Source organism: Haliotis rubra, unplaced genomic scaffold (assembly GCF_003918875.1).
Source record: "Haliotis rubra isolate DU_JTF1 unplaced genomic scaffold, ASM391887v1 Scf1457, whole genome shotgun sequence".
NCBI classification, from domain to species: Eukaryota; Metazoa; Mollusca; class Gastropoda; order Lepetellida; family Haliotidae; genus Haliotis; species Haliotis rubra.
The window spans coordinates 82,701-146,644 of record NW_025765400.1 but is presented as its reverse complement, the minus strand read 5'-3'; the positions used below and the strand labels follow the sequence as shown (position 1 = coordinate 146,644).

General features: G+C 39.5%; 1 protein-coding gene across 1 annotated transcript; it reads left to right on the top strand.

The window, feature by feature from the left end:
- Positions 1 to 15,740: 15,740 nt before the first annotated feature.
- On the top strand, positions 15,741 to 59,861 carry LOC124269581 (cell wall protein DAN4-like). Its single transcript, XM_046704605.1, has 9 exons — positions 15,741 to 15,814; positions 29,067 to 29,255; positions 30,010 to 30,234; positions 32,865 to 32,921; positions 34,132 to 34,164; positions 54,408 to 54,494; positions 54,813 to 54,890; positions 55,091 to 55,141; positions 58,837 to 59,861. Exons 1-9 carry the CDS (start codon positions 15,763 to 15,765, stop codon positions 59,088 to 59,090), a joined length of 1,026 nt encoding a protein of 341 aa, XP_046560561.1. The 5' UTR covers positions 15,741 to 15,762; the 3' UTR covers positions 59,091 to 59,861.
- The last annotated feature ends 4,083 nt before the right edge of the window (positions 59,862 to 63,944 follow it).

Genomic DNA, 63,944 nt, shown 5'->3' with positions numbered 1-63,944 from the left:
GACTAGCAGCAAATTAACACCAGGTAATTCAGCAACTAGCACATCGTTGGGGCCAACAGGAGAGTAAGATCAACAAGTCTAAATCCACTCCTTTGTCCAAGTGATGGAATCAATGAACATTCAATCAGCTTGTCTATCCTGAACGTTGTACATCGGACTGCCGCTCTATGCAATAAACATGGAGTTGTTATCACATAAGTGGTATGTTTCGTTGTGTATCCCCATACTGTTTACTGCAGTATAAGTGGAAACTGCTTCACTTTGCGAATGACCAATCTTTTGAAGTTGATTTAAGTTCTACTTAAGTAAACTGCTACCTAACAGATTCATCTCAGATTAAAACATCTCATTCCAAAGTCGTGTTTTCTATTTCAGGTTCTAAGAAATACTGCATTTTTACATATTAGACATAAATCTATCGGTACCAGTTTGACGTGTCTGGTCATGAGTTAACTAACATAGTGATTATATATTTTGACCATTACATGTGTCATTCACACGTCATGTATGCCATTCTAATGTTCTCTGATCCATTTCATCATACAGCATTTATTTCATTCAATGTTTTGAAGCTCATATGAAAACATGAAAAATGTTACTGTTCCAGTTCCTTTTGAAGAGTGAAATTATTTTTGTTTTGGAGTGTTCCAACCAATAAAGTCATTATGGTTACAATCGGCCTGATTTTAATTAATACCTATCAAGTTAGATGTTATACACGCGTGCATGCACACACACACACAAAACATCCGTAATTTGTGAATTCTGTTCGGACGATAAAGACATATCTAATTTGATGAGAATCACTCTATAAATTATCTTCCCTTACTCTGAGAGAAGCATGGCATTATTCATTCATTTTTAATAAATTTATCTGCATAAAAGAAGGTATTATCAAAAATGTGAAACAAACTTCCGTATACTACCATTTCACAAACATTGCGATATTGACCATGGAATAATGTTAAGTTTAGTCTGTTTTCAATGTCATAATATGTGAGGTTCCCCATTCACACATACATACAAACTGACAGCATAACACAAAACAATATGCAACCAACCCAATGTAATACAATACAATTTCACCGCCTGTGCATACCGCACTGTTGACGAATCTCTCAGGTGTGTTAGAGCAATAATCACATCGCTACATGATTAACAAACCTACAGCTCAGCAGATTTTAATAACTTACCTTTTAATCAGAAAAATAAGAGTTATGGATGTCTACTTCTTTATTGAGAATAACACGAAGTTTCAGAGCATATGCTTGCTCCTTCATCAGGTGAAAATCAGGTCACAGTAATGCATTCCACTTCTTAATGCCCATCAAAGATTTAACTTACTTCCAGAGGCTTCTTTAAGAGGCATAAAACGTGTTAATTAATTAACAAGGCGGTAGGCCTTGTTAATTGGTGACTATTAACTGCCTTGATTCACTCATCAATCAACAAGGGATTAGGTCCTGGGGCGTGCAAAGAACAATAATTTACCATCACCCACCAGTTATCTCCCCTTGTAGATATATTCCAAAATTGTACATTTTTGGGAATCTCATATTTCCAAAATTGTTCTTGAATATGTCATGCTTCTTGCATATTTCATGCAATTCGAACAGTAACTGTTTGACTGCGTTTCTACTTTTTAACACATCCTTGCACTTTGCTATTGCTAGAAGACTCTGAAAATTTACTTAGGTAAATAGGTAAATACAGTTTTAGCACACAGCAAATGCTTATATGTATTTCTTATGCAACAATGAAGTTCTGTCCGTATTCTCAAAATAGTGTCGGCCCATAGGTTTTCACATGCAATACAGCAATTAATACTCCCTTGTTGTAACCCGTGTTAGGTGGTATAAACCTACACATGTCATTTGTCATCATTCACTTGATGGTCAGTTAATGAATTTATAACAGGTATAATTGGTGGTAACACCACTTTAGATAACCCGACAAATGTTCCCATTTTGCATTTCTTGTGTCTGGAGTAAATACTCAACATTATAAACATCGATCAAACGATTAACCCATACTTTTATCTTACACAGCGGATTTGTCAAAAGGTAGTGTTTGTGTATGTAGATTTACTAATCTATACTGAATACACTCTGTCGTGTCTGCGTAAAACAACTTCCTTCTTTCCAAGGATTAACCGCCAAGACATAGATTCTCATTATTGGCTAACTAAATTAATTTTTTGTAAAGAATGGCGGACATTATGCAATTAGTTCCCAGGTATGCTATCTTTGGTGACCAATGAGACTATATACCAATGTGAGATACCTGAAACGATATATCACTTTTCGTAAACATGTATTAGACTGTTAAAAGACACATCATTTGGAACTGCTGCAGGTGAATGGTATATCACTCATTTTTGTGGATATTGATGGATACATTCCTTGAACAAAGTAATCGCCTGACATTGTTCTTATAACTCTAATCTGTTTTAATTTTAATAATTGCATTTTGGTTTTTTCATTTTTCGTAGCATTCCACAGAATCATTGTTTTCGTCGTGAAGTAATGACAACATACACTAGGGCGTGTGCGAATTATGATTTACATTGGCAAACTATAAAATGTCTAGATATTCCAGTTATAAGTATAGGCAGATCGCCTGATTTTATTTAGTTTCAAAATGCATACAAGTATGATAATAAACTAATTAGGATAATAAGACCAAATATAAAGACGCACGTTGACTAGTATCTACATACTGGTGAGTGGACGTTTACCACGTGAATGTAGCAAGAAATTTATTAAGTAGTATTGTCACTTCCTCGCTTCCGAGGAAGAAATCGTTATGTTACAAGTTGTGTCATGCCAAATCCTGTTGGCCATTTCTCAAATACATGTTTACCATGAGTAGAAAGTAGTTTCGATTTTCTAACTTGATGAAAACAAACCATAATCTCATTAATTCTTTAACAGACTTTAGCCCGTGATGTTACGATTATTAAAAACATCCGCCAGTCTGAGAATAAATGCTATTTAGGTTGGTTTTCACCGAGTTACAAAATCAAAACTACTTTCTACTGGTAGTAAAATCTGTATTTGATTGATGTCAAATAGGATTTTGAATGACATATCTTATAACATAACAATTTCTCTCGTGGAAGCGAGGTGGGTGTCAATATAATACTACTTACAATATTATTGCCACTTCCACCACAACCTCGCTTCCGAGAAAGAAATCGTTATGCTTCAAGTTGTGTCATGGGAAATCTTTTTGGTCATCAATCATATATTTATTGTACTAATACTAGTAGGTTGTTTTGATTCTTTAACTGCCGCGAAGCGATCTGAACATATTTAAGATATCGTTCCAAGCTTCCACAACGCTCGCTTCGCACTCACAAACATAACCCATCTAGCACGAACTACGGGGTCCGGTGGAAGTTAGTGCATGGTGACACCATCACTCGACCCCCTAGGAGGGCAACGCAACGACTGATGGCAACGCAACGATTGATGGCAACGCAACGATTCGTTTTGCCTCGAGTAGGTTTCGTTGTTCAGACCATCCTTTAATGTTGGAATATGGGCGAAAAGTAAATATAAAACAACATGAGCGATTCTGCCCTCTGTGTATTGTACTTACCATTGAATCAGAGTACCAATTCTTTATTAAATGTTCATTTTACTGTGATCTGAGAAACAGCCTGCTACAACAATACTACATAAATAATCCATGTGAAACTAAATTTATCAACTTATTATTGTCTTCCAATTCTACAACTGTTAACAATCTTGCTAAGTTTATATTTTTTGCATTGACAAAAAGAGCGAAGTTGTCGAATATAGAGTATAAGGTTAAATAAGACATTGTACATGTAAACATACAGCTTAATATTATATATGGCGCTGGATTGTATTGTTATCTTCATAATTGTATAACGGGTCGGTGGCCCTTGTACGAAATTAACTCTCACTCACTAGATATAAGCTTACGATGACACATACCTAAACTAAACGTGACAAAATTCACTTTTCACCTAAAACATTGAACATTTAAAATGTGTTCACCACTGCAATTTCGACTAGTCAAGTCGATTATCCTTTCGTTAACCCCTTAAACAATCATTACTAAAACAACACCAAACATCAAAGACTACCGCCAGTCGCCTTAACGACCCCATGAAACACTCATGCCGCCCCATGCCACTATTGCAATTAGCCCATGCAGAACAATAATTTACCATCACCCACCAGTTATCTCCCCCTTGCGGATATTTCCAAGATTGGAAATTTTTGGAAACATCATCTTTCCAAAATTGGAAAGTCTTGGAAACATCATCTTTCCAAAATTGGAAATGTCTTGGAAACATCATCTTTCCAAGACATTTCCAAGCTTGGAAAGATGGATTTTTTTTTCCAGTGTATTTGGCTGCAATATTACCTATGCTATGTAAAATTTTAACTCACTGATATGAAACAAATAAGTTGCATAACTGAGAAGTACCATTATAGGACATCGTAGATTCAAAGTTCAGAATCCAATGATCATCTAATTTAATGAGATAAGTCAATGGAAATGCTACACTAGCTCCTTGTTACTTCAATATCCAATATTCATCATTTAGGTGATTTTTGTGCTGTAAACGCAAATATATGTGATTGCAAACTTGACAACTCATAAATTCGAAATTGGCAGTTGTATTTATATATAGAAGCGAAAAAGACGTCAGTACGAATTTAAAATTAGATAGGCACTGTAATCAAATCATGACAGAAATGGACATAATAAGCGGATCAAAAACACTTTTTGTGTACAATATCTTGACACATCAGTGAAAAACTCAGCACAATTCCAAGACATTACGTGAACGTTTGCAGTCCATTCAGACTCTTGACTGCAGTATTTAGTGTGACCACCACGAGCGGCAATAACTGCAGCACAGCGTCTATGCATGGAGTGCACCAATCGATTGATGAAGGCCATTTGCACCTTGAACCACACACTGAGAAATGCCTGGCGCAATAGATCGGCTGTGTTCGGCCTTGGTATGACATTATTCAGTCTCCTCTGAATTTCATCCCAAAGATGTTCAACTGGGTTTAAATCAGGACTAATGGCTGGCCACTGCATAGTGTTCACACCGTTCTGCTGTAGGAAGTCCCGTGTAGCTCTGGCAGTGTGGGCATGCTGGAAAATGTCGTTCTGGTGACGTGCGAAATTTGGTATGACATGGGGTCTGAGAACTTGGTCGAGGTTGCGCACCGCTGTGATGCCACCTCTTCTCCCTGGACCAAGGTTCTGGAACACCACAGGACCCACTCCCTGGTTCAGTCTTATTCCACCCCATACTATGATGCTTGCACCTCCCCACGAGTCTCTTTCCATAACACATTGGTCTGAGTAACGCTGGCCACGTCGTCGCCATATTCTTGTTCTGCCATCTGCAGTTGATACCCAGTACCGACTCTCATCTGTGAACAGAACAGTTCTCCATTGCCTGTATCGCCAGTTTTGGTGTTGTAGGGCAAACTGTAGACGTTCAGGCCGATGACGAGGGGTGAGGATAGGTCTACGGCAATGGAGGTTCCCGCTGTTAAGATGTCGGCGTACTGTATCAGTACTGATTGGTCTTCCGTGTGTTCCCACTGTATGGCTTGCTGTTTCGGATGCCTGCATGAAGGGATTCTGTACATGCTATCGCAAAACATGGCGGTCTTGCCAGTACGGGGATGATCATTTGTGGTGTTGGTGGCCCGGAAACGTTGCTGCAGCCTGTTGATGGTCCGAATGTTGACCTGGAAGTGATTGGCAACGGCTTGTACAGTGTGGCCAACTTCAAGCGTTCCTAGTGCCTGGTTCCTCTGAGCTGTCGTGAGAAGGGACATCCTGCTGACGTTGTAATGTGAATGTTTCAACCAGGTTTGGGGGTGCATTTTATAGGGCTGGTCCTTGTGAACAGCACGTGCGTGCATGGAGAACACCTTACCATCTCTGAGATCAGCTTGCGTTTTTGAGACCATTTTCAGGGTTCTATTTTGAGTTTGGGAAAGAATGTCTTTGCTCTGGTAAAGTTGGAGATGCTGTCAAAAATATATAATCAATACATTAAATGAGTTTATAGTTATCCGTTTTTGCGAAGGAAAATTCCCACCGGACGTTTCTTTTGCTGCCTAGTATATATACATCATTTTTGTAATGCACAGGTCAGTTGGCTTAGTTCTAAATTGGCTTGGTCATGATAATCTACAAATTGATTACATTCTGATAGAAAGACAGTGTTAACCTCAGTGAAAATACAAAAGAATTGAGGAAACCGAATGGCACACACCTATACACATACACATACATACATATACGCATAGACATACATATGCACATACACTCATACACATCCATAAACACATACACGCATACACATACACACACGTGCGCCCATACGCACACGCGCGCGCGCACACACGCATACACATACACACACACTCACACATGCATACATACATACATACATACATACATACATGACCCAGGTGAGTCAGCGGCGACACGTTACGGACACAAGACTTTTTCAACACCTAAGAGGATGTTATTCCAAATGCCACCTATATCTTGTCCTAACTGACCTACCGTTACTAGTGATTTTGGTCCTCTCGTAGGCGTTTCTCAATCAAATTGCAGAAATATTCTGTTGGGGAATGGGCCCGAGCTATTAGCTGGCAATACAATGATCACGTTCAATAACGGATACTACGAATGATCACTTTTGTATCCCCATGAGTTGTGATTCCACACTATAGCAAAACATTTCCACCCCCTGAAATTATATTGTTGGTTAACCCGAACGTTTATCTGGACGCCTTTGGCGCCTTTGATCAAATTCAGAGCTATCCGGATGAAACATAGTCAGATGCTGTTAAAGTCAATCAGGGCGTCACTAACGTGGAAGCCGAATTTGGCAAACCGCTGGTCTCCCAGGCTGGATAGTGTGCTCCCTCGAATGGTTGTGTACGCTTCTTTCTCTAATCGGTTTCAACCCCAATGTTCGATCTGTCAATGTTTAGTAGATGCACCAACTGAACTTGTTGACGTGACATAAGATATATTGTACTGCGATGAACGCTATATAGTCTGGCGACGTCGTTCCATTCCAACAGAACGTTGACTTTGATCTTTAGTAAGTGGTTAAACTGAACTGTTTATGAGCAATTGATGAGCACTCAATGTTTGCCTTACACTTTCACTTTTACTAAACGTATGCATAAGCACCGTTCCCGAAATCAAACAAGCACGCAAACATTGGAATCGTTGCAAATTGGGAAGTACGACCTCTAAGTTGAGGTGCATGTGCATTGAAGTGGTAATGGTGCATGACCTGGACTTTCATCTCACATTGTTGTTGATGCTGCTGTTTTTCCGTATTGACATCAACAAAGTCACGGCCCTCGTCGTTGCCACAAATTGTTTGTCATAGTTTTTATTGCTAATAAGGTGCCATTGGCTGAAGCCACAACTATCTTCTTCAGCAAGGTTATATGGTGCACATATATTAATAGGTGATTGCTGGGAGAGTGAAACATGACAGATTTTCTGCACCCACAAAGAACGAAAAGGATTACTTGTGCACGGTTGAGCGTTTCCAGTGTAACCGTATGCCTAATAGATGAGAGCCATGACAACACTGCAAGAACACACGACGACAAAGACGTACCTAACACGAACATCTTCGATATGGCTGCTTCTGTATCGTTGGAGTGAGTGAGTGAGTCAAAATTTACAGCCACATTGGCAGTATTTCAGCCATATCGTGACCTTCAAAGTAATAAGTTCATAAGTAAAGCAAGTAAATTAACGAAATTGTTTGTGCATGCATATATATATATATGTTTACAGGTGAGTGAGTATGAATATAAACAGTTTCCATGAATTAAACGTTTTGCACCATAATGTTTTTGAAAAGTTATCGTGATCTTGCTGATTACAACCGGGATAAATGAGTATCAATATGAATAAACAGTAACCTACTTAGAATGAGTGAGTGTGTGAATTACACATGCTGATCTACCGTTTAAAAGCAAGCCATAATAACAGCTATTACTTCTCAAGAAAGGACAGCAATATCAAACAATGATGTGTTCACAGGAGGCTATTGTGAATTTTTCTGTATCATCAACACATCTTTGCTGAATAAACTAATGAATTGCAATATAAACAAAGATTTAATCAATTGAAAAGTAAATATTATACATACAAATCCTTCTTTACAGATGGATTCAAGGATAGTGGCGCAGTTGCTTGTGCCACTGTCAATATACCCAAAATAATATCTTCTCGATTGCCGGATAACAGTTCCATTTTCACAGCAGAAGCTAACGCCATATCAACAGCCTTAAAATATATTAATACATACCTTAAATGTAAACACTATATAATCTTTCCCGACTCTCTTTCTTGCCTTCAGGCTATTAAAATCTGTTTTTCTTTATTTTTGTAAACATCCACTTTTAATCGAAATTATTGAATCATATAATGACCTTGCTACTGGCCAATATGACATCGTCTTTTGTTGATTACCCAGCCACGTTGGCATTTCTGGGAACACAATGGCCGATTTGCTGGCAAGGCATCACTCAGCAAATCTTTGACACCACTTCTTATTCCATACTCTGATTACACAGCTAGCGTTAGAACTTGCATCCGTGATTTGATGCAGAAGATGTGGGACACCCAGGTAGGTATCAATAAATTACATTCAATAAAACCCTATATTGGTTACACCTACTTGGGTTGTCAGTCCATATTTATAGAGGCCATTATACCACGATGTCGTATTGGTCACACAATATATACTCATGAATACCTATTGAAAGGTGAGGATCCTCCGTTTCGTATCCCTTGTCATGAGAGAACCACGGTCAACCATGTCCTGCTTGACTCCATCATAAGGGATAAATACTTTCAATGTAAAAACAGTTAAGGATCATTTTACCACTGTTAGTTCTCATTTAATTATTGTTTTTTTTAATGGAAATTGATTTCATTGATGAATTCCGATTAATGTGGTTTGTAAATAGTTATATTTTAAAGATTGGTAGCTTAGTTTAGTAACTTAGATTGTTAGTGGCTGTGCCCTCAAAGGGGGTTAAAATACTGTAAAATTACTGTCCTCCTAAGAGAGTACGTAAGTCCCACAACTTTCAAAGTAAAATATAAATTCACCACATTTTAAACGTAGTATTTTTGTTGTTTTAACTGTCGGCAAAATTTTCCTACAATCGCCAGCAGCTGAAGGGATGGTGTAAATCCAGCTAGGGTCCATACAGGTAGCAAAGGAACTGTAAGTCCCCATGGTCCCTAGTGTGGTTATCTACCTTCAGTTGCTGGTGATCTATAGCCCGATTTTATATTGTGTTGTTTTGCAATGACTTATAATTTTACACTGAACTAAAACTAGTTTTAATCAATTTGTCATAGTCTAGTTGTTATACTGTCCTTCGCTGACAGGTGTTTAAATAGGTATAAATATTTATATTCTTAGTACAAAACCTTTTGTCTTCAAGATATGGCTGAAATATTGCCGATGTGATGTTAAATATTAACTCACTCACTCACTCCTGCTTGACTGTGTTGAATTTTACATCATAAGGGATAAATAGTTCAATGTAAAACCTGTAAGGGATCTTCATACAAATGTTAATTGTCATTTAATCATTTTTTAAAGAAATTGATTTAATTAATGAATTCTGATTGATATGTTTTGTAGACAGATGCATTTTAACGATTGGTAGGTTAGATTAGTAACTTAGATTGTTAGTGGCTGTATCCTCAAGGGGGGTTAAAGTGTTGTAAAATTCTTGTCCCCCTGAGATGGTACGTAAGTCCCGAAATGTTCAAAGGAAATTTAAATTTACCAGTTTATTTTTTAAAACGTAGTTTCTTTGTGATTTTAAATCATTGCTAACTTTCCCTACCATCCCCAGCGGCAGAAGGGTTGGTGTAAATCCAGCTAGGGTCAATGCAGGTAGCAAATCTACTGTAAGTCCCCATGGTCCCTAGTATGGTGATCTACCTTCAGTTGTTGGCGATCTATAGCCCATTTTTATATTGTATTGTCGCTAATAGTCATATCTAGTTAAATGCTAGTTTTAATACCTCAAATTGTGATCTTCTGTCTGTTTTATTGTCCTATGTCAACAGATTTTATATTTTATATTAATATTATCTATTGATAAGATATTAACTGTTTTAGTCTGTTTTAGTTTTAGTTATGGCTGAAATATTGACGATGTGACTATAATATTAACTCACCCACTCACTCTTTGCTGAATATAGTCATTGTTAGTACCTGGCAACGCAGAGTCATTCCACTCAACGCCGACTCATTCCACCGTACATCGCTCAGGTAAAACAATATTGTTGACGAGATTAAGACATTTTGGTCCTTTGGAATATTTCTTCAACATAATGGAAGATTCCACCCGTAACCATGAAATATTAAAAGTCCAACCTGCTTGTCCTTCCACTTGAACTTAAATGAGTATGATGAGACGGAATATGTAATTTCTACTCTGTCATCTTTATGGTTGATTTGTGTTGCTTGTTTCAGAGACAAAAAAACCACTCTTTTAACTGTTGATCTGTTAGGCGCAAAGATATCAGCATGAAGCATGTGTCGTTTTATTGACGAACAGCGTGAATTGACTCGACAGTGGCAGACACTCATTTATTGATGTCATGTGCACAAAAGACAAGAAACTATAAGCCACGACATGTGTTTTCTAACTACATTATATTGATTCATAACCTAGTCAGTGTGAGACCGTGAAGATCCGGGTTAGAATTGATCTTCTGTAACCCAGTAACCATACTCGTAAGAGGCGACTAACAGGCTCGGGTGGTCAGGGCCGCTGACACATTCTGTTGATCACTGGGTTGTCTGGTCCGCAGTCGATTTTTTACAGACTGCCGCCATATAGCTGAAATATTGCTGAGAGCGCACAAAACAATCATTCACTCACTAGTCAGTGTGAACTTCCCTAGGGGGAACTGGGGTACATGTGACCCTATATTCCCGTTTCTGGTGGTATGAGGTGACCGAATTGGGCAAGCTGTTTGCCTTGACCTCTGTGTCGGTAGAGGAAGGGGTCTGAAAAGAGGGTCCTGGAGTCTTTTCCTTTAGTATAATACTTTGACATTAACTTTACCTGGTTTTGGTTCTCTAAATCGGTTGTTCATGCCATGCCGTGTGCACGGTAAACTCTATACTTGGAATATACATACCAGTATATGCTCACACGTTACAACAAATAAATAGTTGATGGCAGCATATGGGCCCGTCTGGCATCCCTGACCCCTGGCTCTTAATTGTCTTCAGAAAACTGCCGCGGATGGACCAGGCCTGGCATTTGCTCTGTAGAATGTTTGTAATCGTGATTAGCATTGTGTGGTTTAGTCAGTTTCCACTACACCATCGCCATTGTTGACGCTTCATGGTAGGTGGGGAATAAATTGTCTTTCATTATGGATACACAACAACTTGGTTCTCGCTAGAAATACACATCGAAAAGGTATCTCAACACTTAGGATTGTTAACCCCCGACCTTCATCCATATGGCCATTTATTTTTATATCATGATCGTGCAATTGTTTGATTGTTTCGGGCGAGCCACAATCCTTGGGTCATCTGTAAATATGGATTGGTATGTATTATATTTACGTTTTAATTGATTAAATTCCTGTTTATATTGCAATTAATTCGTTTCTGAGTTTTTAAATGCGGCTAATGTTAGGTCGACCACGCACACGGCAAGTTTCCGTGCTCGTCATGTTGCTCATACTATTAAGTACTGCTCGTCATGTTGCTCATGCTATCATGCATTGCTCGTCTTGTTGATAATTCTATTAAGCAGTGCTCGTCATGTTGCTCATGCTATCATGCACTGCTCGTCTTGTTTATAATATTATTAAGCAATGCTCGTCTTGTTGCTCATGCTATCAAGTACTGGTCGTCATGTTGCTCATGCTATCATGCATTGCTCGTCTTGTTGATAATTCTATTAAGCAGTGCTCGTCATGTTGCTCATGCTATCAGGCACTGCTCGTCTTGTCGATAATACTATTAAGCAGTGCTCGTCTTGTTGCTCATGCTATCAAGTACTGCTCGTCTTGTTGCTCATGCTATCAAGTACTGCTCGTCTTGTTGATAATTCTATTAAGCAGTGCTCGTCATGTTGCTCATGCTGTCATGCACTGCTCGTCTTGTTGATAATTCTATTAAGCAGTGCTTGTCTTGTTGATAATTCTATTAAGCAGTGCTCGTCTTGTTGCTCATGATATCAAGTACTGCTCGTCTTATGGCTCATGCTATCAAGTACTGCTCGTTATGTTGTTCATGCTATCAAGCACTGCTCGTCTTGTTGATAATTCTATTAAGCAGTGCTCGTCTTGTTGCTCATGCTATCAAGTACTGCTCGTTATGTTGTTCATGCTATCAAGCACTGCTCGTCTTGTTCATCCTATCAAGCACACATGTGTACATGATCATTCTGTCTAAAATCCTGCTATTCTCGCAATTAAATACTGTGTTCACAAGCACTTGCAAATTAGTGAGTGAGTGAGTGAGTGAGTAATTTATTTAACGTCACATCGGCAATTTTTCAGCCATATCGTGACGAGAACATACTTGACATTGAAGTGGAATATATGTATATTATAAAAACCTGTCGACGAAGGACAGTAAAACAAACTTGAAAATTAACCTGTCCAAATGTTTTGTGGAACTTGCGTTTCTTTCGTGGTTGAGTGTACGCTGACATATTAAAGTAGAATATCCGCATTAAAAGGTTTGACTTGAATGCTTGGCTGACATGAAATCACTGGATTACGATACATCGGATCCCTACACACACATCACTACAAATCTCCCAGATCATGTTATCAAAGCTGGGTTATAGTGATGGGACTCAAACAAAGCATGTGTTGTTACAAGATGTGGCAAGACAGCATCCTTTACATCAGTCATGAAGCCTGTACAATGCCTACTCATCGAAACAAGAATTAATACACAAAATCTTGACCATCACCTTCAGATGTGGGAAAGCCATTGTCTGATCTTATCTAATGCACCAATAAGATCAGCTAACAATCATCAACAGAGAGTACCAAGAATGAAATTTCTGTAGCATTTCTCAGAGAATATACTCACTGAATCTCAAAACCATCATTATTCTCCTCTACCCATGAATCATCTATGTTGCAGTTCTGGGTATACACCACAACTGTTCCATAAACCTTACTTTAGAATATAAGGTGAGTCCTGTTGCATCAAATTGTCTGTAAAATTGTTATTATTATTATTATTTTCATGTACAGATTAAGACAAATATGCAGCAGCGAGAGTGATCATGGTAGCCAGGCTTGTAACGCTCCTTACCAGCCCGGTACCCTTGGTCCCTCTACACGCAGTTCAGACAACAAATGGGACGCCTCCCAGGAAGCGATGCCTATTCGAAACCACCAAGAACCTTCCAGAGAAAATGGAGACTCCCCAACACTTCAGCCATTTGTACTACCCAGATTGTCAGAAGGGATGTGGTGCCGTCGGAGGACCGGGGCACTCACCTCATATGTGCCAAGAGATCTCGAAGTACAAAACCAGGGGCACCGAGAAGAATAGATGATCTGACGACGATTTGACCACAACCGCGTACAAAACCGTTCACTTAAAACCATATTCTACCATGGCTACGTGAAATGCTCGATTTTGATTGGTCAATCAATAAAATTAGAGGCTATCTATTCTGGATTGAAAATTCGTCTGATTTCATGACCGCTTCGCTGCGCACGTATACAACACTGCCGCATCAGCTTGACCACCAACATGGCTAATATCAACACAACAGACGTGATGGAAATGCTAATAAAACATTTATTAAACTCGAAAATACAATTATTATATGATTTTTCTCCACAATTATTAGGGAACCTCACTATTATATAACCTTCTTTAATAAAAATATTCAAACTATATTACAATACACAGCCCCCAACATAAACAAACAGTATCTAACATGTAAATCAGAAAGCCTTGTAAATGTGATCCCTTTCTATACTAAATGTGCAGCAAATCCTTACTAAACATTTACCTACCTGGTAAATGATGTATTTGTTTCCATTTAGAATCATAAGAATGGGAAATTCGCAAGATAACGGTCAGGCGAAACACAAAATTAATGCCACTCACACTCCATCATGCCCCGTTGCATCGTTAAAAAAATACATGTAAAAACTTGAACCACCAGAATTCCGCTCTCTGCCAGCTTCCCCACAAGGCTGTCACTGCTGGTGATCTATGTTCGTACACTTTGAAAAACGTTTGGCCACAATCCAGTCCCACATGATGAAAACAATGTTCCAAGGAGTCGCATGTACACAAAGCAGCACTGTCACTCTTTTTCGTCGCATGCCGGGGTGAAGGCACCTACAGCCTATGTAAGTGAAATCATGATCGACACTCGCTGGTCATACAAATCTTTGAATAGTTACAGGTCGTAGGTCGATCAGAAAAGGATCTATTCTGCAATTCTGCAGGGTTCAGATTCGACAGTCAGTCAAGTATTTTCCACTGTCACTCAAATGTAAACACTGGCTGTCCGCCATTTCAAACTGTTGCGTGACTGTAAACAACTACAGACTGCACTATCAAGAAAAATAAGTAGGTCAGACGATTCCATTATAGTGTGGCCAGGGGGGTTAGAGTAACACGGTACGCAAAACAATAGGCTGGTTTCGGTCGTGTGGAGTTGGGATTATTTAAACCAAGCTCTAAGTTATTACATTATTGCATTGAATAAGCAGTAGTTAGTTTTCTTTGGACAGAATATTATATATGTTGCAATGTTTAAAACAATACCAACGGCACCTTCCACTCCCTTCACAGACGAGTTCAATTCGCCTCTCGCACCATGCCGGATTTCACAGTGTCTTCCGCGGAAGGAAGGAGTTCGATTTTAAATCGGTTATGGTAGAATGGACATTAACGTATTGTGTTGGAAAATTAGATGAATGTTAGGCAGAATTGATAGTATTTAAATTAATCATTTGAAACCTCACGCTACGCGTTCGGTTCCAAATGAATTTAGAGACTATCAATTCTGCCTAACATTAATCTAATTTGCCAACACAGTACGTTTATCTCCTAAATGGTTCTTTTCTCACCAGTGGAATTTGCTGCATTTATCTGGTGCAAAATGTTTTACGTCAAAGTGGAGACAGTGTATTTGTTTGATTGATGCAACCATTTTTCCTGTGCCAGTTTCCTATCCATTCTGTCAAGATCTTTATCTTTACCTTCAGTTTGTCTTTTTTTGTTTTGACATTCGTTTTTGCACATCAGTTTTTGATGGTTTGTCATTGGTTGCCATGAGGACCATACGTTTAAGCAGAGTTCAACCCAATAAATACTTTCTCTTCTTTCAGTTGATCTAGTTCGGAATCGATTTTCTTTGAGTGGTGTATAATATTTTTTGTAAACACAATTATGTTTTCTCTTGATGCAGTATTCCCTTGATGCAGTTAAGTATCGTCTTGATGCAGTGGAAGAAAGCTGAACAGACAGAAGAGACTTTGTTTTCAAAGATCAGTTTGATATCGTAAGCATTTTTCTCTTTCGACATGAAAGAACCTCTCCCAAATGACAAACCATGCCACGAGGTTGTATGCGTTTATTAGAAACGTCAGAATACTCAATGGCTTAAGTATCGCTGAAACTACTTCTACTTCACAAGATGCACAGTCCCGCATTCAGTCATGAAGTTTCTCATATGCCTGTCATATTGCGTGGCTCCCGTCCTGACTCAAAGTAAGTTTCATCACTACGTATTGGTGTAATTCTTCAGAGTTGATAAGCAAATTATTAGTTGTTACTGAATGGGTATATATGTATAATTATGACAATCGTTTCTGTCAATGTATACTGCACGGCAAAGGAAACGCAATTTCTGAAAAAAATGAAATCTCATAAATGTAAGCGTTCATGTTTATGTCTTTTATTTAAAAACTTGTAAAAAAACAGAGTTGCGTTTATTTTGCTGTTCAGTATCTCTTGATGGTACACTCACATTGTATTTCAGTTGACACTATTAGTACAGATAACTACTTTGGGATTACAATGTAAAGCCCAAGATTGAATTTTGGCTTCCCGTAAGAGTATATAATCTGAAGCCCATTTTTTGACGCCCGATGCCGTGATGTGCCCAGAATATTATGAAATATAAAAACACCGCCCGAGGTTGACAGTAGAAATATCAATAAATATTTTCGTACGTAATTCAAGAAAATCATCAATTGCATTGTAATCGGAAGTCGCAATGACGACATTAAATCCAGCCCTAGCTAGAGAAATCTGAGGGTGATAGCGTGAGATGTATGTGACCACCAGTCACACGTTTAAACCACCTGAGTTTTTTATGAAACACAAACGATATGTACATGTATACTGAACCACAAAAGAAACGTCGCTTTATAAAACCAAATTTGTTCTTGCAAGGTGGTGTTTTTTAATATGAGTTTACCGTTTTGTTAAAATGTTTTTCAATTCAAATTGATAGCTATTACCCGCATCAGTGTGTTTTCTGATGAAAAAGCATATCGACCGAAAAAGGCAGACATGGTAAAAGATTCTGTATGACATTCGTGAAAATGAAAATGCACGTGCATGTCGTGACAACCGTACCAATGAAACTGAGTCTCAATCTCTCCTGAAATCATTTTCAGGTGATTTTGTTACACAATCATTATGCCTGACTTACGAGAGATCAGAGGAACCAAGTCTTGGGACGATTGCAAGTTGTCCAGACTGCACGGAGGGTAGCCAATCATTTAAATGTTCATGTTAGGACAATCTACCGACTGCAGGAGTGGTATCAGGCCACTAACAGCACCCAAGATCGTCCACGCAGTGGACGACATTCAGTAACATTGCAACGTCAAGACCGACAGTTTGTGCGCCACCATCTGCGGGATCGCTTCCCCAAAGCGACGGAAACAGCACTCCATACTATTGGGACTAACTACAGACCTATCGGTGCTGATACAGTGCTTCGACGTTTGCGCGGAAAAAAACCTAGGCTGTCACCGACCCTATTGTAATCCTGTCCTCACCGCTCATCATCGCTAAAACCGGCTACATTGGGCAACTCAGCATCGAAATTGGTGTTATGGGCAATGGAGAACAGTGCTTTTATCTGATGAAAGCCGATATAGTGTTTGGACAGTCGATGGCAGAGTGAGAGTATGGCGAAGGCGTGGTGAACTGTTTTCCAACGAGTGTATTCTTGAAAGAGACTCGTGGGGTGGTCCAGGATGAGGAAATGACAGCTCGCTATATTGACTAAGTCATAAGACCCCACGTTGTACCACATTTTGGACGTTACAGAAATCAAATCTTCTAGCAAGACAGCGTGATGCCCACACTGCCAGAGCAACATTGGACTTCCTAAGACAACATGGCATCCAAACCCTACAATAGCCTGCACTCATTCCCGATTTAAGTCCAATAGAACACCTTTCAAAGAAGACTGAATGACAACTGCAGCTGGACTCGATCAGGCATTTCGCAGAGTATGGACCCCAGGGGCTACGGCCTTCATCAATCGGCTAATTCATTCCATGTACAGACGATGCAACTCTTTCACCGAGGCCACACGCGATACTAACTTTAGGGTATCTTAACGGTACCATTTTTGGTGATTTTGTTTTTGTGAACTCTAAATGTGATTCCCGAAAATGTTTCAACCATAATTGTCAAATTTGAACCCAGTCCTCCGTTTTGATTGTTAATTAGTGTGAATTAAAATGTGTGCTTTAAGAAAACTCTATCGGTGCGACATTTCTTATGTGGTTCAGTAGATCTTGAATTCCAGAATTTTATTTTGAAGCCGATTTCTAGTGATCGGCCAAGCCATGATATTGCTTGAACATTGCTAAAAAGCGGCGTAAATATCAACTCACTCACTCAATCCACGGGTTTATGTGTAGGATTTTTTCCATATTCTTTCCAAAAACAATTCAATTTATTTATTCTGGTTGTGACTTTTTATCCATCCTTATACAGTTTCATATGATGGATTTATGCTGACACACAATCACCTCTTGGTGATTCTGAAGAAGACAGTAAATCTTGAATTTTGAAAACATAATAACGACAGACTAAGTTAATGAAATCATGTTGACTTTCACAGGTAGCCATTATGGTTGTCCTTGGTGTTCGATAAGAAACGTCAGCCATGTAAAAAACGCGTTGTCTGTCTCACAGTCCCTGAACCACGCTACTCCCCCTACTGCCTGGCCCACCCTGCAATGCTAAAGCCCTAAATGAAACAAGTCTAGATTTCATCATTTTCTGAAGCTTCCCATCACACCGAGGCTCCGGTTTGATTTTTTGGGGGGCGGTGGGGTTGCCTAATGGTTAAAGCGTTGGCTTGGCACGCCGAAGAGCCGGGTTCGAATCCCCACATGGGCACAATGTGTGAAGCCCATTTCTGGTGTCCCCCGCAGTGATGTTGCTGGAATATTGCTAAAAGCGGCATAAAACCAAACTCAATCAGTCAGTTGATTTCTTGACTGCATTGATTTTTCGATCGCAAGGAAACATAATTAAAACACAATTATCACTTATGGACCCGTGAAGATCCGGGGTAAAATAGGTCTTCAGCAACCCAGGTGCTTGCCATAAAAAGCGACTATGCTTGTCGTAAGAGGCGACTAACGGGATCGGGTGGTCAGTTTCGCTGACTTGGTTGACACATGTCATCAGTTCCCAATTGCGCAGAACGATGCTCATGCTGTTGATCACTGGATTATCTGGTCCAGACTCGATTATTTACAGACCGCCGCCATATAGCTAGGATATTGCTGAGTGCGTCGTTAAACTAAACTCACTCACTCACTCACTCACTCACTTATTCATGACATATAATATACATTGCTGGTTATGAAAAAAACATAAAAACAAAATTATAAGCATACAATCGCAAATCAAAAGTGCAATATTTTGTACCTGGGTTTACTTCCTAAGAAACGAAGCAGCCGGGATACCGAACCCAGTCAGAGCAGGTGGGTGTGCACTCGAGTGTAAAGGCTGGATCATTTGCAGATGCCCTCACGGCTCATTGTGTGTGTATATATGGAGATGTTGGGTTTTGTAAATATACTGAGTCAAAAAAGAAACTTCACAAAATGTAATTTGAAAAATAATTAATAATTTTTCTCTGATGATACATCTATGTATCCGAAATGGGATCCCTATCTTTCGACTCTAGAAAAACGTTAGCAAAACCCACTCAAACCTCATCCATTCGTCGTGCAAATGACATTAGTGCCAAATCAGGTTTTGCACTTGCAGTCGATCACGTTATCTTCGCAACGAAGTTTTCTTCATATGAACGTGTTTGCATTGGCCCCAAGAATTGAAAAAAACCACTTTCAAACCACAGTTCTAACGATACTTGAAATGCCACGATTGTCAAATGTGCAACGTGAACGTGCCGTTGGCATGTTGCAAGCGGGAAGATCAGTTATTGACGTCGCAAGAGCAATGGGATGCAGCCGTAGCACTGTGTATGACTTGCGAGGTCGTCTACAACAAACTTGCACCACTTCTGATCGCCCAAGGTCGGGTCGTCCACGTGTGACGTCACGAGCAGAAGACCGTCAAATCGTCCTACGTCACCTACGTGACAGATTTCTGCCGGCTACACGAACCAGGGCTGAGATGTTTAGAGGTCGACTGTCCTCACAGACCATTCGAAATCGGTTGCGGGCTGCAAATCTCCATTCTCGACGTCCATATCGTGGGCCAATATTGACGCCGTTTCATCAACGTCAACGTCTGCTGTGGGCCCAACGTCACCTCCGATGGACCCAGAGAGACTGGAATCGAGTCGTCTTAAGCGATGAATCCAGGTTTACCCTCAGATTCGCGGACGGCAGGCATAGAGTCTGGAGACGACGTCGTGAACGGTATGCCCAATGTTGTGTACAGGAAGTCGACAGATTCGGGGGCGGAAGTTGCATGGTGTGGGGTACTTTCTGTGGGAACAACCGTTCCCGACTTCTGGTCATCCGTGGAAACCTCACAGCTGCTGCTTACCGCGACCAGGTGCTCACCCCTGAACTCGTTCCTTTCATGGCGGCTCATGGCCCAGGTCTACAGTTCCAGCATGATAATGCTCGGCCGCATACCGCGATGTTGACACGAAATTTCCTTCAAAACCCTGGAATCAACGTCATGGACTGGCCATCGAGGTCCCCTGACCTTAATCCAATACAGCACGTTTTGGATGCACTTGGGAGAAGGCTTCGTGGTATTAGGAACCAACCTCAGAAATTGCAGGAACTTGGCGCTGCCTTTCAAGAGCAATGGCGCAGAATCCCCAACCACGTGTTCACAAGCATCAGGCAGTCGATGAGGAGACGGTGTTTGGCAGCGGTGAATGCGCGGGGCGGCCATACACGATATTGAACTGAGAAATTTCGCATTTTTATTCTTGTGACTTGACATTCTGTATACCCATGTTTTGGAACGGCGGTGTAGCCTAATGGAACTGATTATGGCACTGTCAGTGTATCGAGTACATCACACAGATCTCAGCAATGAAATAATAACAATTTAACCATCTTACCATCTCTTGTTCTTTTATAGTGCCCTGAAGAAAGAATGTGAAGTTTCTTTTTTGACTCAGTGTACATGCTCATTTTTTGTGTATACCATTTTGCATTCAACAGACATCATAACATGTCATGTGTACAAGTATCACACATGCCTGTCTGTGTAATTACATAATGTGACAGAGACCGAACTCGGGCAATAAATCAATGCGTTTTGTTTATGGTGTACAGCCTGATAGTAGTTAAGTTCAAATTGCATGTGGTCAGTGATCGAAGTTGTGTATTGAATATTGTCATTAGCAGACGGGCAGGCAGACACATAGGTGCCAATAAAACAGACTTTGAGTTTTGTCTGTGACAACGACATAGCTATATCACAGTTAGAAATTCTGTCAACGCTAAATAATGACATTGCTTTTAAGTATCGAACTGAGAAAGTGACTTGGTAAGAAGAACGTGTGGTGAAATAGACAAATGAAATTATATAAACAGTTAAATCGGTAATCTACTGTAATAACATTTAAAAAGCTCGCGCCTGTGAAATATCAACAAAACATTAGAAAAATAGCTCTGACCAAAGCCTTCACCTAATATTCACCGGACAACCCGCTTCCAAGCTCCGCGTACGTATTTCACTGCGCATGTGCTATGAGCGCAGCCCAGCTGTTGAAACCACATCAATTCCCCCAAGCGCTGTGGGAAAGTTAGTGAATCGTTTGAACTACGATTTCGCGCGTTTTTTTTCATCGCGTTATTTTTCAACTTTATAAGTTGAATTTGCATTTTTGATGATTTGTTTCGGTACGTCTATACCGAAAGGTATCAGAATCTGCAAAAAAAAGAGTTGTGTATTACGTTGCATGTGACCTTTAAGGATCTTGTTAGTACTGTTCATTTTCATAATTGTTAAATTTTTAAAAGAAATATAATTGTTACATCAATTTTGATGAATGGTTTGTAAATAGATAAATATTTTATTATTGGTTGTTTAGATTAGTAACTGAGATTGTTAATGGCTGTACCCTCAAAGGGGGTTGAAATATTGAAAATTATTGTCCACCTGAGAGGGTACGTAAGTCCCATTACATTCATAGTACATTTAAATCTTCTACTATTTTTAATCGTAGCATATATGTTATTTTAATGTATGACTAGATTTATCTGAATTGCTAACCGCTGAAGGGATGATGTAAATCCAGCTAGGGTCCATGCATGAACCACGAGTGCTGTAAGTCCCCATGGTCCCTGGCATGGTGATCTAACTTCAGTCAATATACAGCCTGTTTTTATATTGTATTGTCATCTATAGTTAAAATGTTTTAGTGTTAATTACTAGTTAAAATTTAAATCCTTGATAACCTAGTTGTTTTACTGTCCTTCGCTGACAGTTTTCTTTTATAATTTACCTTTATTTATTGTAAAATTATAACTTGTTTGTAGGTAGTCACGACATGGCTAAAATATTGCCGATGTGACTTAAAATCTTAACTCACTCACTCCTGTTTGATTTAAATGGGTTTATTTGTTACTGTTCCAATTATATATATTCAGAGATTAAACGTTAGTCCAATAATGAGTCAGTGATTGAGTATGGTTTTACGCCGCGTTTAGCAACATTCCAGCCTTATCACGGCGGGGACACAGGGGATGAGCTTCACACTGCTAGTCCAATAAACACGCACCTAGTTCACTAAAGTGAGTGAGTGAGTTAATATTTAACGTCACATTGGCAATATCGCAGCCATATCGTGACGAAAACAACTTATACAAGATAAAGAGAAAACGTTTTGAAGATTAAAACCTGTCGACGATGGACAGTAAAAATACTAGAGAATCACAGATATGATTAAAACTAGCGAGCAAAGCTAAACCAGTTTAATTAAAGAGGACAATACAGTATAAAACACGGGCTTTAGATCGCCAACAACTGAAGGTAGATCACCATACTAGGAACCATGGGGACTTACATTACTTTTGCTACCTGCATGGACCCTATCTGGATTTCCTCCATCCCTTCAGCCGCTGGCGATTGTAGGAAGATGTAGCTGGCAGTTAAAAGAACAAAGATACTACGTTTAAAATATGGTAAATTTACATTTTACTTTGAAAGTTTTGGGACTTACGTACCCCCCAGGAGGACAATAATTTTACAGTACTTTAACCCCCTTTGAGGGTACAGCCACTAACAGTCTAAGCTACTAATCTAAATTACGAATCTTTAAACTATGTCTATTTACAAAACACATTAATCAGAATTCATCAATGAAATCAATTTCCTGTAAAAAAACAATAATTAAATGAAAACTAACAGTGGTAAAATGATCCTTAGCTGTTTTTACATTGAAATATGTATCCCTTATGATGGAGTCAAGCAGGACATGGTTGACCGTGGATCTCTCATGACAAGGGATACGAAACGGAGGATCTTCACCGTTTCAATAGGTATTTGTGAGTATAACGCGTATGGCCAATGCGACATCGTCGCATAATGACCTCCTCAAATCTGGACTGACAAACCAAGTAGGTGTAACCAATATAAGCTTTTATTTCATGTAATTTGTTAATACCTACTTGGTTGTCCCACTTCTTCTGCATCAGATCACGGATATAAGTTCCAATGCTAGCTTTGTAATCAGAGTATTGAATAAGAAGTGGTGTCACAGATTTATTGAGTGCTGCCTTAGCAGCAAGATCAGCCATATATTATTCCCAGAAATGCCAGTGTGGCTGGGTAACCAACAAAAGACGATGTCGCATTGGCCAGTAGCAAGCTCATTATACAATTTCATGATTTCTATTAAAAGAGGATGTTTTTTAATAGCCTGAAGTCACGAAAGAGAATTGGAAAAGTTAATGTATTGTTTATATTTACGGTGTCTATTTATATATTTAAGAGCTGTTAATATGGCGTTAAAGCCGTTTTCAAGACACCATTTATGTATTTTGTTTAAACATAACTGCAGTTGCCGTTCAATAGTATGCATATTTTTACCACGACAAGAAATATTGAAATCATCCACAAATAATGATCCATCAATTGAATCATTTAAAACCGTTGATAAACTATTGATCGTGATGCTAAACAGTGTGACAGTCAAAATACTGCCTTGTGGGACACCCTGATCCTGATTATAATGATCAGACAGGGTTGAACCCACTCGGACTTGAAATTGCCTGTCTTTTAAAAACTGTGATATAAAAAGAGGCAAACGGCCTCTCAAACCAAACTCATGTAAATCCATCAAAATGCCATGTTCCAGGTCGTATCAATAAGAAAATTGATACAGCATGTTGTTAATTTACTATAGCATTTTTAACAAAGGATTCTAATCGTACCAAATGATCAATGGTACTACGATTTTTCCTGAAACCACATTGAATATTTGTTACAAGGTAATTGGTTTCAAGCTACCAAGTTAATCTATTATTCACCATACGTTCCATGGTTTTACAGACACAGCCAGTTAGAGATATCGGTCTGTAATTAGACGGATATGTATGATCCCTGCAAGGTTTTAGTATTGGGACTACAATGGCATTACGCCACGAAGGATGAAATTCTCCAGACGTCCATATTTGGTCAAATATATCTAAAAGTGTCATCAGACATGGTTCAGATAAGTGTTTCAGTAGCTGGTAATGTATATTATCATCACCCGCTGCAGTGTCATGAGCTTGCTCAAGAGCAGTATGTAGCTCATGTAATGAAAACATTTCGTTATAATCTTCACCGTTATTTGATTCGAAATTAAGTTTTGTCTTTTCCTGTTGTTTCTGATATCTCTGAAACTCAGGGACATAATTTGCCGATGAAGAATTTTTGGCAAGAGTTTCGCCAATATTATTTGCCATTTTAGACGTGTCAGTTATTAAATTATCACCACCTTTAAGGTGGTGAACAGCAGATTTTGAACCTTTGCCTTTAATTCTTTGAACCATCTTCTCTTGCCAAAAATTCACCATCGGCAAATTATGTCCATGAGTTTCAGAGATATCAGAAACAACTGCAAAAGCAACCTTAAACTACTTGATTCTGTTCACCACCAAGGTCTAAGACTTTGTCTTGGATCATTTATAACTTCTCCAGTTGATAGTTTCTATGTCAAGGCAAATGGGCCTTCTCTTTCCCAACGCCGTATTAGATTATCTTTACAATATATTACCAAACTAAATTCTAACGAGTCTAACCCTGCATTTAACTGTATCTTTAATCCTCTTTATGAGGATTTGTACAACCAGAAGTCTCCTCTTGTTCCGCCTCTTGGGCATAGATTTAAACCATTCATTTCTGCTGCCGGCATTGAGCTGGAGAATATATCTTCTTCTCGTCTTCTTTCTTCTCCTCCTAGGCAGTTAGTGAGACTACAAGTTGACCTCGCACTGACTAAGTTTAAGATAGCAGAAACTAATGAATTACAATATAAACAAGAATATAATCAATTAAAAAATAAATATAATACATACAAGTCCTTATTTACAGATGGATCCAAGAATGGTGGTGCGGTTGCATGTGCCACTGTCATTGGATCCAGAACAATATCTTCTCGACTACCAAATAACAGCTCTATTTTCACAGCAGAAGCTAACGTCATATTAACAGCTCTTAAATATATTAATAAACACCGTAAATATATACCATACATCATCTTTTCCGACTCTCTTTGTTGTCTTCAGGTTATTAAAAATATTTCTTGTAAACATCCACTTTCAATAGAAATTAGTGAATTGTATAATGAGCTTGCTGCTGGCCAATGCGACGTCGTCTTTTGTTGGTTACCCAGCCACGCTGGCATTTCTGGGAATAATATGGCTGATCTTGCTGCTAAGGCAGCACTCAATAAATCTGTGACACCACTTCTTATTCCATACTCTGATTACAAAGCTAGTATTAGAACTTACATCCGTGATCTGAAGCAGAAGAAGTGGGACACCCAAGTAGGTAATACTATTAACAAATTACATGAAATAAAAGCTTATATTGGTTACACCTACTTGGGTTGTCAGTCCAGATTTGGGGGAGGTCATTATGCGACGATGTCGCATTGGCCATACGCGTTATACTCACAAATACCTATTAAAAGGTGAAGATCCTACGTTTTGTATCCTTTGTGATGAGAGAACAACGGTGAAGCATGTCCTGCTTGACTGTGTTGAATTCTCCATCATAAGGAATAAATATTTCAATGTAAAAACAATGAAGGATATTTTAACAAATGTTAATTATCATTTCATTATTGGTTTTTTAAAAGAAATTGATTTGTTTGATGAATTCTGATTAATTTTTTTGGTAAATAGACATAATTTAAAGATTCGTAATTTAGATTAGTAACTTAGATTGTTAGTGGCTGTACCCTCAAAGGGGGTTAAAGTACTGTAAAATTATTGTCCTCCTGAGAGGGTACGTAAGTCCCAAAACTTTCAAAGTAAAATGTAAATTTACCAAATTTTAAACGTAGTATCTTTGTTCTTTTAACTGCCAGCTACATTTTCCTACAATGGCCAGCGGCTGAAGGGATGGAGTAAATCCAGATAGGGTCCATGCAGGTAGCAAAAGTAATGTAAGTCCCCATGGTTCCTAGCATGGTGATCTACCTTCAGTTGTTGGCGATCTAAAGCCCGTGTTTTAAACTGTATTGTCCTGTTTAATTGAAATGGTTTAGCTTTGCTCGCTAGTTTTATTCATATCTGTGATTCTCTAGTATTTTTACTGTCCATCGTCGACAGGTTTTAATCTTCAAAACGTTTTCTCTTTATATTGTATAAATTGTTTTCGTCACGATATGGCTGAGATATTGCCGATGTGACGTTAAATATTAACTCACTCACTCACTCCTGTGGATTGTTGATACATTTGTGGATGTATGTCTTTGTACCACTGAGGCCTTTGTAGGAATGAGACGTTCTATTTTAGCTTTATAATTTTAGACCAACTGACAAACTTAGTAAGATATCAATCACGAAGACTGTACGAGAGAAGAGATGACTCCCGATTTAGACCACAGTTGTTGTTTTTCTTTTCGATACTCAGAATCAAATCTTTGATCTTGATAATTTATAGTTCTGAAAATAAAGAAAAAAATAGAAACAAACAACAGATACATCTCCAACTGTACACTCAGCGTTGTCAGTTAATCACAACAATCAAATATGAAATTGAAGTCCAGTCAGACCAATAATAGAAATTTTAGATAGTTTCTAAATTATGTTAATATTATTTTAAGGTATTTTCTTTTCATTGACTGACAGTAACATAAAAGTACACAGACATACTGTGGAAGTTGTTGTTGAATGGATTTCCTGTGTGTTGACTTGCCCTGTCCACTTGTTTTAAGTTAGCCTATTCCTTTGTCCCCCCTTCTGTGCGCTCTCTCAAACCCAACCTTGTCAACGTTCCAAGTATCATCTATTTCAAGTGAGACACCCCCCCCCCCCACTCCTTACAGCCTCTTCACATACCTTTCAACTCAATTTCTCCTTCGTCCTGATTCGTCATGTCATATAATCGGGTATAATATCTTCACATAGTTATTAAGTTAATGATACGTGTAACTATAATTATGAATAGCTGCAGCCTGTCGTCTGTATCTATTCTAGTAATGACTGATGTTTATACTCTGGAAAATGCACACAGCGTATCCTGTAGAACATCCTGTAATCTGAACCACTCAAAAAATCGTTCATATTATATAATTAGGTATAGTATCTTCTGATATTTAATAAGTCAACGATATGCGTAAATATACGAATAACTTCAGTCTCTTTTTTCCCCGGTACTAGTTTTTTTCATTGATGCTTATTCTTTTTACCTTCTTCCTTTAAATGTCTCCAAGATTAGTTACCCACTCATAGTTTGTTACTGTCCTATCTCTACATTCACACATCTTGTCTCTGTTTAGGTGGTAGCACAGCCTAGTAATTAAAGTGTTCGCTTGTCTCGCATAAGAACCGGGTTCGATTCTCCACATGGGTTCAAAAATTACACAAGGTTTACGGGGTAACAGTACATCTCTCAAGATATTGATGACTGTTCCCATATGTTTGCTCTGACAATTAGTAACTTCTTAGTGCCTTAGGAAAGTAAGATACTTTATGGATGCAACTTCTTTATCATACAAATGTATATGATGCGACATTTCGGTATAGATCCTTATACCGTTGTCAAGCAAGAGTTAAGTACTGCAGTACAGAACGGACTTATATACATCAACAGGGATTATGTAATAACAACATGTAGGTATGAATCAAGGGGATTAACAACTAAAAAATGGATGGTGGTAATAATGTAGTGACAATAAGTAGAAGCCAATAGTCCATGAGGCAGATACAAAATATACATGGCTGATAAGACTAAGTAGCAATGATAGCTGTTTATCAGTTCATTGTATACCCCTCAGTCAACTGAGATCAGGGATATCTCATCCAATCTGCATACAATGAACTGATAAAATCAACAGATGAGAACACTCCAGCTATAAGTGAAATCATACTTTCTTATTATTAGCCAACTTCTCAAATGCCAATCAAACAGATTATTAGCGCCTTATTATATTTTGACAACCATGTGGACCGTGCTTGTCACTCTAAGGGCGGTTGGGTAACCTAGTGGTTAAAGAGCTCGCACGTCATGCCAAAGACCCGGCTTTACTACACGTAAAGTACACGTGGGTACTTTGTTTGAAACATATTTTGTGTTTCCCCTGCCGTGATATTGCTGGAATATTGCTGAAATCATTAATATTTTGTCCATCGTTTTTTTACACCGGCCCTTTTCATCAACGCTCCAAGGTGAAAACATGTTAGTCGTTTGTTTGAATCTACATTGATGTTCCCCATGCGATTCCCCAAATGGGGATAAAAATGTTTGTGGTGCAAAATGTTCTGAACAAGTTCTGCATAATTTGTGTCCATTTACGCGTTCAATCAGGGAAACCGAACGATGAGGAACACATTTGACAGAGACCTGTCATAATCTGTTTTTGAATTGGTCTTCAACAAGCCATGCTTGTCGTAAGATGCGCCAAAGAGGCTCACGTTGTCACGCCCGTTGACACATGTCATCGTAGCACAATTGCGTAAATCGATGTTCATGATGTCAATCACTGGATTGTCTGGTCCAGGCTTGATATTTTCACAGACCGTCGCCATATTGCTGGGATATTGCTGAATGCAGCGTTAAACAACAAACAAACACAGAAACAAACTCTCGAAAGTCTCCAAAATTTAACTAAAATTTCAGTGTATAAATGTGAGTAATACGTTTCTGTATCCACGTTTGAGTGCTTGAAACATCAGTTGCCGTTCTTTGTTAATCTAGTTTTTCACGAAATTGTACATGTACTTTAGATGAGCTGTTTGTGGTGCGAAATGTTCTGAACAAGTTCTACCTAATTTGTGTTCATGTATGCATTCAATATAGCTGTATAGCTTTTCCGGTGTTGTTACAGTGATCCTAACGGGTAAAGGACTGGATACAAGTTCAACGCTACCCGGAAATGAGCCTGAACTGGCGATTGATGGAGACGGGAATACATATTTTATGTCCAACTATACCTTGCCCGGGGAAGCCTACTGGCAAATTGATTTAGAAGGCTACTATGACGTCCATGAAATACTTATCCAATTTCCAAACATGGGTACCTCTATTCCATACACATGCTTCTGTAACCCGTGAAAATCCCGGTTAGAATTGGTCTTCAGCAACCCATGCTTGCCACAAAAGGCGACTATGCCTGTCATTAGAGGCGACTTACAGGTGGTCAGGCTCGCTGACTTGGTTGACACATGTCATCTGTTCCCAATTGCGCAGACCGATGCTCATGCTGTTGATCACTGGATTGTCTGGTCCAGATTTGATTATTTACAGACCGCCACCATATAGCTGGAATATTGCTGAGTGCGGCATAAAACCCAACTCACTCACTCAGTCAGTCGAAGTAAAAGCCACCAGTAACTAAAAGCCCATGCGAATGTTTCACCGTAATGTCGTCACTATTATACTGAATTATTTCTGTTGTGACGTCATGCAGTTAAGACAGGTATAGCGTGTGGTTAAACTAAACAACAGATATATTACGTTGTCACTCGAAAACCACGTTATAACCATGTATATTTGAACGTACATCGTGCAGGAAGTCAGACTGGTTGGAAAATATCACTGTTGTCTCATACGTATATTTCAAAGATCACACGTGGCCCTGACGCCAAAAGCTTTATACCTGTTCAAAGTTCAGTACTTTTCTTACATTGAATGATTGTGGATTTAAAAAAAGACGAAACCGTCTGTTCTCGCTTTGACCGTTCCTTCCACATTGAACTGAATTTGTATTTGTTTAAAACGGTGTTTCAAAACTGGTTTATTCACTTATTACTTAAATGCTTGTTTTTCAGTTCGAAATCCGCCTGAGAACAGAACAATTTCACTCTCCAAATATTCGACTTTTGAACCTGCCCACACTTTTCTGTGCGGCCAGAATATCCCCGGAACTACCTCAACGTGGATGTGCCAAGGGTTGTTTGCTGTTCAGTACATACGTGTCACCACCGACCAACCACCACTTGTTCTTCATGAAATAGTGATATATGCAGACCAGGCAGTGCAGACAGTGTTGGAAGGTGCGTCTGAAATATTGTTGACTTCATAAAGTCTTTACTCGCCTGACGGTGGCCTCAACTACTGATGTACTAAAGTTAGATGAGCCACGGTCTGACCCCAATTTGCATGTATGGGAACGCCCTCCAGAACATTCTATTTGAACAATGAGGGAAACACGTTGTCGTCTAAAACTTGAAAAGTTCAATTTCCTCGTGCGAATCGTGTTTTGATTGTTATATCATACTATGTCCTATGATATCTACTAAGATCCTTAGAAACTGAACCAAGACAAATTTAACAATATTTACAAAACACCCCACACAAGTGCTAGAGAAAAGAACATTTTTTTATGTTTACAAACGGATGTATAATCGGCATATATTCTGGTGCATCCTCGCCACACATGGGTCAAATACCGAATAGATCCATTGTGGAATTTACTGATTTAGGCGTACTTCCGGTCTGAGTCGTCACTTTCTGAATCGGCCTCTGTGTCTTTATCACTTGCCAGTCCTACTTCAATCAAGATTCTGTCAAATTCTTATTCTACTGCAATTTCCCGTTGCTAGTAGCCATCTTCAATGATTTAAACATGTTTACAACATTCGGACCATTCCTTGGCACCGATTGCAGACATTTTCTCGTTTATGGTACTCTTTGCGAAGTTTTTGTGAACTGCAAAAAGTTTTCTTTAGCAACATAATTTTTTACATTGGCCCAAATCAACTCAATTGGGTTCAGTTCTGCGTGCTAAGGAGGAAGACGTAGTACATCATGGCCATGTTGTTTCAACAAAGTGTCTACTCTATAGACAGTGCCCGATTTGTTGCATTTTGCCAGACATTTTTTATTGCAGGTAAGTATTCCATGCGCTTTGCAACGATGTCTTTCCGTTCCATTAAAACCTTACAATCTGACTGCGTTTTTCGCCACCTAAACCCCATGTCTTTCAGATTTTTTCGAAAACTTTCCTCTGAACCCTGGTAATGCAATTGACTTCTTGCCATATCATATATCATATCTAGAGTAGGCAGTTGCTTTTGTACTCCATATAACCTTTGTACAAATTGACGGACTGCACACCGGTCAAAATCATCAAGTTTGTGCTTGGAAGTCTTGGGTTTGCGTAACTTTGTTGGACTAATAATAGCAGGCCTACTCGCACCCCTATGACCTTCCGCTTTAATACATTTTAAAATTGCCTTGGAAAGACCAGTAGCATTGCTAGTTTTCGACATAGCGTCTACTTTGGTTGCACACGTCTTTTCCATGTAAATAATAACATTGTAGGCTAACTCCCTTGCCTGAGAATGAACAACTTACCCTTGCCTCCCTAACTTGGACTTGTTAAATTAATTAAAATCTGCAAACATTCAACATTTGACTCGTGTCGAGATGGTGTCCTGCTGAACTGAATCGCTCTACGAGACACGTGTTAAACAGAAGCGGTATTGAGTTCAATCCACGGTCAGCATGTATTGCACGTGCTTAATCGCCGATCTACCTGCAGCAACCAAGTGTATTCGTCTAGATTCCCTGCCCCGCCTACTTGTCACAAACGCGTACACGTACTGCGCAGGTTAGTCTAATACGAGTCCAGCAGTAGTGGTTCGCTCACCATTCCGAAGGAACGGACTCGGTTTCCAACACTGGGACAATTTAAGAGGCCCTTTTCAGGTGTGTTGAGCAGTCATATTTTGGAAGCACTGCTAAACACGGCGAAAAGCTAAGTATATTCCTTATGTATTGAAATTATGATGGCATGGAAGGACAGAAAAAAAACTAAACAAGAACCGTGCAATCGGCAATACAGGAATAGATTTGAAATACGGAGGGTGATTGTAGGATTTTTACGTTGACGATTGCCACATACCTCCTCGGCTTGTTCAACGGAGAAAAAGTCAGGAGTTTTCAACATGACTTGTGATGGCTGGACGGAATTTGGTCTCAATCCTGGCAAGGTTGACACGTGCATTATCATCTCTGGAAAAATGGTGCTGCTATTATGTTGTGCGGTAGTATTGACCTGTCTGACTCAGCCATGGACAATATGCAACGCAGTTTAGCCCATCACCGTGATTCCAGAACAAAACTCGATTTCTTCGGTCATGGTAGTCAACAATGGACCTCGATTCAATCAGAAAATATGCCATAAGTCCAACGTTGATTATCCCAGTGTTGACGTTTCCCACACCACTGACATTTCTCATCTGTAAGCTGCGGGATGACGTCTTGCTGGCAAATGTACAGACGATTTCCTGTTGCTTGTTGCAGCCAGTCCCTTAGTGCTTACACACAAAGAAACGATCAAATACATTTGAAACACCATGTAGGTAAACACGAAGTAGGTACGGAATATGAGGGCGCAATCATTATTCTCGTCGGATGTCCTAGTGAATGTCCATGTCCAAAACATATCAGGCTCCCCATGCGAGTCAAGGAGCTATCCAACCTCTTGGGACATTCCATGCATACAATATACAAACAACTGACGTTGTGAAATAGGAACCTCATCATCCCATGCTATTGGTTTCCGAAATGACATTTACCTGAAAATGATTATATGATACACAAGGAACGGTTACATTTAAATCATGCTTGAAGTAATCTATCAATCAATTCATTGTATTTCTCTTCTTCTGTTCCAAAGGAACGTCCCTTGAGACAATCACGACTACAACAACAGCAACGACGACAGTGTCCTCAGGTAGGTTTCATTTTTCCATCACAAAGGAAAAATAGTTCGATGTAAAAACAATGAAGGATCTTTTAATCATGTTGCTCCTCATTTAATCCTTGGATTTTTAAAAGAAATTGAATTAATTGATATTTGTTTACATTGTTTAGATAGTTGATTTTTAATATTGGTAGAGATTAAGTTGTATGGTCAGAGGCTGTATCCTCGAGGTGGGTTAAAGAATTGTAAAATTAGTTCAACCTACGAAGTTTAATCTTAGAATATTTGTTGTTTTAAATAATGGCTAAATTTCACCAGTGACTGAAGGGATGGTGTAAATCCAGCTAGGGTCCGTGCAGGTAGCAAAGGTACTGTAGTTCCCCGTGGTCCCTAGTATGGTAACCTAGCTTCAGTTGCTGGTGATCTCTAGCCCGTTCTTTTATATTGTAATGTTCATAAACTTGATTAATTTTACAGTTACATGCTTGTTTAAAATCTCTATCTGTGATAATCTAGTTATTTTACTGCCCTTCGTCGACATGAATTTTCATATAATTTAATTGCATTTATTATGAATTTGTAATTTGTTAAACCCGTTAAGGTCCAGGTTAGAATTGGCCTTCAGTAACCCATGCTTGTCGTAAGAGGCGACTAACAGAATAGGGTGGTCAGGCTCGCTGACTTAGTCGACACATGTCATCGGTTCCCAATTGTGCAGATCGACGCTCATGCTGTTGATCACTGGATTGTCTGGTTCAGACTCGATTATTAACAGACCACCGCCATATAGCTGCAATATTGCTGAGTGCCGATTAAAACTCAACTCACTCACTCACTGTAATTTGTTAAAATCACCATATGGCTGAAATATTGCCGATGTGAGTATAAATCTTAAGTCACTCACTTACTCACTCATTCAGGTGGGCTTCACATATGATCAAACGAACCGTCTGACAATGTGATATCATTACGTCGATTTACTGTCTCTACTGGAAAACAGGGCATTGTGTAACGTGTTGAATTTAAAGTTACAACCAGACGTCTACCAGAAATCCTTAGGTGCAAAACGTTGGTGTCAGACAGCAAAGATATAAAGGTTACAGAATTAACAGTTTTAATGAGCTACTTTAACAAACAATGCAAGTTATGCAAATGAATACAGTGACTATATGTTATACACAGTTTCCACCTTTCGGCATGTTGAGTTTTCTAACTTTCTGTTCTAAAACACCTCCTGCAGCTGTCACCGCCACAACACCAGAACAGTCGTCAGGTAAGTTTTGAATAAAGCTCTGTCTTGGAGAAATTACGGCGTTTGATCGTTCCCAACCGAGCATGTTGCAGCATATGGACGTGTGTGTGTATGTCTCTGTGTAAATACGTAAATGGAGTATACTGTTGATATGTTTATACCTATGTGTTGTACTTTTATATGTTCACCACCAAAACACCAGAACATATTTCAGGTAGTTTGGAACAAGGAAAGCCATTTGAAAAGGCAACGTTGGACGCACCTATGTAAATTAAGAAATTTAGTGAGACGAATGTGAGATGACCATACCTCCGTTTATTGGAAGCGGCTTCCATTAGAGATCGGTACTCGCAACGCAAATACGCTGCTCTCATCTCCAGTAGATGACATTTCATATCTAGGGTATTCGTCATGTCTACCCATGTCGGAGTCGGTGGGGTAGCATTATGGTTAAAGCGTTCGGTCGTCATGCTGAAAACCTGGGTTCGATTCCCCACAAGGGTACAATGTGTGAAGTCCATTTTTGGTGTCCCCCGCGGTGATATTGATGACATTTTGCTAAAAGCGGCCGAAAAACATACTCACTCACTCTACCGATGTCTGAGCCAGGATACGTAGTGCTCACATACACGAACGCTATGATGCTCTATAGGCCGTAGTGGAGGAAATTCTTTGTTGCACGTTCGCGCACCCATTATGATGATTGCGCACGAAAAACGTACATGAATGACTTCCTTGAACTTGTACGTGCGCCCTATTTTCGTTATCAAAATATCCAGAGGTTAACATTTTCAAGCCATCAGGGGGGTAAAGGAACAGGCATTTCATGTTTCATTGAATTACAAAGAACGAAGTGTTGAGGTGAGGTGAGGTGAAATTGGGTTTAACGTCGTGCTTGAGAATATTTCGCTCATATGACGACGTGCATGCGTGTGTATGTATATGTGCGGCTGATTGTACTAGCCCAGACTGAAGCTGGTTTTATAGTGCTAGCTCACTGAGATACCATGCCGCAGTGAAGCATGAATACCCCGCTCAGACACAGTATACTGACTCCGAGCCGACCAGTCCTTGTTGTACCCATTAATGCCGAGCGCCAGGCAGTACCATATTTTAACGTCTTTTGGTATGACGCGGTCGGTGATCGAACCCGCGACCTTCCGCTCTCCGGGCGGACGCTCTAACCACTACACCACGGAGGCGGCAAACGAAGTGTTGACCAAGAAAGGGCACACAATCAACAGTTGTATCATAAAACTAACAATGATTTTTAAAAATAATAAATTACGTCTAATGAATGCAATCACTGAATGTTGAACATAGTATCCACCTTTCAACATATAGAGCTTTCATTTTTTTCTCTTCATAAGTGACGTCATCGTCTGTTAGGACATCATCTGCAATTGTTACCACCACAACACAAAAACCGACTTCAGGCATGTTTTCAATAATAGCATCTCAGTCCCTGTCTTGATTAACGTAAGGTTCTTCTCCAGGGCTATGACTCCAAACATAAAATACCATTAAAAATCCTTTTAATGAGAATTATTTTTGCCTTAAAATACCGATAGATTGTGCGCATGGTCGAGTGAACTGTTATATCATTGTGTTAGAGAATGCTGATGTTATGTTTGCTACACATAGTTTGCATAAAAAATATAATTTATATATTGACCAGTTGTATTCCTGCCTCATGGAATTGCTCGTGGTTGGGCAAAATACACCATAAACTCTCTTGAGACCCACAACCTGGTCAGGCAACAGAAAGGTAGCATTTTCATATAACCCATCACACCCTTCCGAAAACCATTCAATTGATGGTTGGAGTGGGTCATATGTGAAAGGCATTTGCCTTGACACGGTGATCTTCGATATATGTGTTTCATTGTCATCAAGTGTGTAGAATGCGGTTACCAAGCCCTCTTAACATCGGCGTTGCTTAATATCCCGCTCTGTAATTTGAGTGATTTGCAAGACTAAAACATCTGTTATTTTCACATCGTTTGAAGTAATGCCAACACGAACCGTTTGATTAACCTGAGAATCATTTGATGCCACCATAACAACCTTAATCACCATCAAACGCCCTTGAAACAGACTGTCATTACTCGAAACATGATAACTTATGGATGTGGAAGAACGAGACGAAGTCAAGGACGTGCAGACCTTTATGAAGTTGTTTTACTGAAAGCGTCGTAAATCAGTCAGACAGGACTTTAAAGAACGTGAACCAATGAAGCATTTAATTTTCTGTTTTATATTCTGTAGTAACCAGCCTTACAAAGACATATGCGCTCCTTCTTATTTGTTGTAACTTCGAACACTTTTGAGTTACCGATTATATACCTGAATTTGACCAACGACGTGATTTACGAACGCAGCATTTCCCTTAGCAGATTCACACTTAGAAGGATATAGCGTCCTTTTTGCCTGTAACAATATCTTAAAGAAATCTCTTTATAAAGATCCTCTCCCTCCTGTGGCTGGCTGGTAACTTTGTGCATTTATGTCTTTGTTCCTTTGAGGCCATTGTGTCAATGAGACATTCTCTGTTAGAACCGATCAGATACACCTCCATCTGTACACTTAGCATGTAGTCTATGTTTCGCAGTTAATTACAACAATCAAAATACCAATAACATCATGTTTCAGCCAGACCAATAATAGAAATTTACATTTTCGCGTTAATATTACTCAAATATATTTCTTTTCAGTCACGGATAGTTACATTAAAGCGCACTGACGTGTTGTGAAAGTTGTTTTTGAATGGATTTCCTGTGTGTTGCCTGCCCTGTCTAGTTGTTTTGACCGTTGTTTCAACTCACCAGTGTTGACTTCATGTAGAATGTTACTTTTCACAAGATTATCAAACCATATGAATGCCTCTTTTCCTTCTTCTCTAGCCCTGACGAGACGTGGTAAGAACTCTCTCCTTTTCTCCCTCATTGAAAAATGAAATCCTCACCTGTTTTTACAGGAGATTCCTTTGCTTTGTTCCTTGCTAATTTGAGAATCTCGATTTAGTTTTACGTCTTGCCAACTGAACAACTGTAGGACAGGGTTACCTTAGTCGTTCTGCATTCCCACTATATGCACTCTCTCGATCCCTCCCTTATCAACGTTCCAAGCATCATCCATCTCAAGTGAGAACCCCCTTATACTTCACAATCCCCCCATGTCTCTCTCTCCATTACCCTGATTCTCTGGAACAACATACAATACTATAATATCCCGTCGTGATCTATTCTCTCGATCGTCTGTTTTCGTAGTTAGATACGTTGTTTTTGTACAAATGTTTCAGTTAGTCATCTAACTTGTTTAAAACTCTTACCTTCTTCCTTTAAATCTTTACACGATTAGCTAGCCACTAGGGTTGTATGGTGTCTACATCCACACATCCCGTCCCTGTTGGGGAGGTTGGGTCACCGACCGGTTAAAGCATAAGGTCGTCAGGCCAAAGACCCAGGTTTAATTGATCACAATGGTACAATAGTTGACTCCATTTCTGGTTTGCAATATCGTGTGAATGCTGAAATAATGATAAAAGGGACGTTAAACTAAAACCCTACTCACTCACCCACTATTGTCACTGTCAACAGCGTACTGTTGATTCAACTTTTGCACGTGGTTCAACGGGACAAGAAGTACCATTATCTCTCAAGATATTGATGTCCAATATTTTGCTTTGACAGTCGTAATTGGTAGTTAGCGATCCAACACGCTTGTAGTAAGAGGCGACAAACCGGACCAGGAGTAATCGCATCCCGGGTTGCGTAGATCGATGCGCATGATGTTCATCACTGGATTGTCTGGTCCCGACTCCTTTATTTTCAGGCCGCCGCCATAGAGCTGGAATATTGCTGAGTGTGGCGTTAAACAACAAACAAACAAAACAGAAAATAACTTTACTAAGATTTCGGTGTTTGAATGTTAGTAAACAGCTTTCTCTGTCAACGCTTGAGTACATAAAACATCAATTATCAATCTCTTCTTTTTTAGTTTTACGCCCGGACCAAGATTGTATATGGACTTTGGATGAAACTGCGAAATGTTATGATTTGTATTCATGTATGCATTCTATCACTGAAACCGAACCATGAGGAACACCTTTTAAGGACTCTTTTGGTACAATATCTTATATAGCATTTTCCTGGTGTTGTTACAGTGATCCTAACAGGAAGAAGACTGACGACAAGTTCAACACAACTCGGAAAAGGGGCTGAACTGGCGATTGATGGAGACGTGAACACATATTTTCTTTCCAATACTGCCGAGCCCGGGGACGCCTACTGGCAAATTGATTTAGAAGCATACTATGACGTCCAACAAATAATTATCCACTTTTCAAACATGGGTACCTTTATTTCATGTACATACTTCTGTAACCCATGAAAATCCAGGTTCGATTTGACCTTCCGCAACCCATGCATGTCGTGAGGCAACTAACGGGTGGTCAGGCTCACTGACTTTGTTGACACATGTCATCATAACCCATCCGTAGGTCGATGCTGATGATGTTGATGACTGGATTGTCTGCTCCAGACTCGAGTATTTACAGATCGCCGCCATATAGCTGGAATATTGCTGAGTGTGGCGTTAAACAACAAGCTAACAAAACAAACAAACAATTTATGTTACGGTGAGGGAGTGGTTGCTGCTGTTGACGTTTGCAATATTGATGTTACCCATGAGTACGGGAAATAAAGATTAAGCAGCTGATTATAACCGCTTCCAAAAAGCAGGCAGAGGAAAGAGAACGCAGTTTTCTCTATTTGAACTCGCACGAATGGGCTGTCCTTTCTTTGAAAACGAAAGCTGTGTGATAAACACATATAGTATACATAGCCTTCCAATAAATCAAGGTGTGTCACTCGCATCCAACACTGTTTGTATCCATGGGGAAGATCTAGCAATAATTGTGAGGTCATCGCGGTTTTTTGAAGACACGGAAAACAATGTAATATACGTATATTACATGATATCCATGTTAGGATGAACGTCTCTCTATAAGAAATAATCAAACACTTTGAACTTGTCCCTTATATGAGTGATAGTTGTTTTTTTATTCTCTACAGTAAAGCATTTGGGCAGTATAGTATCTTAAACATCCGAGAAACATCTTGGTAACGACTTTCAAAGTCTATTCAGATCTACCGGTGTTTTAATCGTAGAATATTTGTTGTTTTATTCTGGCGAACTATCGGCACAATCGCCAATGGCTGAAGGGATGGTATAAATCCAGCTAGGGTCCATGCAAGTAGTCAAAGTACTCATGGTCCCTAGAGTGGTGGTCTACCTTCAGTTGTTGGCGATCCTCAGCCTTTTTTATATTGTATTGTCCTAATCTGAAATCCTATGTTAGAGATTTATCTTACCTCGTACATAAATGTCACTTTCTGATTGGCTGAGCGCTCTTCTATTATGTTCAATGTACCCCGCTTATAAGCGAGTAACATTTCAATTTACCCCGCTGTCAATGGCAACTCATTTGGTACTTCGTGGTAGTAATTCTTCATCTCGAATTACATTGAATCACGCATGATGTACGGTAATTACCGATGTTTTGCGAATTCAAATCGATTGAAAGGCAATAACTCTAAATCTGTTCTTTTTCTTGTCTGCAGAATCTAGCGATGGCTATCAAAAGATTTGTACCCGTTCTTCAAACAATTCAAAATAAACAATAAGGTGTTCGGTCAGATACATACGTTGTTCTCCGGTCCCACAGGGCCTATGGGTTGATGTACCCTCGATGTTTGTTTATGTTCCCCTCGCCGTTCGGGCTCAGGAAACATAAACAAACATTGAGGGTACATCAACCCATGTCCCCCTCGTGACCAGTGAACAACTTATAATATGCTAGTTTTATTTCTTGATATTGTGATATTCTAGTCGGTTTTACTGTCCTTCGATGACCATAAATTACTATGTATAGCAATTAAATGTACTCGTCACGATATGGCTAAAATATTGCCGATGTGACGATAAATTATAACTCACTCACTCACTCTTGGTAACATGTCCCAAATTTCCCCTGATTACACATCTAGCATTGTCAATACCCAACGCTCTTCAGAAGACCAAGCTTGTTAAGAATTGACTTGGTTGAGTCGTCATATCCCAATTGCTTACATCGATGCTCATGATGTTGATCACGGTATTGTCTGGTCCAGACTCGATTATTGATAGACTGCAGCTATATAGCGTTACACAACAAATACTGTAAAGACGACACGCTGATATATAAGCATGCTTAGATCAGCGTTAAAATACACTCACTTGCGTATTTTTCCTGTATGTCGTCACTATATTACAGCAGTATTTATCTTGTGACGTGTTACAAATAACAGGGGAAAAGTATGTGTTTAAGTTCGCATCATCCTCGATCATCTCCAGTGTATACGTTATGATAACTCTCCACTTTACCCTGGATGCATCAACGGCTTGGCCCGATAATTATATTACCTCCCTTCGCAGCAAAAGGGTGACTTTAAATGGTTTATCATTGTCCCAAAGCAGAAATATTTTCAACCTTTCTTTTGGACATCGAAATCACTATTATTGGTTTATTTCGGCATGGACGAATATAGGACAATTTAACTCTTCTGAAAAAGATGCACTTGAGAATTTCTTTTCGTGATTTGCGTAAAGCTGTGTTGTTAAGCTTCCTTGTAAACTAAAGCCTTCTAAAATATCTTTGATAGTTTTTCAGTAATTCATAAAGGTAGGAGCGTAACGTTTCTTTTGGCGTCTATTGTATATTCATGTACTTAAGACCACATCAATCAATGTATGTTGATCATTGCCAGAAGTTTAATTGTAGAATGTTTTTAGTTTTAATTTATGGCTAAATTGCTCAAAATTCGCCAACAGCTGAAGGGATGATATAAATCCATCTTGGGGCCATGCAGGTAGCAAAAGTAATGTAAGTCCCCATGGTCCCTGGTATGGTGATCTACCTTTAGTTGCTGGCGATCTTTTACCCGATTTTATATTGTGTTGCTTTGAAATGATTTCACATTATAAACTTAACTCAAACTAGTCTTAATTAATTTGTGATACTGTTATACTGTCCTTCGCTGACAGGTTTTTAACAAGTATAAATACATTTATTCTTAGTCCATAACTTTTTGTCATCACGATATGGCTGAAATATTGCCGTTGAGACGTTAAATGTTAACTCACTCACTCATGTGTATTTGAAAGTACATCGTTCAGGAAGTGGAGCGGTGGGGTAGCCTAATGGTTAAGGCGTCCGCATGAAACGCTGAAGACCCGGGTTTGATTTCCCACATGGGCACTTTATGTGAAGTCCATTTCTGGTGTCCCCCGCCATGATATCACTGGAATATCGCTAAAAGCACTAACTCATTCACTCGTTCAGGAAGACAGATTGATTGGGAAATATCACTGTTGAGTCCCATATGTATATTTCATGGATCACAGGTGGCTCTGATGCCAAAGGTTCTATATCTGTGCAGAGTTCATTACTTGTCCTACATTGGATGATTGTGGATTTTAAAAGACAAGACTGTTAGAATCACACCCGTACATTTCGTAAACTTGATTTTCGCTTTGACCTCTCCTTTCACATTGAGCTCAATGTCGAACTTCGATTTAGTTCACTGCGGTATTAAACTCGTTTATTCACTCATTACTAAAATAATTGTGTTTTTTTCAGATCGTATTCTGGCTGAAAACAGAACACTTTCTCTCTCCATATATGCGACTTTTGAACCTGCCCACACTTTCCTGTGCGGCCAGAAGATCGCAAAAGGTACCACAACGTTGATCTGCCAGAGGCTGTTTGCTGTACGGTACATACGTGTCACCACCGACCAACCACCACTTACTCTCAAAGAAATACAGATATATGAAGTCAAGGCAGTACAGTCAGTGTCGGAAGGTGAGTCTCAAATATTTTGACTACATGAAGACCTTGGATTGAATTATTGGTTCGCTCGCCATGCCGAAGGCACTAGTTCGGATTTCAACATTGGACAATGTGAAAAGCCCATTTCAGATGAGGTCATATTTTACAAACATTGCTAAATACGACACAAAAGTAAGCTCACGTAACCAATTTCAGCATGTATGCCTTGTGTATAGTCTGTCGTACAGACTGTAGTGGCAGCTGTATGTAGCCTCCGCGAGGCTAGCAAAGGGGAGGTTACTCTAACTTAGGCATCTAAGTAAACACGTGAATGTCGCCAGACTCGTTCTGTCTTCATTTGACTAGAAAGGAACCCCTCTAACATAACATGGTGTCAGAAGTGACTGGTTTCCTTGGGATATTCCTCAAACGCGTGAATACATCGGTTCAGTGTCCTGAACAAGTTTTCTTCTAAGTGATAGAACTCTAAAAGTAACAGCAATCGCACGTCGTTGAGTGCGCTCACTGTAATAATCGTCCACCTGCATACCCATCGTCCTTGTGTTAGGATTACCTACGCATCAACTCCTTGAATTCATCGTCCTGTCAACCGGTTGTGTAACTCACTATGAACAATCTAAAACCACCCTCTCTGTTGGATTTGACTGGAAATTTAGGTGAAAACTTGATTTTCAAGCAGGAATTTGAAATGTATTCAATTGCCAGTGGTTTAGACCGTAAACCAGCGAAAATTCAGGCAAACTTGGTGGACAAATGTCATCGTATCCCAATGGCGCAGATATATTTTAGGAAATTTTAACTTACCAACTCACTGTAGTGTAACCCGTAGTAATCCGGGTTAAAATGGTCTGTTATGGTGAGGGAGTGAGGACTAAAACTACTTGTGTTTCTTCGTCGTTTGAAGTTATGCCACAATCCATGCAGCGTTTGATCAACTTGGGAATCATTTGATGTCATAATAACATACATAACCGCCTTCAAGCGCCTGTGAAATGCACGGCCTTTACTCTAAACATGGTAACTTATGCATGCGGAAGAACGAGAAGAAGTCAACCACGAGTAACCGTTTTCAAGGTGTTTTACTGAAAGTACCGGGAATCAGTCAGACAGGAATTCACACGATGTGAACCAACAAAGCGCTTTTTCTGTTTTCTGTTTTATGTAACCATCCTTACCAAGACATATTCGCTCCTTCTTATTTGTTGTAACTTGGAACACTTTTGGGCAGACCGATTATACCTGACTTTGACCAACCACGTGATTTAACCAACCAAGGCAGCATTTCCCTCTTCAGATTCACACTTTGTACGATAGATCTTCCTGTTTGCCTGTAGCAATATCTCAGGGAAATCTTTTTATATAACCCTCCCTCTCCTGTGGATTGTTGATACATTTGTGGATGTATGTCTTTGTACCACTAAAGCCTTTGTAGGAATGAGACGTTCTATTTTAGCTTTATAATTTTAGACCAACTGACAAACTTAGTAAGATATCCATCATCAAGAATGTACGAGAAAAGAGATGACTCCCGAATTAGTCAACCTGGAGTTCACAGTTGTTGTTTTTCTTTTCGATACTCAAAATCAAATCTTTGATCTGGATCATTTATAGTTCAGAAAATATAGAAAAGAATAGAAACAAACAACAGATACATCTCCAACTGTACACTCAGCGTTGTCCGTTAATCACAACAATCAAATATGAATACCCAGTCAGACCAATAATAGACATTTTAGATAGTTTCTAAATCACGTTAATATTATTTTAATGTATTTTCTTTTCAATGACTGACAGTTACATAAAAGTACACAGACATACTGTGGAAGTTGTTGTTGAATGGATTCCCTGTGTGTTGACCTGCCCTGTCCACATGTTTTAAGTTAGCCTATTCCTTCTTCCTCCCTTCAGTGAACCTTGACAACGTTTCAAGTATCTTCCATTTCAAGTGAGAACAAATCCCCTCCCCCTACAATGCTATAATATCCGGTCGTTACATCGAATTTAACACAGAAAATATCTTGTTTGGATTTAAAGAGAGAAATGATAATTCATTAAATGCCATAGGTCTTGTTGTCAAACAAGTCATATATACCCAAAGTTAAAAGAGACAATTCCAAACTTCAAACATGCACCAAGGGATATTAGCAGATACTATGAAGTAACAAAATATAGTGCTTTTTCAACATGCACACATGACATTTTTTATTCATTCTCGTCATCAGTCCACAATTTATTCAAAATAACCTAATATTTTTGAACATGTATCTATGAATGTGGCGTGCAATTGGATATAGTATCTTTACATACGTATTAAGTTAATGATATGTGTAAATCATGTCATGAATAGTATCAGCCTGTCATCTGTATTGGTACTAGTATTCAATGAATGTCCATACTTGGAAAATGTAAGGAAACATCTTGTATTTGGAATCACTCAACCAAAATTTCAAGCATTTCATGTCAAATAATTGGGTATAATATCTTCTGATATTTATTAAGTTAAGATAAGTGTAAATCATATCATTAATAGCTTCAGTCTGTCATTTGTATCGGTACTAGTATTCATTGATGTTTATACTTTGGAACATGTACGTAGAACATCCTGTATTCTGAGCCACTCAAACAATCTTTCAAGCATTTCATGTCATATAATCGGATATAATATCTTCACATAGTTATTTAGTTAATGATACGTGTAACTAAAATTATGAATAGCTGCAGCCTGTCGTCTGTATCTATACTAGTAATGACTGATGTTTATACTCTGGAAAATGCACAAAGCGTATCCTGTAGAACATCCTGTAATCTGAACCACTCAAAAAATCGTTCATATTATATAATTATCTGATATTTATTAAGTAAACGATATGCGTAAATATACGAACAACTTCAGTCTCTTTTCTGCACCGGTACTAGTTTTTTTCATTGATCTTTATTATTTTACCTTCTTCCTTTAAATCTCTCCACGATTAGTTAGCCACGCATAGTTTGTTGCTGTCCTATCTCTACATTCACACATCTTGTCTCTGTTTAGGTGGTGGGACAGCCTAGTAATTAACACGTTCGCTTGTCTCGCATAAGAACTCGGTTCGATTCTCATGACTCCCAACATAAAATACCATTACAAATCCTTTTAATGAGATTTATTTGCCTTAAAATACCGATAAATTGTGCGCATGGTCGAGTGAACTGTTATATCTTTGTGTTAGTGAATGCTGATCTTATGTTTGCTACACCTAGTTTGCATAATATATATATATATATATTGACCAGTTGTCTCCCTGCCTCATGGAATTGCTCGTGGTTGGGCAAAATACACCTTAAGCACTCTTGAGAGCCACAACCTGGTCAGGCAACAGAAACGTAGCATTTTCACATAAACCCATCACACCCTTCCGAAAACCATTCAATTGATGGTTGGAGAGGGTCATTTGTGAAAGACATTTGCCTTGACACGGTGATCTTCGATATATGTGTTTCATTGTCATCAAGTGTGTAGAATGCAGTTACCAATCCCTTTTAACATCGGCGTTGCTTAATATCCCGCTCTGTAATTTGAGTGCTTTGCAAGACTAAAACTTCTGTTGTTTTACATCGTTTGAAGTAATGCCAACACGAACCGTTTGATCAACCTGAGAATCATTTGATGTCACCATAACAACCTTAATCACCATCAAACGCCCTTGAAACAGACTGTCACTGAAAGCGTAGTGAATCAGTCACACAGGACTTCAAACAACGTCAACCAATGAAGCATTTAATTTTCTGTTTTATATTCCGTAGTAACCAGCCTTACAAAGACATATATGCCCCTTCTTATTTGTTGTAACTTCGAACACTTTTGTGTTACCGATTATATATACACCTGAATTTGACAAACGACGTGATTTACAAACGCAGCATTTCCCTTAGCAGATTCACACTCAGAAGGATATAGTGTCCTTTTGCCTGTAACAATATCTCAAAGAAATCTCTCCCTCCTATGGATGGCTGGTAATTTTGTGGATGTATGTCTTTGTACCTTTGAGGCCATTGTGTCAATGAGACATTCTCTGTTAGAAACGATCAGATACACCTCCATCTGTACACTTAGCATGTAGTCTATGTTTTGTCAGTTAATTACAACAATCAAAATACCAATAACATCATGTTTCAGTCAGACCAATAGTAGAAATTTACATTTTCACGTTAATATTACTCAAATATATTTCTTTTCAGTCACTGATAGTTACCTGAAAGCGCACTGACATGTTGTGAACGTTGTTTTTGAATGGATTTCCTGTGTGTTGACTTGCCCCGTCTAGTTGTTTTGACCGTTGTTTCAACTCACCAGTGTTTGCTTCATGTAGAATGTTACTTTTCACAAGATTATCAAACCATATGAAAGCCCTGACGAGACGTGGTAAGAACTCTCTCCTTTTCTCCCTCATTGAAAAATGAAATCCTCACCAGTTTTTACAGGAGATTCCTTTGCTTTGTTCCTTGCTAATTTGAGAATCTCGATTTAGTTTTATGTCTTGCCAACTGAACAACTGTAGGACAGGGTTACCTTAGTCGTTCTGCATTCCCACTATATGCACTCTCTCGATCCCAACCTTATCAACGTTCCAAGCATCATTCATCTCAAGTGAGAACCCCCTTATACTTCACAATCCCCTGTCTCTCTCTCCATTACCCTGATTCTCTGGAACAACATACAATACTATAATATCCCGTCGTGATCTATTCTCTTGATCGTCTGTTTTCGTAGTTAGATACGTTGTTTTTGTACAAATGTTTCAGTTAGTCATCTAACTTGTTTAAAACTCTTACCTTCTTCCTTTAAATCTTTACACGATTAGCTAGCCACTAGGGTTGTATGGTGTCTACATCCACACATCCCGTCCCTGTTGGGGAAGTGGGGTTACCGACCGGTTAAAGCATAAGGTCGTCAGGCCAAAGACCCAGGTTTAATTGATCACAATGGTACAATAGTTGACTCCATTTCTGGTTTGCCATATCGTGTTAATGCTGAAACAATGATAAAAGGCACGTAAAACTAAAACCCTACTCACTCACCCACTATTGTCACTGTCAAAAGGGTACTGTTGATTCAACTTTTGCACGTGGTTCATCGGGACAAGAAGTACCATTATCTCTCAAGATATTGATGTCCCATATTTTTGCTTTGACAGTCGTAATTGGTAGTTAGCGATCCAACACGCTTGTAGTAAGAGGTGACAAACCGGACCGGGAGTAATCGCATCCCAGTTGCGTAGATCGATGCGCATGATGTTCATCACTGGATTGTCTGGTCCCGACTCCTTTATTTTCAGGCCGCCGCCATAGAGCTGGAATATTGCTGAGTGTGGCGTTAAACAACAAACAAACAAAACAGAAAATAACTTTACTAAGATTTCGGTGTTTGAATGTTAGTGAAAAGCTTTCTCTGTCAACGCTTGAGTACATAAAACATCAATTACTAATCTCTTCTTTTTAAGTTTTACGCCCGGACCAAGATTGTATATGGTCTTTGTATGAAACTGCGAAATGTTATGATTTGTATTCATGTATGCATTCTATTACTGAAACCGAACCATGAGGAACACCTTTTAAGGACTCTTTTGGTACAATATCTTATATAGCATTTTCCTGGTGTTGTTACAGTGATCCTAACAGGAAGAAGACTGACGACAAGTTCAACACAACTCGGAAAAGGGGCTGAACTGGCGATTGATGGAGACGTGAACACATATTTTCTTTCCAATACTGCCGAGCCCGGGGACGCCTACTGGCAAATTGATTTAGAAGCATACTATGACGTCCAACAAATAATTATCCACTTTTCAAACATGGGTATCTTTATTTCATGTACATACTTCTGTAACCCATGAAAATCCAGGTTCGGTTTGACCTTCCGCAACCCATGCATGTCGTGAGGCAACTAACGGGTGGTCAGGCTCACTGACTTTGTTGACACATGTCATTATAACCCATCCATAGGTCGATGCTGATGATGTTGATCACTGGATTGTCTGCTCCAGACTCGAGTATTTCCAGATTGCCGCCATATAGCTGGAATATTGCTGAGTGTAGTGTTAAACAACAAGCTAACAAAACAAACAAACAATTTATGTTATGGTGAGGAGGGTTGCTGCTTTTGACGTTTGCAATATTGATGTTACCCATAAGTACGGGAAACAAAGATTAAGCTGCTGATTATAACCGCTTCCAAAAAGCAGGCAGAGAAAAGAGAACGCAGTTTTCTCTATTTGAACTCGCACGAATGGGCTGTCCTTTCTTTGAAAACGAAATCTGTGTGATAAACACATATAGTATACATAGCCTTCCAATAAATCAAGGTGTGTCACTCGCATCCAACACTGTTTGTATCCATGGGGAAGATCTAGCAATAATTCTTTCCTTTCCTTTCACATTGAGCTCAATGTCAAACTTCGATTTAGTTCACTGCGGTATTAAACTCGTTTATTCACTCATTACTAAAATAATTGTGGTTTTTTTCAGATCGTATACTGGCTGAAAACAGAACACTTTCTCTCTCCATATATGCGACTTTTGAACCTGCCCACACTTTCCTGTGCGGCCAGAAGATCGCAAAAGGTACCACAACGTTGATCTGCCAGAGGCTGTTTGCTGTACGGTACATACGTGTCACCACCGACCAACCACCACTTACTCTCAAAGAAATACAGATATATGAAGACAAGGCAGTACAGTCAGTGTCGGAAGGTGAGTCTCAAATATTTTGACTACATGAAGACCTTGGATTGAATTATTGGTTCGCTCGCCATGCCGAAGGCATTAGTTCGGATTTCAACATTGGACAATGTGAAAAGCCCATTTCAGATGAAGTCATATTTTACAAATATTGCTAAATACGGCACAAAAGTAAGCTCACGTAACCAATTACAGCATGTATGCCTTGTGTATAGTCTGCCGTGCAGACTGTAGTGGTGGCTGTATGTAGCCTCCGCGAGGCTAGCAAAGGGGAGGTTACTCTAACTTAGGCATCTAAGTAAACAGGTGAATGTCGCCAGACTCGTTCTGTCTTCATTTGACTAGAAAGGAACCCCTCTAACATAACATGGTGTCAGAAGTGACTGGTTTCCTTGGGATATTCCTCAAACGCATGTATACATCGGTTCAGTGTCCTGAAAAAGTTTTCTTCTAAGTGATAGAACTCTAAAAGTAACAGCAATCGCACGTCGTTGAGTGCGCTCACTGTAATAATCGTCCACCTGCATACCCATCGTCCTTGTGTTAGGATTACCTACGCATCTACTCCTTGAATTCATCGTCCTGCCGACCGGTTGTGTAACTCACTATGAAAGATCTGAAACCACCCTCTCCGTTGGATTTGACTGGAAATTTAGGTGAAAACTTTAGGATTTTCAAGCAGGAATTTGAAATGTATTCAATTGCCAGTGGTTTAGACCGTAAACCAGCGAAAATTCAGGCAAATACACTGTTGCATGTGATTGGGAAGGAGGCCAGATTGGTTTACAACACTTTTGAATTTGGGGAAAATGAAAACTCTGAATTGATAGACACATTGTTTGGAAAATTTGAGGCTTATTGCAATCCGAGAAAAAATATTACATTTGGGAGGTATATTTTCGGCAGCCGGAACCAAAGCCCTGGTGAGAAGTTTGACACTTTTGACACTGATATTAGAAACAAAAGTGCAACATGTGAATTTGGTGACTTAAGAGACTCTTTAGTGCGTGATCGCATAGTGCTTGGCATATGTAGCGAGGAAGTGAGGTCAAGACATTTGAGAGAACCGGATTGAACCCTTGAGATGGCACTGAATATTTGCAGGACTGCTGAGGCTAGTGAATCTCAGGTTAAAAGTCTACAGGAAGAAAGTCTGCAGCAGTTGGATATGTTGGAAAAATTCGTACAGGTCAAGAGGTTAAGGTCCAAGCCACAAGGTCCAAGCCTCCTTCAGGACGTGGTGGCAATGTGAAACTATATTCAGGGAGAGCTCAAGGTGCAGCCAACCCCATTAGTCAGAACAAGGGCCGTTCACACGGAAAATGTGACTATTGTGGAAAGGAGCCACACGAGAGGTGTGTGTGTCCGGCTAGAAATGCTGTTTGTCACTCCTGCAAAAAGAGGGGCACTACTCCTCAATGTGTCAGTCACGTGGATCTGTGCGGGTGATAGACGAGGAAGAAGAAGAGGAGAAAACTGATGAAGTTTTTTCTCGGTGCATTTGGTTCCAATACTCCTAAAGTGAAAGACTATCACTACGCTGAGGTCATAGTTGATGGTGTTAAGGTCTCACTGAAAGCCGACACTGGGGCTGATGTTACAGTTATATCAAAGGAATGTTTTGATACGAACTTTCCAGGAAGACATCTCACTCCACCGGACCGTGTCCTCAAAGGTTTGCAGAACAAACTTACCATGGATGGATACTTTAAAGCAACATTGAAATGGAAGAAGAAATCACTGGTTGAAAAGGTGTATGTATTGACGGATACCTCACATCTTCTCTTGAGTTGCTAGGCAAGTGGGTACTTGGGCATTGTTGCCTTCTGTGGAACTTTGACCATGGACGATGTGACAAAGGAATTCCCAGAGTTATTCAGTGGCTCGGAAAACTGGCACAGGAATATGAGATCAAAGTTCAGCCTGATGCCCAACCTTATGCAGTCACCATTCCAAGACGAGTTCCTATCCCTCTCCTACTTCAGGTCAAGACTCAACTGGATAAGCTGGAAGGTATGGGAGTCATCCAGAAAGTGGAGGAGCCAACAGATGGTGTGCTCCGATGGTTGTGGTTCCAAAATCAAACGGTGATGTCAGGAGCTGTGTAGATCTCAGGCAGCTCAATCTGTTCCAGAGAACGACATATGCTTCCTACTGTGGATCATACACTCGGACAGTTGGCCAATGCAAAAGTCTTCACACCCTTGCGAACTCATCAAATTAAGCTTACAGAAAATTCTGCTCTGTTGACTACTTTCATCACACCATTTGGCAGGTACTGCTACACCAGGTTACCTTTTGGGATCACCTCGGCACCAGAGTTCTTCCAGAAACAAGTCTCAAGCCTCCTCGATGGTCAGGAAGGTACTATCGGAATAATGGATGACATCCTCATTCATGGACAGGATGTTCAGGAACATGATGATCGGGTGAGAACAACTCTCACAGCTCTCAGAGAAGCAGGACTCACTCTCAACAAGAACAAATGTGAGTTTGGAAAGTCACAAGTACAGTTTCTGGGACAGACTGTCAGCGACAAAGGTATCCAGATCAGTATGGACAAGGTCGCTGCTGTCAAAGACATGCAAGAACCTAAGAATGTTGCTGACGTTCGCCGATTCTTAGGTATGGTTAACCAACTGGGAATTTTTTTTCATGAATCTGGCTGACATGACTAAACCTCTTCGGGATCGTCTCAACAAGAGGAATGGGTGGATATGGGGCGAGAGTCCTGTATTGGCGATCTTTAAACCGAATCTCCCGACCAAGTTTACAGCTTAGGTACAGGAAGGTTGGCGTCCAGTGGTGTATGCATCACTCAGACACAGAGACAAGGTACGCTCAAATAGAGAAAGAGGCCCTAGCTCTGACATGGGCATGTGAAAGGTTTCAAGATTACCTCGTTGGTATTCAGGTTGTCCTCGAGACGGATCACAAGCCTTTGATCCCTCTCCTTGGGATGAAGGATCTTGATCAGTGGGTTCAGGGCTACAGAATGAGAAGCCTCACCCACCACCCCCCAAGACCCCACACTGAGCCAAGACCTCCTGCTACTGCCTGTCCTCTCATTCCAGACATGTAAGATTACACTAAGGACCTGATGACTGAAATCTGAGTATTTTCTTTAACTGTTTCATTTTACACTGGCGACGAGAGGGAAATGTTTTCCATCTCAGGGTAAAAATGAATTGTAACTTTGATGAGGATGAAAGCAACTATACATAGCATTCGTCCAAATCAGAATGCAATGATTGAAAAGTACTTAAGTGGTGAAGATGTGTTGTTTTGTTCTCCATCCAGGAGTGGAAAATCACTGACATTCGAAATTCTCCCTATTCAGACAAGTCAGTAGAAAATACAAGCCATGCTACTGTTGTTGTTGTGTCACCCTTGATTTGCATGATGAAGAGACAAACAGAAATATAAGTCATTAGGCTCAAAGCAGTGTATCTCAACAATGTAGGCATTTGTGACTTTATCCATAAATTTTGAAAAGACATTGTGATGGGGATCTGATGGCATATTGTTATCCGCTGCAACAATGAAGTTGCGGGGAATACAGAAATGAGTTCTGTCCCTCCGTGCGTCCATCACGCTTTGTCCGAAGCATATCTCCTAAACTATTCGTGATAGCTTAACCAAACTTGGTACACATGTCAACCATGATCCCTAGATGTGCCTTTTGGTTAGACCCAGATATGATTGTTATTTTGTGTTGTTTCCATGGAAACATGACTTGGTCATGGCTGTGACTATGAGAATGTCATCTTGTCTGGAGCAGATCTTCCAAACTGTACATGCAGGCTTCATCAAACTTAGTACATATGTCAAGTATGATCCATAGATGTGCTTTTGGTGGTTGACAGCTGGAATATTGCGGAGTGTGGCATAAAACTAAACTCACTCACTCACTGCTATATACACACCAAAACATTTGACATAGTCGTAACTAACTGACATATACATGAAGAATTTTTTGCCATTGCGGGGGATATTGATGACTTTTTCTGCTTGTTACATTATAGATATATGCGACATCAATTAAACTTCCACATATAGTGCAGACACAACATTTGGATTTTGGAGAATATAAATAACTTTGGAATTTTTTGGGTGAGATCCAGTTGTCCAGCAATAGCAATATCAAGAGATGCTACCCTTAGCTGGTATCCCTTGCAACACTTGATACTCATTACACCAAATCGGTCCACACACCTTTGTACATGTTGTGAAATTCCAAGAAAGTATCCCTCTGCAGACTTGTTTAGTCTCTGAAAATGAAGAAAGTCTCAAGGCTCCTTTTCATTATATATATATTTTTTAATATGAACTTTTTTCAGTAAAATATGTTCATTTCAGAGACTAGTTGTTAGTCTACCTTGTGTATTGAACCAGATGATGGCAGCGAAGGACAGAAAAACTATACAAGAATCATACAAAACGGAATTCGCCTTATCTCGCCATATGGTATGGCTGTAGTGCAATAATAAATGGATGTGTAATAATAATATATCATCAAAGGGAATATCGTTCATCAGGGGCATGGATGACTTTCGATTTAGTCGCCGTTGCCTGAATGCCCTTTCAAAGTAACGGACTTTGAGCACCTACTTTGTGGCTGGATTTGGCGCTATATAATATTTCAGTATTATTATTAGTAGTATTAACAAAAAAAGCCTTTTAGACAGACATGATGGTGGCACCATAGGTCCTTGAAGAGGTCCCTTGTCAAATTCGACAGTTTCTGCCTACGCCACTAATACCGGACAACACCACCTCTGTTGCCCAGACATGCATGAATACTTCCAGGCATGCTATGTCATTAGACCTATGTCATTTTGAATTAAATTGTGTCACTCATTAGTGAGTGAGTGAGTTTAGTTTTACGTCACTTTCAGCAATATTCCAGCAATATCATAGTGGGGGACATCAGAAATGGGCTTCACACATTGTACCCATGTGTGGAAATTGAAACCGGGTCGTGAAGAGCGAAGGCTTTAACTATTAGGCTTCCCCACCGCCCCTCATCAATGAGAGCAGCACCGAAAGTGAGTGGAGAATTTTGACGTTGACGACTGCCACAGATGCCGTAGGAATGTTCAATGGAGAACAAGTCCTGACTGCGCGCTGACCATGACCTGTAGTGGCTGGTTTTGCTTTAGGGGGAATTTGGTCCTAATCCTGGCATGATGGACCCGTGTGTTATCATCTTGAAAAATAATGTTGCAATTATGTTTGTATGGTAGTATGGTCCCGTTGACATGACCGAACGCAGTTCAGCCTCCCAGAAACTCTCAAATACCTTTGAAACACCATATAAGTAAACACGATGTAGGTAAACAATATGAGGGCTCAATCATTATTTCTGTCGGCTCTCATAGTTGATGTCCTTTTCAAAATAAATGCCAGGAACGTCATACGAGGCAACCTGCTATCCAAACTCTGGGGACTTTGAATGTATGCAATATACAATATATTGACGGTGTGACAGTATAGGAACATCGTCATCCCATGGAATTGTTTTCGGAAACAGTCAATTGACATTCCCCTGACATCAATAATATAATACACAAGTACTGATTATATTTACATAATGTTAAGTGAAGTAACCTATCAATAAATATATTCATATTTTTCCCCTTCTGTGCCAAAGACACGACCACTGTGACTTCATCGTCTAGTGGAACGTCCCTTGAGACAGCCACGACTACAACAACATCAACGACTACATTGTCTTCAGGTGGGCTTCATATCTGATCAATCAAAACAATCTGATAATGTGATATTATTAAGTCGATTTACTGTCCCTACTGGAAGACGGTGTATCGGGTTACGTATTGATTTTAATGTTGAAACAATACGTGTACCAGAAATCCTCGCGTAAAACACTTTTGTGTGAAACCAACAAAGAAAGAAATGTAACAGTTACAAATTAGCAGTTTTAATTAAACAAGCGTTACAAAACAATACAATTGACGGTGAATTAATGCCATCACTGCATGTTGAACATAGTTTCCACCTTTCAGCATTTTTTATTTTTCTAATTTTCTGTTCAAAGACACCAACCCATTGACGTCATCGCTTGTTGGAACATCACCTACAACTGTTACCACCACAGCACCAGAACCGGCTTCAGGTAGGTTTTAAATAACGCTCCAGCTGTGAGACATAACACCGTTTGATTGTTCTCAACCGAGCATGTCGACAGTTGTAACAGTAACTCTTGTATTAAAGCTAACTAGGGTTACAAAAAGTACACATTACTACATATGACTGTAATAACTGCATGTTCAATAGCGTTTCCACCAGTATTTCGATTTTTGTTCTCTTCTGCAGTTGGAACATCATCTGCAACTGTCACCACCCCAACACAAGACCCGACTTCAGGTAAGTTTCTAATTACGTTCTGATTGTGAGATATTGAGCCGTTTGATCTGTTCCAACTGAGCATCATCAGGCGCGTAGCAAGCCAATTGTTTCCGATAGGTTGCAAAGCTTTATATTTAGATAGTATTGAGGGCTTGCCCAACCTTTTTGCCAAAAATCATGTGTAAGCCCGGGCTTTTTTAATAATGGTAGCTACGCCCCTGATCATACGGATAAGGTAAGGGTTTTATAGATGGACAATGTACGACGCTGACACGCTTGGACAAATCTTTGGCTGACATTCCGAAAACAACATTGCAGTGTTTATATGTGTTCATGGTAACTGAATTCTCTGCAGATCGTGTGATGCATGTATTTTGATAACTTTGGAGATATTGCTTGCTCTTACATAAGCAATATTTCCTATGAAGCGAAAAGTCAAACATCAAAGAGTCCAGCGGGATGTAGCATTCTCTGAATCATCTTCGACGAAGGTATCCGGCGAATGGTTCTTTGAGACGAGACATAGCCATGTTAATGGTTAGATGAGAATAGCCATGTTAATGGTTAGACGAGAAATGGCCATGTTAATGGTGACACGAGAAATAGCCATGTTAATGGTGAGACGAGAAATAGCCATGTTAATGGTGAAACGAGAAATAACCATGTTAATGGTGAGACGAGAAATAGCCATGTTAATGGTTAGAAGTGGCTAACCAGTTTAACGCCGAAGATTGGTTTCCAAAGATTTAGTCAACAAGATCACCTCAAAGGTAGACAAATCTTTACCCCCCATGCCTGGATCCCACTGACGTTACGACCTATTTCCAGTGTTGTATAGTATTCCCAGAAATTATTGAGAAAGTTGTTTCAGCAAATATCTAATACATGCCGATCAAAGTTTGTAGGAAATCGCGTGACAGCGTATAACAATAATCGACCATTTCTTTCGTCATATCCTAAATATCCCAAAGTCCTCTTTGGTTTATTCTGTCCTTCATTAGTCAACACACATTCTCAATAGGGTCAAGATGTGGACTGTAGCTGAGCCAGTCTGAAACTTGAACATTTTCGTCCAACAATTACGGTTTTGTGTAGCCGGCTGTCTGTTATGGGTTGTAATTTTCATGCTGGAAAATCCAATTGTCTTCATACAGTGTTCGTGCCGTTGGAAGGAGGTGACCATTTAAGATGTCAACATATCGTTCCTTCGTCAAATGTCCACTGAAAATACACAACGGCGCCACTCCACGTGATGATACACAACAGAAATGACTTAGTTTGCTGAAACCTGGAAATCATCTGTATAGTGGGTAATTGGGGAATCCAGTTGGTTTCCATTCACTGAAACTAAGTAACTGAGTTTCCAACTAGATTCCATGTTGGATTCTGTGATTTTTGTATTTCTGTAAATGGAAACCAACAAGAAACTAAGGTCACAGGTTTCTTGTTGGTTTCCATTCCTGGAATTTCCAACTGAAGATTTCATTAAATGGAAACCAACACAAAACCAGAAAATGTAGTTTCATGTTGGTTTCCCGTGTACTGTTTTGAACTAAGTAAATTAAAATTTGTAATTGTTTGGCATGAAGTTGTCCGCGTCCAGTTGGTGTCCATTTATTGAAACTGGGTAACCTAGTTTCCTAGAATCCATAATGGATACTGTAAACTTATAGTTCCGGAAATGGAAACCAACAAGAAACTATGGTCATGTGGATACCGTTGGTTTCCATTCCTGAAACTTACATTTTTAACTTACCTTACCATAGGTATATTGCATTTTACCTGAAGCTTCGCTTGAAAGAGATCAGACAGTCGTTGATTCGCCATTCCTCTAGAATGGCAACCACGTGTATCGACAAGTGTACAGGTGCGGAAGTGACGTGATCTCTCCCCCCGCATGCGCGGGCTATCCAAACATCACTTTTACTGAAGGTGTGCTACGAGTTAGACGTTGTTGTTTTTCGCTACTCTCTTTATTAAAGTTAAACAAATGCGGTTTTTGTTTGGTATGTATGCTTTGTATGTCTTATCGTCCTCTAAGTGTAGGTAAAAAAACAAACCAAAACATAAGTTTCACCTACCTTGCTGCCTCGTGTTTGCACTTCGGTGTGGGGTGTTTTCCCACGTCGCTAGTTTCGCTTTCGTATTATTCATGTCTTGCTGTCTTGTATGGTTCAGTGTTACATTTCACCATACTATCCATGCTTATTTACGTTGCAAATGAGCTGGTATTTCTCAATTATTACTTGTTTTACGCTCTTCGCGGGACAGTGGGTCAGCCATTTTGGTTGTTTAAACTCTGCTGTCTCACCTGTTTGGGCGTGCCCATTTTTACTGAAACTATAGGAAACTACCTGGAAACCAGCTGGAAATGGTGGTTTCCATGGGGTTTCTTCTCAGTTTCAGTGTTTCGGAAACCAGCTTATTTTTGTAGTGATATCCGAACCCACATGTGAAATTTCGGGCACATTATCTTTTGTCAATATTTTCACCTAGTTCGGAGAAAGCCAGTCAGAACTTTCATCAGAAAAGAAAACATTATCCTTAAGCCTTACACCAGTTTAAACGTTTTTCTTTTTGTGTATCATTCATCAATGGTGAGTGAATTCCGCGCTTGTTCACCCAGTTAAGTCTTTGTAATTCCTGTGTAAGTGTTTCATTACATACCTGAGGACTTCCTCTATTAATCATCTCATTTCTGATATTTCAATTTTCTCCTACTCAATCTGACAAAGTCGCCGGCAATCCGTAGTAATGAACTTCCTTGGCCTCCCTGTCCCTGTCTTGTGCTCAATCCTAACTGCTGACTGAATATTCTTGAACGCTCTGTATACTGTAGATAGAGGGATTGCATGTCTACCAGCTAACTATTTTGCATTAGTCACACCTTTCAAAATCATCTAGAACCAGCTTTCTTTTCTCTTCTGCTGTCAAATCTGCCATGTCAATAAACTAAGCAGCCTGCTACTTCCGGGGAAATATCTCTTGATGTAGTAATGTTCATTCCTAACCCTACAACAGTTGCCTCATATATTGAGTACCTTACTACATAACGTAACACCTATTATAAAATTCTGTTATCAGTATTAGGAAACAAAGATTTTCTCAATAATTTCTGGGAAAACTGTAAAACATATTTCTGTAGACGAAATGGCGTCAACGTCATCTGGTGAATACAGATGATAAATTAAGTCAATGCCATTACGGTGAGTGTTTCACGACGGTTGGCATTCGTATCCTTGGTCAGCAGCCAAAGCATTGGTTATGAAATGATCTGGGAGAAATCGACCACTTTGACTCCTTTGTGATTCCAGAAAACCAAAGCCATTTTTCTTTGCAACCTTGATAGTTGTTAGCCTCTGACTGATGAGTCAATTTCATCAGCAGGTACATCTACTCACTTAGAAGACTGCAAAGATGTGCTGTCTGGTTGTGTATTTGCTTCAAATGCATCTTGTTTGAATGGATTTCTTTTGCGTAATAAATTAACACTGTTTAGTACGAGGTTTAGGGAGACAGCAATGGTAATCTATCTTCGTACGTGTGGCAAGTCGACTTGAGTTATTACGCAAATTTGTATATGTGTGTATGTATATGTGTTGGTGTACGTGTGTGTCGTGTGTATGAGTGCATACATAAACCTGTATGTATTGATAAACGCTACTCCAAACACGACTTCCCTCGATGTATATCATTGACACACGCCCTTGCAGGATCTTCCTACAGAGTCATGCCTGGCTACACCCTCACGACTCCAACTGCTACGCTAACGACGCCCATGGTAACCATGTGCAGCATCTGGTGTCAGCAAAGCCCCGGATGTACAGCCTTCAGCTTCAACAAGGGACTGCTAGTCAACAACTGTAAGATCGGTGCAAGTCAGGAAACCACGTTAAGTTCAGGGTGGACTGCCAACATCAAAGGCGCAGTCATGGAGATGCGTAGAGCTCGGTATTCATGCTCGTAGGAAGGAATTTGATGTAAATAATGACGATTAGAACCTTTTTGCTCTCATATATCATTTCGTTACAACGAGCCTTTATACATTTCACCAGAGAACATCTTGTCCAAGGGATCTGCCATCGTTATTTTGGTATGTTAAGACTTACCCCCAACATTGCTTAAACTACAGAGAGACTATTACTATATTTAACTAATATACTAGCTGGAGTTAACATGTGTTACTGTGGGTATAACGTCCAACGCGTTTCTATGCTAAAAGCACAATGGTTTATGTCAATAGATAATGTACAGGTTAATATATATCACAGACAACTCAATGCGCCATGGTTCCCAAAACCCTGCTGAGGAGACGATAGATAATAATGTACTGAATAGGCATCTATTGACGCGTAATTGAACTGAACACAAAATCGGAACATTTAGAACATTGAACCACTAAATTAATTTCATTATTTTGTATCACAGTAGGCTAAGAGGCTCTTCAGTGAATTCAGTAGGGTTATCAATGTATGCCTGGTGTGGGTAAAATACTCCAGCTACAAAAGAGGTCCCAATCATATTAAACAAAGTGTCATCGAAAGGGTTGCAACGTTTAACACTGATGTTTTGACAACGTTTTCATATATACTATTCCAAAAAAGGACGCATAACCCGGAAATCTCTTGCGAAAATGTTGTATTTTCAACTCATGAAAAAACTCGTGTTTAACTCGTCCACAAATAGACTTTAAGAAATGAATTTGTACATCTGTTTAGAAGAAGGAAATGTCTATACAACCAAGTGGATAATTTTAGATAACGGAGACGTTGAGCGCGATGGTGACAACGTAGCATGGTCCCGACGTCGGGTCTCCTGGCTCTAAGTCCAATCTCTCTAAACCTGTTCCGTACAGTTTGACCGGATATCCTCCGAAGTCCAGGCAATCAGCCGTGCTCTCACACGTGGCAGTAAGATCACGAAAATGTAGTACCCGGCTGTACCGGTCTTGGGCTGCAGTAGTGATTCGAGGTCTGCCTGTACGGGGACGGTCATTTGTTATGCCTGTTTGGTTGTAACGAGCTGCAAGCAGTGATATCGTGCTTAGACTAACATTTAGACGCCTGGCAACAGAAAATTGGTAATCTCTAACGTGCATTCTTCTTCCAGTGGCGATGTTGTGTGTCGCTGCGTCAATACAGGGCGTAGTGATTTAACCTTGAAACTCCTTTTAAAACGGAGGCCGATTTCCGAAAGTAATCTGGATTTCTATAACCAGACTGTGCATGCCCTTTGCTGCATAAATTTCACGGTTTTGCGTTTCTTTTTGAGTGAGTGAGTGAGTTAAAATTTAACGTCACATCGGCAATATTTCAGCCATATCGTGACGAGAACAATTAATTTTATGCATAATAAGCAAGGGCAACTATAAAAAGCTGTCAACGAAGGACAGTAAAATAACTAGATTATCACAGATTCGAATTTAAAACTAGCAATCAAATCTAAAACAGTCTAACTATAGGACAATACAAGGTAAAAACCGGCTATATATTGCCAACAACTGAAGGTAGATCACCATACTAGGGACCATGGGGACTTACAGTACATTTGCTTCCTGCATGGACCCTAGCTGGATTTACACCATCCCTTCAGCCGTTAGCAATGTCAGATAATCTAGCCATGAATTAAACGAACATATATTCTACGATTAAAAGAGTAGTAAGTTGAAATTTACTTTGAATGTTTTGGGACTTACGTACCCTCTCAGGAGGACAATAATTTTACGCTACTTCAACCCCCTTTGAGGGCACTGCCACTCACAATCTAAGTTACTAATCAAATCTACCAATAATTAAAATACATCTATGTACAGAACATATTAATCAAAAATTCAATCATTAAATCAATTTCTTTAAAAAGCCAATAATTAAATGATAATTAACATTTGTAAAAAGATCCTTCATTGTTTTTACATTGAAATATATTTATCCCTTTATGATGGAGAATTCAACACAGTCAAGCAGGACATGCTTGACCGTGGTTCTCTCATCACAAGGGATACAAAACGGAGGATCCTCACCTTTCAATAGGTATTTGTGAGTATAACGCGTATGGCCAATGCGACATCGTCGCATAATAACCTCCTCAAATCTGGACTGACAACCCAAGTAGGTATAACCAATGTAGGGTTTTATTTCATGTAATTTATTAATACCTACTTGGGTGTCCCACTTCTTCTGCATCAGATCACGGATATAAGTTCTAATGCCAGCTTTATAATCAGAATATGGAATAAGAAGTGGTGTCACAGATTTGTTGAGTGCTGCCTTGGCAGCAAGATCAGCCATGGTATTCCCAGAAATGCCAACGTGGCTGGGTAACCAACAAAAGACGATGTCGCACTGGCCAGTAGCAAGCTCATTATACAATTCAATAATGTCTAATAAAAGTGGATGTTTACAAGAAATATTTTAATAGCCTGAAGACATGAAAGGAAATCGGAAAAGATTACGTACTGTTTATGTTTAGGATGTCGTTGAATATATTTAAGAGCCGTTAATATGGCGTTTGCTTCTGCTGTAAATATAGAGCTGTTATCGGGTATTCTAGAAGATATTGTTCTGGATCCAATGACAGTGGCACATGCCACTGCGCCACCATCCTTGGACCCATCTGTAAATAAGGATTTGTATGTATTATATTTATTTCTTAATTGACTAAATTCTTGTTTATACTGTAATTCATTTGTTTCTGATTTTTTAAATGTAGTTAATGTTAGGTCAACTTGTGGCCTAACCAATTGCCAAGGCGGAGAAGAAAGAAGACGGGAAGGAGCTATATTTTCCAGCTCAATGCCGGCAGCAGAAAGAAATGGTTTAATTCTTAAACCAAGAGGCGGAACAAGAGAAGGCTTTTGTTGTACAACTCCTCATAAGAAGGATTGAAAACACAGTTAAATGCAGGATTAGACTCGTTAGAATAGAGTTTTGTTATATACTGTAAAGAGAGTTTGATACGACGTTGGGTAAGGATGGCTCATCAGCCTCAACATAGAGACTATCAATAGGAGAAGTTCTAAAGACCCAAGACAAAGTCTCAGACCTTGATGGTGGACTGAATCTAAGAGCTTTAAGTTGCTTTTACAGGCTCCACCATATACGATGGAGCCATAATCAAGCTTCGAGCGGACAAGTGATCTGTAAAGGTGTAGGAGCGTAGCTTGATCCCCCTCCCCACCTTGAATTAGACACGACTTTCAATAAATCGAGTGCCTTCAGGCATTTAGTTTTCAGGGATTTGATATGCGGAAGAAAAGTTAAATGGGAGTCGAAAATGAGACCTAAGAACTTGGCCTCTTTTACAACCTTGATGGGAGTACCATTTAAAAAGAGTTCTGGGTCTTTATGTGGTTTATATTTACGGCAGAAATGTATGCAATTAGTTTTTTGATTTAGAAAATTTAAAGCCGTTTTCAAGACACCATTTATTTATTTTGTTTAAACACAACTGTAGTTGCCGTTCAATGGTGTGCATATTCTTACCACGACAAGAAATATTAAAATCATCCACAAAAAGTGATCCATCTATAGAATCATTTAAAACCTTGGATAAACTGTTGATCTTAATGCTAAACAATGTGACAGACAAAATACTGCCTTGTGGGACACCCTGATCCTGATTATAATGGTCAGACAGGGTTGAACCCACTCGGACTTGAAATTGCCTGTCTTTTAAAAAACTGTGATATAAAAAGAGGTAAACGACCCCTTAAACCAAAAATCATGTAAATCCTTTAAAATGCCATGCTTCCAGGTGGTATCGTATGCTTTCTCGAGATCAAAGAATAGCGATACTGCATGTTGTTTATTGACTATTGCATTTTTGACAAAGGATTCTAATCGTACCAAATGATCAATGGTACTACGATTTTTCCTGAAACCACATTGAATATTTGTTATGAGATTATTGGTTTCAAGATACCATGTTAATCGATTATTTATTATTCGTTCCATGGTTTTACAGACACAACTCGTTAAAGAGATTGGTCTGTAATTAGACGGATCAGTATGATCCCGGCCAGGCTTTGGTATAGGGACTACAATGGCATTACGCCACGAAGGTGGGAAATTCCCCTGAAGTCCATATTGTGTCAAAAATATTTAGAAGAGTTTCCAAACATGATTCCGGTAAATGTTTCAAGAGCTGATAGTGTATATTATCAGCTCCTGTTGCTGTATCATGAGCTTGCTCAAGGGCAGTACGTAACTCATGCATTGAAAATAATTCATTGTAGTCTTCTCCATTGTCTGAGTTAAAATTTATTCTTTTCTTCTCCTGTTGTTTCTGATGTTTCTGAAACTCAGGGACATAATTGGACGAAGACGAATGTTTGGCGAGAGTTTCACCAAGCTTATTGGCAATGTCAGCCTTATCAGTTAACAAATTATCACCGTCCTTTAAATGATGAACGGTAGATTTGGAACCTTTGCCCTTTATTCTTTGTATCATGTTCCACACCTTTGACATCGGTGTTCGAGCATTTATTTTGGAAACATAGTTTCGCCAAGACTGACGCTTATTCTGTTTAAAACTGCGTCGTGCCTTGGCATTTAACATTTTACATTTATCTAAATTATGGACAGTAGGATGTCGGCGAAAATATTTTTCTGCTTTCTTCCTACACTTTCTGGCCTGTTTACATTCGTTATTGAACCATGGTTTACGAATATGTGGAACCGCAGAGGACTGAGGAATTGTTTTGTCAGCAATGCCATTAAGGATATCAGAAAACGACTGAATAGGATCTTCACTGTTCCTAAACCGATCATGAGTTAATTGTTCAGCACACAGAGTCTCGTATAAGGACCAGTCAGCCCTGGCA

Excerpts from the sequence above, each read along its gene's own strand:
- LOC124269581 (XM_046704605.1), top strand. The coding sequence starts at position 15,763 with ATGAAGTTTCTCATATGCCTGTCATATTGCGTGGCTCCCGTCCTGACT. Across the intron at positions 29,256-30,009 it reads TATCCAATTTCCAAACATGG|TTCGAAATCCGCCTGAGAAC; the intron begins GTACCTCTATTC and ends CTTGTTTTTCAG. Across the intron at positions 55,142-58,836 it reads AACACAAGACCCGACTTCAG|GATCTTCCTACAGAGTCATG; the intron begins GTAAGTTTCTAA and ends ACGCCCTTGCAG.